This window comes from Lolium rigidum, chromosome 4, assembly GCF_022539505.1.
Source record: "Lolium rigidum isolate FL_2022 chromosome 4, APGP_CSIRO_Lrig_0.1, whole genome shotgun sequence".
NCBI lineage: Eukaryota > Viridiplantae > Streptophyta > Magnoliopsida > Poales > Poaceae > Lolium > Lolium rigidum.
The window spans coordinates 49,772,684-49,844,772 of record NC_061511.1 but is presented as its reverse complement, the minus strand read 5'-3'; the positions used below and the strand labels follow the sequence as shown (position 1 = coordinate 49,844,772).

The window sequence follows — 72,089 nt, the reverse complement described above, 5'->3', positions numbered from 1 at the left end:
CTCCTAACCCTAGCCGTTGCAGCTGGCCGCAATCCCTCCATGGCACTGTCCGAGCTCGCCGCACCTCACCCCTGTCCGAGCCCGCCGCACCTCACCCCGACGCCCGCCTATGGGCGCACACTACAAGAAATATGCTAACTCACGACCCTTCATATTGGTCGCTAGATGGTCATTGTCTACCACTTATGATCTTGGTATGACCAAAAACTGTTGGTCGCCAGTTGAGCTGTCACTAACGGATCGCAACGACCTTTGTTTTTGAATGGTCGTAGACGATTATGACCAAAATTTACGGCCTATCCACGTCAGATCCTACGTAGCCAATCCTACGTGGCACATCTGTGACCAAGTCAAATGGTCGTGTTTCCAAATCAGCCCAATCCAGCTCGATGCTTTGAATGGGCCAAGCAGAACGGAGTTTCTTGAGTTCTTGCATTGAGCATTGTTTGTAAGCTCCACAATACGTTTGGTAGCTCGTCGACCCAAGTATGTCTCGCTTTTTCTAGTGGTGTCAACAGACGTTTCTTGATGCCGATGCATATGAGGTCGTTTGCTTTTTTGACTTGGCCATTGGTTTGCGGGTGTGCCACAGATGCAAACTGCAGCTTGATGCCTACACCATCACAGTAGTCCTTGAATTCTCGGGAAGTGAAATTGCCGCCATTATCCGTGACTATGCTGTTAGGGACACCGAACCGAAAAACTATTTCCTTGATGAAGTTTACTTCTGATGTTGCATCTACCGACGTTACTAGTACCGCTTCAATCGACTTGGTGAAATTGTCCACTGCCACAAGCAAATATATGTGTCCCCTGGCCAAGACTTGTGTAGTTTTCCCACCATATCTAGTCTCTATTGGGCAAAAGGCCATGCCAAGGGTATTGACATTAATTCTGCTGCTGGAGAGTGAGGTTTAGATGCGAATCTTGGGCAAGCTTCGCAAGTGCGTATGATTTCCATTGCTTCCTCTATAGTTGTTAACTAGTAAAACCCAGCTCGAAAAGCCTTGGCTGCTATTGCTTGACCGCTTGCGTGGTGGCCACATATCCCTTCGTGTATGTCCTTCAATATGACTCGTCCTTCCTCGGGTGTAACACATCTCTGTAACACACCCGATATACTTCATTTGCATAGTTCTCCCTTGACCACTATAAACGCCTTAGATCGCCGGGTAACTCTTTGTGCTTCTACTGGATCTTCGGGGTATTTCCTTCCTTGTGATATATGCTAAGTATACTTGCATCCAAGGGACTTGAATCATCATGACCTTCTCTGGTTCTTCCTCATCATCTGATATATGTGGTTCTGGGACTGTTGGAGCCCCCTAGTATTTTTAGTTTTTTCTACGGCTGCTTCGGTGTTGTTGCTTTCTTTGACTTGGTTGATCTCTCGCTGATTTCTTCCCAAAAACTCCAGGTGGTATAGGCAAACATTGTGACCTGATGTTTGCCAAAACGTCGGCTTCGTCATTACTGAGTCTGTTAACATGATTACTTCGCAACCATCAACGGTTTTCTCGAGTTCGTTGTATACCTCTTTGTATGCCATCATACTGTCATTGACGGCATCGCATATGTTCATCACTTGTTGTCAACCAACTGAGAGTCGCCAAAGATTTTTTGGCGAGTAGCACTACACGCCTTTTCCATCTTCATCTCGTGGATAAGAGCTTCATATTCTGCTTCATTATTTGATGCATTGGGGAAGGTCATCTGCAATATATACTTCATGTTGTCGCCATGTGGTGAAACAAGTACCACGTCTGCTCCTGCTCCTTCTAATCTCTTGTACCCGTCGAAGTTCATATACAAGGTACTCGACAAATCTGGGGGTCCCGTATTTTGGAGTTCCATCCACTCTGCAACAAAGTCTGGCAAAATTTGCGACTTGATTGCTTTTCTTTTTTCATATGTGATGTCCCGAGGGGAAAGTTTGATTCCCCAAAATGTTCGAGAGAGGCACCTCATTGATCACTATTATCGAGTGTGCCGAAAAATAGTGTCTTAGCTTTCGTGCTGACATAAAGACTCCATATGCCAACTTCTGATAATGCGGGTAGCGCTGCTTGGATGGTGATAGGACTTCGCTGAGGAAGTATATTGGTCCCTGGACTCCATGGATTTTCCCTCTTCTTGCCGCTCTGCCACTAGAACTGTGCTGACCATGTGGCCGCGATATATAACAGCAAAGGTTCTTTTTCTCGTGGCGCCACCAATACTGGTGGTGTCGAAATTGTGCGATTCATATGCTCAAAGGCGTTGTCCGCTTCCTCGTTCCACTCTAACTTTTCTCCCTGCTTGATGAGCGCGTAAAAGGGCAGTGCTTTCTCTCCCAACCTTGCGACGAATATGCTTAGCGCTGTGACTCGCCCTGTTAGCTGTTGTATTTCCTTAAGCTTGGTTGGTTTTCTCATCATCAAGATAGCTTGTATTTTCTCTGGATTGGCCTCGATTTATCTGAGGAGTTCTCCCGCAGGAACACCAAAGTAACATTTTGTGGGGTTCAGCTTTAGACAGAATTTGTCGAAGTTGTTTCCCGCAGATCATCGAGGAGGGATGACCCTTGCTTTGTTGTAATGACAACGTCGTCAAAGTATACTTGGACATTCTTGCCAATTTGTGTGGCAAGACACTTATGCATCATCATTTGATACGTCGCTCCTGCGTTTTTCAACCCGAAGGGCATTGTTCTGTAGCAGAACACGTCATAAGGGGTTATGAAAGCTGTTTTGACTTTGTCTTCTTTTGAACAGATCTGATTGTAACCAGAGTACGCGTCCAGGAAGGAAAGACGTTTGCAACCTGCCGTGGAGTCGATAATTTGGTCGAACCTCGGGAGGGGAAAGTGATCCTTGGGACAATGTTTATTGAGACACGTGAAATCGACGCACATGCGAAGGACTTCAGTGTTTTTCTTCGAGACCAACCTTGGGTTAGAGACCCACGTGGCCTCAGTGTGTAGTTCTTTGATGAAAACCGCTTCTTTGAGTTGACGGATCTCATATAGCATAGCTTTGCGGTTTGGCTCGGAGAAACGCCGCAAAGGTTGTCGAATTGGTCTAGCTCTTGGATCTAGATTAAGGGGAGTGCTCGGCAAGTTCCCTGGGTGACATAGGCATCCCAAGTGGGCCTGCCGAAGATAGTACCCGGGGTTTACTGAAGGCCCACTACCCGAAGAATAAGAAGATTCGGGAGCCCAAGATATATTAAGGAAAGTTAAAGTTATAATAGGAAGTGCTATTTGTAATTTGACGGGATGAGTTAGAAACCGTCCCGGACTCTGTAACTTGTACAAAACGAAACCCTCGGCTCCACCTCCTATATAAGGGGGAGTCGAGGAACAAAGAAAGGATCGAATCTACTGTCAACAGAACCCTAGTTTTCATAATCGTCGAGTACTTTTCGGCTGAAACCTTCGAGATCTACTTGCCCTCTACTTCTAACAAAACCCTAGTCTACAATGCGTAGGCATTGACAAAGTAATCCTTTGTCAATTGGCGCCGTCTCGTGGGAATTAGAGGTTGCAAGAAGCTGATCTCGATGGCACGTTCAAGATCGTCGACTTCGTCGGTAGCAAGCAATGCGATGGATCGACGTAACAAGGGAAAAACTGATCTAGTCAATTTTATTCCTCACCCGCCCTCCCGTATGGATGCATGTGCCTATCTGGAGGAGCCCATCATCATGACGTTCGGAGAATTCCGATTTGGCGTCAACAAGGAAGGATCCTACCGTCTCGAAGATCCGATCTCGTCGGAATTTTCAGCGGTCGATTCTAGTTCTTCATCGAGTGACGAGAAGTTTTCTTCGCCATGCTTCATCGACACCAAGGCGAAGGGAAAGCTCGCCAAGATCTTCAGCAACACATCCTTCGAGTCGTCTGCGGACTCCTTTATAAGCAGCGATTCCGATAGCGTCGACAGCTTCAACTTCATCGACAAATCTGCTGCCATTGGAAAGGTCTTCACCACTCTATACGATGGTGTCACCAATCCCGATAAAAATCAATGCTCAAAATATCATCAGATCTATGCGATCGAAGAGGCGAGCCGATCGGAACCGAAACATCGGAGGCTTTCGACAATTTAGGAAATCCATACGTCGATCCCGCTAATCTCGGGAGAGGCCTAGGCACTAAATATGTCGGGTCCTCGCCTCGAGAAAGAGTACAACTCCCGCAAGCAGCATGGGACGGAGCTGCAAGAGCTATAGATGGTTCGGAACCAATGACCACCACTCGCTATCGCACAAGAGCTACAAGCATATCAATATAGACTTGCTCGAATAAGTCGAGAGTTGGAAAAAGAGACAGCATCCTTGAATAGGAGAAAAGAGGCGGCTTCCGCGTCTAGCGAGGCGTCGAGCGAGGACTCGGTCGTCGATCGAAACTTCGGCGAGATAGCCATAGAGAGGCTCGAAGGAGAGTAAGATCTCGGCTGCAAAATATACCCGAAGGAGAGAGGGGAAACCTAATTCAAAATCTCGACATGTCCTTCATGACGATCGATGACGGGGAAATATCATCCCAAAAACACCGGAAGCGGGTTACATGGCAACACGAGGCTTACATCTTGGCGTCCGGACCACCTCCTGGGGACCCGAGAGAACCATTGTTCAATATGGCGATGCTCGGAGTAGGAGTTATGGGAACGGCGTTTGCGACAACGCCTCCCGAAGAAAACCCTAGGCAAAATAGTCCACGACCAACCGCGAGTAGTTCAAGATCCTCCAAGAACAAGTGGAGCAAGAGACACGAGCGGTCAAGTAAGGGTGGACGGAGCGCGACAAGAAAGAAGGGAGCGTCGGCACTCACCAGAGGTTGCCGACGAAGATATGTGTGGGCTCCCGTGTTTCACGAGAAGAGTTCGAAAAACTCGAGTCCCAAAAGGGTTCAAGCTACCCGAAAATTTCAAGAAATTCGACGGCCTGCAAGATCCCGAGGGTTGGCTCGTGGATTATCTCGAGATGGTGAAGCTAGTAGGAGGAACCAGAGCAACAGCTATGCAAAGTATACAAGTTCACTTGAGCGGAGCCGCGAGATCTTGGATAAAGAAACTCCCCCCAAGTTCCATCGACAGTTGGGATAACTTTGAGGACATCTTCGTGAAAAATTTCCGATCCACCTGCAAGAAACCTGCATCATTGGAAGAGTTGAGAGCATGTCGACAGAGACATGACGAGTCAATGAGGAAGTACATACAGCGGTGGAACATTATAAAAAACTCGGCAGAAGATATATCTGACGAGCGAGCAATAGATGCGTTTGTGGCAGGAATTCGGCGAGGAGATTTCGTCGAGGACTTGGGGAGAACTAACCCCAAGACCATATCGAGCACTCATGGAGATAGCCAATAAATGGGCGAGATGGAGAAGACGCAATATACAATAAAAGACACAGGTCGCCGAAGACGATCGTAGTCGAAATTATCAAAATAGAAGGCGATTTTCTCGCCAGTTCTACAGAGCAACGATGCTCCCGGCCATATATCGGCCGGATTTCGGGAAATCCTGGAGGAAATAGTCGAGATGACTATCAAAGGAGTAATGAGCAACAAGGCGACAACGAGAGGAGATTTTCGCGGCAGCGAGCAAAATAGTGGACCAAGGATTCCAAGACCTTACGTGTCTCCCGAGGAGATGATGAACGGCCCGTGTCAAATGCACTTTTACCTTGACAACAATGGAAAGAGGCAGTCGGGACATCTCCAGAAAGACTGCCGTAATTTTCAGGCAATGCTGCGAGCTGCAGGAATTGCAAATGCCCAAGCAAACAACAGAAACCCTCGGGAGCCAAGGAGCGAGATCCACCTTCCGCCTCCTCCCGCAATTACCGAAGAAAATCGACACCAGCTCAGAATAGCGGCAGCACCACACCCACCTCCATATGTAGATCCTAATTCTAACGGTGCAGTCTCGATGATTCAGAAAGCTAGGCCATCCAACAGGGCGCGAAGGTAATCTCGCGACAAGTGTTCATGGCGAGAGAAGATGCCTCCACCAACGATCGAGTACTTAAATTGGTCGGGGCAAGACATCGGCTTCACAATCGCGGACCATCCGCAGCAAGTTCCTCGACCGGGACAATCAGCACTCATCTTACCCGCAGTAATCGCTGGTTTTGACGTGTCGAGAGTTTTCATAGATGGCGGCAGCAGCTTAAACCTCATGTACGCAGATACATTGAGGAAGATGAACATATCCCTGGCAAACTTGAAACCAAATGACACACGTTTCCATGGGATCACACCAGAGAAGCCAAGTTATCCGCTGGGCAAGATCAACCTCGACGTTCAGTTTGGAACTCGAGAAAACTACAGGATAGAGAATTTGGAGTTCGAAGTTGTGGATTTCCCATCGCAATATCATGCTTTATTGGGACGACCAGCATACGCCAGGTTCATGGCAGTACCACATTATACATATCTGTTGTGGAGGTTGCCTGGACCTAAGGGACCTATCACAATCAAAGGAAGTTTCGCGTTATCTGATAAATGCGACAAGGATTTTCATCGACTATCGGAAACTTTCGGGATGCAAGCAGAATACGCGGCACCAAGGTTCACTGATTATGACGTGTTGCCAGAGGTAGGGAGGTCTTCCAAGGAGCCAACCTTCAATACAACAAAGGATTCAAAAGAGGTACAGATCCACCCGACAGATCCCAAGAAAACAACATCCATTGCCGCAAACATGGATGTCGCATAGGAAAGCGCGCTCGTCGAGTCCTCCGTGAGCACTGGAAAATCTTCGCATGGTGTCCAGCTGACATGCCAGGAGTACCCAGGGAACTTGCCGAGCACCACCTCAATTTGGATCCTCTCGCAAGACCAGTAAAGCAACCTTTGCGGCGTTTCTCGGAGCCTAGCCGCAAAGCCATGTTATCAGAAATAGATCGACTCAAAGATGCTGGTTTCATCAGAGAAATATCTACATAAGCCACATGGGTAGCTAACCCAGTGATGGTGTCGAAAAAACACACAATAGTCCTTCGCATGTGCGTCGACTTCACGTGTCTCAATAAACATTGTCCCAAGGATCACTTTCCCCTCCCAAGGATCGATCAAATCATCGACTCCACGGCAGGATGTGAACGTCTTTCCTTTCTGGATGCATACTCTGGTTATAACCAGATCAGATTAAAAGAAGAAGATGAAGCCAAAACAGCGTTCATCACACCTTACGACGTGTTTTGCTACAAAACAATGCCCTTTGGCTTGAAAAACGCGGGAGCAACATATCAACGGATGATGCAGAAGTGCCTAGAAACACAGATTGGAAAAAATGTACAAGTCTACATCGACGATGTCGTAATAACGTCAAAAAAGGGGTCAACTCTGATCGAAGATTTGAAGGAAACCTTCGACAACCTCGACAGTGTTCCGTCTCAAGCTGAACCGGACAAAGTGCTCGTTCGGAGTTCCTGCCGAGAACTTCTCGGGTTCTTGGTATCAGCAAGGGGGATTGAAGCCAACCCCGAAAAAATCCAGGCCATCGTTACTATGAGAAAACCAACAAAGTTAAAAGAAATACAACAGTTAACGGGGCGAGTCGCAGCTTTGAGCAGATTCGTCGCCAGGCTAGGAGAGAAGGCATTGCCGTTCTACGCATTGATCAAACAAGGCGAAAAATTCCAGTGGAACGAAGAAGCAGATAGGGCCTTCGAGAATCTCAAGCGAGCAATTTCGACACCACCAATCCTGGTGGCACCTAAAGAAAAAGAACCTCTCCTCTTGTACATTGCAGCCACACCTCAGGTGGTCAGCACGGCCCTAGTAGTCGAGAGAGAAGAAGAAGGCAAGCTTCATGGAGTTCAAAGGCCAGTATATTTCATCAGCGAAGTCATCGTCGCCTTCAAAACAGCGGTACCCACAATATCGAAGCCGGCATATGGAGTATTCACGACAACGAAGAAAATTGCGACACTATTTTTCGGCGCACCCGATAATAGTGGTCAATGAGGCTCCCTTGTCAAATATACTTGAACATCCCGGAAGCTACGAGTCGTGTCTCCCTTTGGGGAATAGAACTTTCCCCTCGGGACATCACGTACGAAAAAGAAAAGCAATAAAATCGCAGGTTTTACCAGATTTCATCGCGAGTGGATGGAACTACAAAACACGGGACCTCCAGATTTATCGAGAACTTGGACAATGAACTTCGACGGGTCCAAAAGGCTGGAAGGTGCTGGAGCAGGCGTGATATTGGTATCACCTGAAGGCGATAAGTTGAAATATGTTTTGCGGATGACGTTCCCAAACGCGTCTAACAATGAAGCAGAATATGAAGGTCTCATACACGGGATGAAGATGGCGAAAGCGTGCGGTGCAACCCGATTGAAAATCTTCGGCGACTCACAATTGGTGGCACAGCAGGTCATGAACCAATGCGATGCGATCAACGAAAGTATGATAGCATACAAAGAGGTGTACAATGAGCTGGAGAAATTATTTGATGGTTGCGAGGTAAACCACATCGGCCAGGATGAGTAACGATGAAGCCGACGTTCTTGCGAACATCGGGTCGCAGTGTCTCGCAATCCCTCCAGGCGTGTTTTGGGAAGAGATAAGCGAGAGATCAACAAAGCCAGCAAAAACAAAGAAGGAGAAGAAAGCGAAATCCTCGAGTACCACCAGCGACACAGTAGAAGAAGAGGAGGAGCAGGAGCTAGTCATGATGGTGCAAATTCCATGGATGCAGGCTTACATATCATACATCCTAAGGAAAACGATACCCGACGATCCAGTCGAAGCTAGGCGAATAATCAGGAGATCAAAAGCTTTCACTGTGGTAAAAGGGGAGTTGTACAAACGAAGTATTTCGGGCGTGCTACAGCAATGCGTTACACCCGAAGAAGGAAGAATCATCCTGAAAGATGTGCACGAAGGAATATGCGGACACCACGCGAGCAGCCGGGCTATCGCAGCTAAGGTTTTCAGAGCAGGATTCTATTGGTTAACAGAAATCGAGGACGCAAAGGAAATAGTAAGAACTTGCGACGCGTGCCAAAGATTCGCCGCCAGACCACACTCTCCTGCAGCAGAACTTATGCCAATCCCACTATCTTGGCCTTTTGCTCAATGGGGTCTCGACATGGTGGGAAAACTACACAAAGCTTCGCCAGGAGGTTATGAGTATATGCTGGTCGCTGTCGACAAATTTACAAAGTGGATAGAAGCAAAGCCGATAAATTCACCAGACGGGGCATCGGCGATTAAGTTCGTAAAAAGCATCGTCTTCAGATTTGGAGTTCCTCATAGCATTGTCACAGACAACGGCAGCAACTTTACGTCCAAGGAGTTCAAAGCATACTGCGCAGAAGTGGGCATTAAGTTGAGTTTTGCGTCCGTCGCACATCCACAGACCAATGGACAAGTCGAGAAAGCCAATGGTATCATCTGCAATGGTATCAAGAAACGCCTGCTAGACCCACTGGAAAAAGCTCGGCATACTTGGCCGGAGGAGCTGCCAAGCGTGTTGTGGAGTATCCGAACAACACCAAATACGGTGACACAGGAAACGCCGTTTTTTCTGGTCCATGGAGCCGAAGCAGTCCTGCCGATAGAAATCGAGCATGATTCCCCAAGAGTTACAGAATATAATGAAGGAATCTCGAGAAAAGCCTTGGAGGACGATGTCGATGCACTTGACGAAGCTCGAGATGAAGTTCTGTCGCGAGTCGCTAAATATCAACAGGACCTGAAGAATTACCACAGTCGACGATTGCGGCCACGGTCTTTTCAAGTTGGTGATTTAGTCTTGCGACTCAATCAAAAAAGTCATGAAAAACTCGAGTCACCATGGCTTGGACCCTACATCGTCACAGAAGTCATCGAAGGAGGAGCATACAGAATCAAGGACAAGAAGACGGGGAACGTTGAGCCAAATCCTTGGAACGTGGCGCAGCTCGGGCGTTTCTACGCCTAGATAGTGAAATATAGTCTCCTTTGTAAACATACTCGAAACGCCCGCGAGTTTTCAGACGCACTCTTTTCCTTTTTCGGGGCACCGAGTGGGGCCGGAGAAGGTTTTTAATGAGGCGGGCTCGCGGTGCTGCAATATAATAAAGATAGTGGAATCATATATCTTTTTTCGACGGGTTCAGGGGCTTCCCCCTCAATGATACAATATATATATACAGTGTCGCTAAACACAAAAGAAGCATCCTGCCTTGGTAAAAAATACCTTGCCAAACTAAAAAGAGATATCGACAAAATAGCGATCAACAAAAAGCTCGGGGGCTCGCACCTGCAAAAAATAGCATACAATGTATATTATCTTGCCTTGGGACAACCTCGCATTATAATAAACAAAAATACTGCAATCAAAACGCCCGGGGGCTTGGCGACAAAAATAAAAATATAATGACTTTACAATATAGATCATACACACAGGATACAAACTTTGGAACAAGTTCGTCTTCAAGGATTTCCCAATATATTGTCTATGGTTAAACGCTCATTATTTACAGCACGAGTGCTATGCTCAGCGTAGCTACCCTTCACGAAGAATTCAGAATCCATCCGAAGAAGTTCATCCATCATATCTTCGGCAACAGGAGTAACAATGTCATCATATTTGCCGAAGTTTCTCTTCTTCTTCGACATCTTCTCCAAGCACTTTGGAACAATTTGCCCCACGTCTAACTTCGGGTAGCAGATTTTTATCATGATCATCACAAACCTTGCGCCAGCAGCTAGTTGGGCTCGTACAAAGCCGTGGATGCGAGGAGCATCTCGAAATTTGTCCATCAACGCAGGAAGGGTCTCTGGCATCTTATTGCGAGGAAACATGGTACCATAGACCAGAGACAAAGTCCTTGTACAGAAGTCAAGATACTCGCGAACCTGAAGCGCGCGATCTTGAAATCTGACGATTTGGCGAGTGCGTGCCCCAAAAAGTCGACCCATGTTCACGTGCAAGCCGAAGAAGAACACTGGAACGAGCCTCGACACGTTCATCTTCCGTAGCAGCATCCAAAAAAGCACCTATTGTTTCTTAAAACAAGTCAGTGGGTAACAAGGAGATAAGCAGCAAAGAAAAAGAAGAAGCGCGACAAAGATAATGAAACATACCTGCCATATCCAAGCTAGCATCTATTAGCAGCTGGAGCATAGAATTTTCTCGAGACATAGCTGCAGCAGCTTCAGCAACAGCAGAGTCCTTTTCAGCGATGGCAGTTTGAGCTTGTTGGAGTGCAATTTTTTCCCTTTCAGAAGACTCTCGAGATTGTTCCATGAGCATAAGCGATTGCTTCTTCACGGATTGGAGTTGTCCTCTAAGTTCTTTCAATTCTTCTGTCAGATCCTTACTCGCAGAATCATCAACAAAATTAACGAGGACAGAGGACTTCTTCGGAAGAGACGAAGGAAAAACTTCGGAAGGACCAGGAACTGGCGTATAATTGTCAAAAATCAACTGAAAAATAGAAAAACGTCGACATCAATCATTGAGACAAAGATAGATTTCCATTAATTCTCATAATATATACATGTCTGTTACAAAAGAAGGATCCCTAGAAGACCTAATCACCGCCAGGAGGACTAAGGCGATAGCATCAGAAGATAGAAATAAAAAAGACAAGGTGGTCTACTTGACCTCCGGCTTGGATGCGCTTGGAGCAGACGCTGGTTTAACACCAAGGAAGGAGAGGATGGGTCTTGCAGAAGGTTTGGCAGCTCTAATTAGAGATTGCCATTTCTTTGTCTCCATCTCCCCTATGTTGCCGACCTTGGACCAGTCGACGTCTTGTTGACTATTAGCAGTCAGAGCAATGGTACCTTCAACGCCAATTTTCAGGCCTTCTTGGCGAAGTTTCAGCCCAAGATCTTCGGGTCCATTGAAGGTTTTTGCGAGCTCTACAAAGGTAGGGGGAGTCTCCTTCTTCGGGAAGAAATAGGGGAAAAGCTTCAGCAAGCCAGCTTCAGCATTTTCAAGCCCGTCGCGTGCTTCATCTGCATGAATTTCGGCAAGGGTCAGGGCGTCGAGAAGCTCGTCACCCACATGAACGTCAACCTCATATTCTTGATGCGTCCGCCCTACAAACAATCAGACAGCCGTATAAAAATAAAGACTACAGGTGAAATGCAAGATAATCCAAGGCAAATCAAAGATTCGAGAACTTACTGACAAAACACCGACACTGTGATTCCAAGCGGGAAAGAATTTCTGCCTCTCGAGCTGATTGCTGAGTTATGTTATCACTCAATGAAGTTTCAGCTTTGTGAAGCCTCTCTCGAAGATCTTGAACGGTGGCAGCATCCTTTTCAGCTTTTTGGCGATTTTCTTCGCTCTGCTTCAACTTAACAGCAAGAGCGTCCGCACGTTTGTTGCTTTCCGCAAGATCTCCTGGAAAAATTGCGGTACATAAATACTATGATGAAATCATGGTATACATGCAGCAACAGAACAAGACAATAATACCTTCGAGCTTCTTGGTGTAGTCACGGTACCCGACAAATTGGGTACCAAGGCGAATAAATTCTTTCATCAAAGGCTGGAAAAGCGGTTAAGGAGGAAAACAAAGTCAATATAACCAATATATATACGGCAAATATTCAGTATGATTGAAGTATCGAAAGATTTAAGGTTTACATCATCCAATGAAGGTGTCGAAGATCCGCCAGGGAATTGGATAGAATCTCTCGATGGTTCCATTCTCGCTCCCTTTAATGGAGAGGCTCGGGGGCTCTCCACTGGCGATGGTTGCACGACGTCTTGTTGGGGAGGAAAAGACTCATCCCCATCATGTTGAGCTTCCGACACAATCAAAGTACGCGACGTACTTGTTCGTGCAGCAGCATCAACAGCTTGTTCTTCCTCCTCATCACTACAATAAAATGGCGGCAGTATAAGAAGCAAGAGACAATAAACATCAAAACAGGAATAGTAAGAGCAAGGAGTAACTCACGAGCTGACGAGGGCATCGGTGTATGGGTTAAAAGCTGCCTTTTTATGTGAAGGCTCAGCTTCTTCGGCTCTGGAAGTGCCGGAATCTTTTACGTCGTCTCTCTTCCTCTTTGAAGCATGAGGAAGAGAGAGTGTCGAGGCAGTGGCCTCTGACTCGGCAGAAGCCGCGGATCTGTGAGAACCCGCGATTTCAGTAGCAGGGCGAGTGGTGCTTTGGTTGTCATCGTCGACAACGGCACGCTCCTCCACGTCTCCACCTTCAGGAAGAGGAGGAAGAGAAGAAAGAACAAGGTGGCCCTGAGAAAAGGAAGAATGTCGAGACAAAGGCGTTAACAAAATAGTAATCGACAAAATAACAAGGGATTTCTATTTTCGTGCCCCTGGTTCGTTAGTTGTACTCAGTTTTCCCCAGCCCCTTAGTTTTTCCTCAGTTTTCCCCTCCCTCTAGTTTGAAACCCGTCGCAGACGCTCAGACGGGAGGGTTGCCGTCTCGGTCGGAGGCCTTCACCGTTACCGGTGACGGCTAGGGAGCCGCGTTGGTGTTGAATTGACCGTTTCTTTCGAACTATGTTGATCGTTGACTCGAGGAGCTCACCCAAAGCTTTCCACTCCGCCCGATACCGGGAGGAGCTCACACACCGCCCCTCCGCCGCCACGCCGTCCCGCCCTCCTACCTTATGGCGTCGTCCGCCGCCGAGCCGCCCCGCCCGCACCACCATCCCCGGGAGGCGGAGAGCGATCCGCCTCCACCAGATCTAGATCTACCCCTGTCGCGGTAGAGTTTGTATATCCGTCCGGTGTACCGAGCTCTTCCCGTCGGCCGCGGAGAAGATTGGGAATCGGAGGGATCTAACGCATGGATTCCATCCGGGTAAGCATCGTACGCCTATGTGAATTAACGAGTAGGCAGTTTTTGAGCGCCAATCGTTGTTGCTCAACTAATCGCGTTGCTTTTCGAATAGGATTGATCCAGCGACTGGCTTTTCGGCTGGTGGTTAGGCTGGATTCTAGCTTTACGCGTGATTCTAAACGCGAAATGAATGGGTTTTACTTCCCTGCGGTGGTTGCAACCACCATTTCGTTGAGGATTTGAAAGCTAACATCTTCGATAAGTACGCTCGGAGCCCTCGCGATGCGGTTCATTTCGAATATTTCAACAGCACGGAGCGAAGATTGGTTCCACTAATTTCCGACGATGATGCGGGAATTCTTTTTGCTTTGAATGCTTCTTGCCATTTCGGTAAAATTCGTGTCCATGTGGACAGGGGCCGGGCATCATCGGGTGGTCGGGCATCATCGAGTGGTCGGGCATCATGTCTCTCTACTGCTGCTGCCTCGCTAATAGTGTGCGCCGCGGCGATCCTTGTAGGTCCACAGCAGCACCATCTCGTCCCCGATGCGAGTGGTAGCCAGATCGTTCTCGTGGTCAATGTGGAGGACGATGCGAGAGATTGGGGATCGATCTCTGAAGATGATGAGGATGAGTTAATGTTTCCCGAATTGGTAGATCGATGCGATAAGCGGGCAATGGAGGATCAATACATGGAAGATATTGCTTTTGGTGCCGGATTTGATGAGACCGATGATGAAGAGAAGAATGAGAACGATGACAGCCTCGTTTTAGCCGATTACGAAGGTGAAGACTTGCCAACAATTGAGTGGAACAGGGAGGATCCTCAGCTTGCAAAAGGCACCGTGTTTCAAACGATGATGGACTGCCGTAATGCAATTACTACATATCACATTCTCACTAAGAATAATTATGAGGTTATTAAAAGTGAGCCAGGTAGGTTCACAATTAAATGCCCATACCCAAGGTGTAGGTTTAGGCTGCATGCATCCACAATGCGCGAAGCGGCTTGGTTCAGGTACTACACCAACCAGTTGTGTATTTAGATCACGGTGTAAAATTTGTTATCTATTATTCGACATCCCTTATCATTATGTTTCAGATAAAGGTTAATAAGGAGATCCATAGGTGTCCACCTCTAGGGGAGAGCCGGACCCGAAAACAAAGCTAGCGAAGACTAGGTGGTTGGCAGATATAATCCTAGATTGGCTGAGAGAAACTCCTTCACTTGGTCCAACGGCACTCATGAAAAAGGTGGCTGGGAAGTATAAAGGGATGAAAGTACCTTACATGAGGATGTTCTATGCAAAGGAAATGGCTCTTGACAAGATCAATGGTCCATGGAATGAAAGCTTTCAGTTGCTTTACACTTTCAAAGTCGAAGTGGAGATGGCTAGTCCAGGCGATGTTGTAGCAATAGACAAGCATACGAGTTCCCTACAAATTGAAAAGCGGGAAGGTAATGCACAAGGAATGTTTTATAAGGGCTTTTGTTTGTTTCAAAGCTTGCTGGAAAGGCTTTTTGGACGGTTGCGAGTGCCTTATTTGGCCGTGGATGCATCAGCTCTTCATGGTAGGTTTAAAGGACAGCTAGTTGCTTTGCTCGTGAGTTGATGGACATAATTGGATGTTCCCTGTTGCTTATGGAGTTTTGGAGGTTGAGTCGGAGGAAAGTTGGACTTGGTTTCAGCAGAACTTGCGCGACCTTATAGGTCATCCACCAGGACTTGTTATCCACACGGACGCTTGCAAAGGTTTGGAGAGTGCGGTAGAAGCGATATTCCCCGGAGTGGAGCATAGGGAATGTATGCGACACTTGGTACGGAATTTTACAAAGAAATTCAAGGGTAAAGTTTTTACCGACAACCTATGGCCAGCTTCATACACATGCAGCTCTAGGAAGCATATGTTTCATTTGGATGTGTTGTATAAACAAAAACCTGGGGTGAAGGAGTACTTGGATGAACATCATGGTAGGGTGTGGTCAAGAAGCCAATTCAATGAAATTTGCAAGGTAGACTATGTAACAAGTAACCTTGCGGAGAGTTTCAACTCAAAGGTCAAGTCATTGAAAGGGCTTATGCTTTGTGGCAAATATTTGATAAGATTAGGCGGATGATCATGATAAAGATCGATGCATGTCAAAGAATTGCATCCACAAATTATGTTGGCCATCTCATGCTCCCATCTTTGATTAAGTCTTTGCATGAGAGGGCAAAACAATTGAGGATGCAATGCGTCGAAAAGGAATGGAGGCTGAGGTAACCTACAGCGACGGTAAAAACATGCGAGTGGAGGTATCCGAGTGAGTTTGGTTGATAGGACATGCCATTGTAGGGGATGGCGAGATCCGTGGGATACCCCGCATACACGCATTGTTTTTCATGAGTGTTATAGGGGGTGAAGATGGTGAAGTTGATCGGTATGTGTCGAGTATTTCTCTGTTGCAAAATTTAGGGCTGCATATGCTATGAATGTTCCTACCTTGTTGGGAAAAGACCAATGGATGAAAGTCGATCCAGGCTTCAAACCGTACTCTCCGAGTATTGACTAGACCGGCAGGTAGGCCGAGGAAGAATAGGATCGAGCTAGTGCGAGAGGGTGGTGCACCGATTCGAAAACGTAAGTGCAAACGTTGTGGAATCCTGGACACATTGCTAGGCTTTGTAAAAATGGAGTTGATCCGGCTTTTGGAATGGAAGATCAGGCGGGAGCGAGAAAATGCGAGAGGAGAATGAAGCAGCGAATTCAACTTGAGATTGAAGCAGCAGTTCAACATGAGGAGATTGAAGCAAGCAAATGCGAGAGGAGATTGAAGCAGCGAGTTCAACATGAGGAGATTGAAGCAGCAAATGCGAGAGGAGATTGAAGCAGCAGCTCAACATGAGGAGATTGAACCGATGGATCGAGAGCGAGAGGGAACGGATGGATGTAGAAAGGCTTCAACCGATGAGTCCAGAGGAGAGTGAACGGTATTATCGAGATTGCCTCGATAGTTGTAAGGCCATGTGTGATGCACACTTCGAAGAGCTCATGGCGGAAGAAAAGCAGAAGCTTCGCAGAAGAAGAAGAACAAGAAAGAGGGCAAAAGGAAGGTAGACACCGGTAATATCCCCGGTAGGGTTACCCGGAGTAAGGTGGTGGCCCGGCGAGTCACACCAGGAGCAAGAAAAGATTTTATTCTGAACAACTAATTTGAATTTGTATGAACAATTTGTATTGGGGTTCCCTTTGTATTGGGGATCCCTTTGTGTTGAACAATTTGTATTGGGGATGCCTTTGTGTTGAACAATTTGAATTTGTATGAACAATTTGTATTGTGGTTCCCTTTGTATTGGGGATCCCTTTGTGTTGAACAATTTGTATTGGGGATGCCTTTGTGTTGAACAATTTGAATTTGTATGAACAATTTGTATTGTGGTTCCCTTTGTATTGGGGATCCCTTTGTGTTGAACAATTTGTATTGGGGATGCCTTTGTGTTGAACAATTTGAATTTGTATGAACAAGTTGTATTGGGGATGCCTTTGTGTTGAACAATTTGAATTTGTATGAACAATTTGTATGCCACATGTAAGCCACATTTAAGCCACATTTATCATTTTAGGGTTTTAGGGTTTTAGGGTTTTAGGGTTTTAACATTTTAGGGTTCAATTCAAAATAATTCAAAACATGGTGGAACCTTCCCATGGAGCCTTGTTATGTTACCTACAACCTAGAGAAATAATAATGGAAAAGGAAATATAGAGATATGAAGTTTTTATGCCAAAAGCTTCAAAACCACTTCCTAGTCCATGAGCTACTAGATATGAAGATGCGGGCTTTTCGCTCAATACACCTCCCAAATACCCACTATGCTTACAAACTTTGTCCAAATGAGTCCAAATTCGTCACACTTGTGTATCTTTGAGTTGCAAACAATATCTAGTCGGCCAAAATGTAATATATTGTTCAAATAACACAATTTTACAATTTTTATGCCAAAAGCTTCAATTTCCCTTAGTCCGTTTATTATTTGGGTGCCCCTGTTTTACTTAGTGTTACTCAGTTTTCCCCTCCGGGCCCACTTGTCTTACTCGGTCATACTCGGTTTTGCCCTTCCGCTAAACATTTCCTCACTTTTCCCCTCTCGGTTCTACTCAGCTTTCCTAACTTGTACTCACCGGCTGATCTCCGATTGGTCGAGATGTATGTCACACGGATCTTGGTTGGATGAAAGCTCAACGAACGATTGCACCGTTCGATCATTTATGATCGGACGGCTCGTATCTCTCTCTACCACGATGGACGCATACGGAGACAAGAGCAGAGCACATACCTACCAACCACGGCGATCGCATATTCCGGTCGCATCCTCCTCTCTCTAACCGTGCTTGCGGCGGCGCGGATCTAACCGTGCTTGCGGCGGCGTCCGGCGGCGCGGATCTAACCGTGCGTGCGGCGGCGCGGATCTAACCGTGCGTGCGTGCGGCGGCGCAGATCTAACCGTGCGTGCGGCGGCGTGCGGCGGCGCAGATCTAACCGTGCGTGCGCCGTGGATCTAAGAGTGCCGGTGAGGATCTAACCGTCAGAAATAGTTGAAATGTCTCTCTCTGTCTCACTTTCGATTCTATTCTCAGATCTGTTGAATGATGAAGAACACCAAGACGGCGGCCGTGCCGGCAGTGGTCATCGATGCCACGAACATTGAAGCCATCGCCTACAACATCGCTTCGACGGCGCAGACCCAGCCTTCAATGTCGGAGCCTCGTTGATGTCTCACTTCCGGTGCCGAGAGTGCGAATCGATGCCAAGACGATTGAAGCCATCGTCTACAACCGCGCTGCAAAGCCGCCGATCCAGCCCTCCGTAGATCCGTCGGCGATGAAGTACACCAAGACAGCGGCGGTTCCGACACTGGTCATCGATGCCACGAACATTGAAGCCATCGCCGATAACATCGCTTCAACGTTTGATGGCGCCGATGACCACCCCTCAGCCGCCCGTCGTCCCGGCCTTTCTTGCCCATCGCTGCGCGGCCGTGTTCGACGCCGCAAATTGGGATAAATTATTATAAATTTGTATTTTTCAATTTCCAAATGGGATAAAATTGTTCACTACTACCTCTCGTCTCAAAAAAAGCTTCTTCACGTTCTTGATGTGTCCATGTACATCCGTATGTATGATTTGAATTCTATCCCAACTTGATTGGGAAGATATTGATATGTATTTGATCCGGAGGCTGGTACATGCTTTCACTTTTGGGATCCCTTCACTTTTATAAAATGTTCATGCATGCTAAAATTATCGTGCGCATTACTTAGCACAAGTAGGAAATTGTACACCGAAATACACTGCTTAGAGCCACAACAAAATACAGTGGTTAGAGCCATCTACTGAATAACAATTCTATACTAAATCGTCTACCAGAACCACATAACTGCTAGGACAGCGATGACACCTAATAAAACTGCACAGATGAATATACTTTTCTCCTCTCCCATCACTTTAAGTTCATGTTCTAGATTTTCTACCACTTGATCAAATACGGCAAGATCTGTCTCAACTCTCAACTTCTCCTTGCGAATAAGCACTGAATTCTTCTTTTCTTCCTCCACAATACGCTTCAGCTCGAATATCATCGGGTTTTTACGGGCCAATTCATCACCTAAATTGGCCACCTTCTCCTCCAAATCCATCCTCTGGCTACACCACTGGGTTGATTCATCTTGGTATGCAATGTACCATGGATCATCGGCTTGCTCGGCTAATCGTAACAATAATGGAAAAAAGAACAACCGAAATCACCCCAACGAGGCCATGGCGGAACTTCAAATTCAACGGTAGTACGGAGAGCTGAAGCTATATACCCGCACTTCCGACGAGGTAGGAGAAGTAGAACGTGGCCACGACATGATCGAATCCCCACCCTCGCCGGTGTACCCGCTACGACGAGACATTAAGGACTATTTCGTACCTGCAAACTCCAATAAATTACGGGAACCGAATCGGTTAGGGGGCGGGGAGGCGAAGCGGAGGTCTACCAATTGGTGCGCGGAACAAATCCCGGTCGTCGTGGGCGGCGGATCCGCTTGCGGCGGACTTTCCTGCGGTGGGTACAATGCGTGCGGACGAAACAAGTGCTCGGAGCCGTGGTTGACGTGCAGCGCCGCAGTTCGTCCGACGCCGCCGAGGCGGAGCCGGCGGCGCGACGAGGCGCCGGCGATGGCTGCTCCGTCCGACGGTGGGGAACGAGCTGCCAGCGGTTCTCCGGTCTAGCTTAAGAATAATTAATTAGCGAACTTGTTGCTTCTCTCTATGATATTCTCTAAAGACATATATCAGAGCGGCAATATATGATTTTTTCTCTCTAAATGAATAGACGACCCCACTGGTCATTGGCTGCGGCAGCCCACGGAGCGGCAATATATGTCTTTTCCTCGAAAAATAGACGACCCCACCGGCCATTGGCTGCGGAGGCCCCACGGAGCGGAAATATATGAGTTTCCCTAAATAAATAGACGACCCCACTGGTCATTGGCTGCGGCAGCCCTACGGAGCGGCAATATATGTCTTTTATCGAAAAATATACGACCCCACCTGGTCATTGGCTGCGGAGGCCCCACGGAGCGGCAATATATGAGTTTCCCTAAATAAATAGACGACCCCACTGGTCATTGGCTGAGGCAGCCCCACAGAGCGGCAATATATGTCTTTTACTGAAAAATAGACGACCCCACTTGGTCATTGGCTGCGGAGGCCCCACAGAGCGGCAATATATGAGTTTCCCTAAATAAATAGACGACCCCACCGGTCATTGGCTGCGGCAGCCCTACGGAAGCGGCAATATATGTCTTTTTATCGAAAAATATACGACCCCACTGGTCATTGGTTGCGGCAGCCCTATAGAGCGGCCCCATTTGTCATTGGCAGCACCGCGTATAAAATCATGAAATAAAACGGGCCACACGTCAGCGATAGATGGATGGCTGCTCCGACGTGTCTCCTGACCCTACCCGTCAGCACGAGACGGTCAGGGAGGAGCTGCCCCCGTGCGGCCCCACCCGGTCGGACTAACGGTCAAGGCCTCGACCCGACGGCTACCGGCCGTTCCAAGCACTTGTGCGTGTTTCAAACTAGAGGAGGGGAAAACTGAGGAAAAACTAAGGGACTGGGGAAAACTGAGTACAACTAACGAACAAGGGGCACGAAAATAGAAATCCCAAATAACAAAGCCCGAGGAAACAAATACAGCTACAAAAAAGAAATTACCTCGGGAAGGGGGTTGGCGCTACTAAATGGCGCGACACGGCAAGAAGTAGGAATTAAATCCTTTTTGTTCAGCGATGAGATTTTGCGGATAAGTTTCTCAAAGTCCTTCAAGGGAAGATCCTTCGAGAGCCTGTCAGCATCTTCTTCACCGAGCGTATTTCCGTAAGGGGTTTTTGCGAGCCTCGGAGAGGCTGCACTCTAGTCCTAAGGAAATAGGCGGTGATCTCAATACCCGAAAGTTCTTTCCCGCGGGTGTTCTCGTAGCTCGTGAATGCGAGTCATCGGTGCCTCTGTCGCCAATTTCTCCGCTTCGGTAGCTTCGAGCATCCCAAGAACGGCGACGAAAGATTTTAACTTCTCCGTCAAAAGGAGCGATGTTCTCTTCCGCCGGGTTGGAGCTTTCTTCATGGACGTATGCACCACTTTTTTCGCCAGCCTTGGACGGAGTCGGGAAATTTGACATCAAAATAGTCGACTTCCGACCAAACACATATAACAACGCCGCCAATATTATAGGCGACGTTGTGGTGGCTATTGCGGCGAATGCAAAAGATGCGTTTCCACAGGGCCCAATTGGGTTGGACCCCGAGAAAGCACTCACAGAGTGTGATAAAAATCGAAATGTGGAGGAGAGAGTTGGGCGTCAGATGATGCAATTGAAGACCATAGACAAACAGGAGACCACGCAGAAATTCGTGGATTGGGGGAGAAAGTCCTCGGATGAGGTGGTCAACGAAACTGACCCGATAGTTGATTGGAGGCTTGGGATAGCTCTCCTCCTTGGGGAACTGGAGCGCGTTCTCTTTCTTGCTGAATCCCATCTTCTTCAGCATGTTGATGTCTTGGTTTGAGATCTTGGATCTCTCCCACTCGGCACTTCCCAGATCTGTTGATGTCATCTTCGATTCTGGTGTGCTGTGTCTAGTCAAACGAGCGCGCGGCGGCATCAACGGAGCTAGCAGAGAAGGGAGAAAAGTGCTCGAGCGCTAGAGCTAATGGGAGCAAGAGGGTAGTTGCAGCGGAGGAGCAGAGGTACGGCGTGAGCGAAAGTGCTCAAGGAGGAAGACGATGGCTTTATATAGCAGTGTGCCAGATCGTCGCAACCATTGGATTGACAAAAGAAAGGATGCAGATGACAAACACGTGTGCAAGGGGTAAAAGGGTATTTTTACCGAGAAGTGAACAGGCAGGAGATACAGTAATAGTGCCAGAAAAAGCGGAGGACGTGTGTCCCCCACTTGCACGACGTGTCAACTGGATAGGAAAAAGGGACCCACATGACAGTGATACACAGCGGTTTTCGCGTATTTCCAACATAGAAATCGTGGCTATCGTCAGCAACTACGTCATCAAGGTAAAAGAAAATCTCGACTATGAAGCGCGGAAAATTTATCGACAACGCAAGATTATTTCGGGAGTCTTTGATCAAACACAAGTTTTTGCCCAAATGCTCGGGGGCTACTTTGAAAAAATAAAAATTTCGAGTATGACAAGATAGAAATGGCGAGAGCCTATGATCAAATGCAAACATTTGTTCATAGGCTCGGGGGCTACTCCCATCGGAAGCGCTGGTCGCGCACCCGATAAATAAAAATTATCGAGAAGGATTATAAATATAGCGGCAACGGAGACTAATATGTGGAGCCTACACCCAAGCACAAGTCCTTGGATGTAGCCTCGGGGGCTACTCCCATCGGGAACGCTGTTCGCGTGCCCGATGATTTCTTATAAAGAAACAAGAGTGAGTATATTTCGAGTTACACGAGATAACTCTACATATACTCCCATCGAGAAAGACAAAATAGGTCATCAAATATGACTCGATAAAATGTGCTATTCCAAAGCCGAAAAGCACTCGACAATATATTCTCGGAACGCCAAAGTTGCGATCAATTTCTCGAATGCCGCAAATTTGCGAAGGTAAGACCCCGGATCCGTTCGCTGGGCGTGGCATCGCCAAAGACTGCGCTCTGCTACTTTTTATCCGTATCAACAGATACGAAGAAAAATCCTAACGGACGCGTTAGGTACTCGATAAATTTGACTGGGACTCGACAGAATGGTAAGACCTTAAGCGGCACCTGTCGAAGTTTACACCGGTATCCCGAGATCATGTCCGGGGACGTGATCTTGAAGTAGGTTTTTGCGGATTGCCACTAGAGCAGTTAACTAGTACCTGATCCGTCAGATGAACTAGCCCCAATTACCATTATCCCTGTACAATATAGAATTTTATGTGAAGAAGTATAGAAAAGATAAAGCTCTCGAATAGAAATAAACGGTGGAGATTTTCCCTGATTCTGCGATTCAAGCAAAATCTCGGGGGCTACTGACATAGGCATCCCAAATGGGCCTGCCGAAGATAGTACCCGGGGTTTACTGAAGGCCCACTACCCGAAGAATAAGAAGATTCGGGAGCCCAAGATATATTAAGGAAAGTTAAAGTTATAATAGGAAGTGTTATTTGTAATTTGACGGGATGAGTTAGAAACCGTCCCGGACTCTGTAACTTGTACAAAACGAAACCCTCGGCTCCACCTCCTATATAAGGGGGAGTCGAGGAACAAAGAAAGGATCGAATCTCATCGTCAACAGAACCCTAGTTTTCATAATCGTCGAGTACTTTTCGGCTGAAACCTTCGAGATCTACTTGCCCTCTACTTCTAACAAAACCCTAGTCTACAATCTGTAGGCATTGACAAAGTAATCCTTTGTCACTGGGTACTCCTGGCATGTCAGCTGGGCACATGCGAAGATTTCCCAGCGCTCACGGAGGAACTCGACGAGCGCGCTTTCCTATGCGCTATCCAAGTTGGTTCGATGGATGTCGTTTTTTAGGATCTGTCGGGTGGATCTGTACTTCCTTGGAGTTCATGGAGGTGTCGAAAGCTTGCTCCTGCAAGGATCTACCTCCATCAGGTAACACATTGTAGTTGGTGGTGAGCTTGGATGCATCATATTCAGCTTGCATTCCGAATGTTTCGGAAAGCTTGTGAAAGTCCTTGTCGCATTTATCCGCTAAAGCGAAACTTCCTTTGACTGTTATTGGGCCCTTAAGTCCAGGGATCCTCCATAACAAATACGTGTAATGCGGCACAACCATAAACCTAGCATATGTGGGTCGTCCCAAGAGAGTGTGATATTGCGACGTCCAGTCAATGACTTCAAATTCCAGCCTCTCCTTTCTGAAGTTTTCTCTTGTTCCAAATTGTACGTCGAGTAAGATCTTGCCCAAAGGATAATTTGGCTTCTCGGGTGCAATTCCATGAAAATGCATGTCCGTTGGTGCCAGGTTTGCTAGAGAGATGTTCATTTTCCGCAATGTGTCCGCGTATATGAGATTTAGACTGCTCTCTCAATCTATGAATATTCGAGAGATATCGTATCCCTCAATGACCATTGGTAGTATGATAGCTGAATTTCCTGGCCGTGGAACTTGAGGTGGGTGGTCCTCTTGAGTGAATCCTATTGGCTGTCCTAACCAATTAAGATACTCAGTGGTTGGTGGAGGTGTTTTTACTGCCATGTATACTTGTCGAGATATTAGCTTCTGTGATCTATTCGAATGTCTGCCCTTCTATATCATTGATACTGCTCCTCTCGTACTTGTAAAATCATCATTGTTGCCTGAAGCTCCCGCAGTTTGCAATTGATGCTGGTTTCCACTAGTAATTGCGAGTGGTGATGGCAGAGGTACATGCACTTCGCTCATTTGGTCCTTGCACATATCCTCTGTTTGCTACTTCCACGTGTGAGCTTTCTGTCGCCCTTCGCAGAGCTTGGAAAGTTAGGCCGTCCTTTTGGAGGTGGCCCGACTGTCTCCTTCCCTCACCATCGACGTAAAAGTGCATCTGGCATGGCCCGTTCAGCAAATCATCGGGTGACACATTGTAAGGTCTTGTGAACCTTGGTCTATTGCTTTGCTTGCTGGAACTTGGTGCATCCCTGTGATCACTTCGTTGATCATTGCTCCTGTGATAATCATCACGATGATTTCCTCCACTATTTCCTCGGGACCGTCATAGTCCGCAAAGTTGCGGAAACGCCGCCTATTCTGATTGTTGTTTCTATTCGATCTTCCTCGGGTGACCACTGTCGTTTGTTTGAACAACATCTTCTCTGTTAGCCCACCAATTCGCTATTTCCATGAGCTTTGCTATTGTCCTTGGATTGGATCTTCCCAATTCTTCGACTAAGTCTCTCCTTTGGATCCCTGCGACAAACGCATCTGTTGCTCTTTCATCGGGCACGTTCTCAGCTGAATTTTTGATGATGCTCCAGCGCTGAATGTACGATCTCATTGATTCATCCGGCTTCTGCTTGCAAGTCCTTAGCTGCTCTATTGATGCTGGTTTTTTGCAGGTGGACCTAAAGTTCCTCATAAATAGGTCTTCGAAAGTTTCCCAGCTATCTATGGATCCCTCTTGCAGCTTCTTCATCCAAGGTCTTGCGGATCCACTGAGGTGGACCTGGATACTCTGCATGGCTGTTGCTCTTATTCCATCCATCAACTTGAATGTCTCCAGATAATCGACTAGCTAATCCTTTGGATCTTGCAGCCCGTCAAACTTTTTATAGTTGTTGGGTAACTTAAAACTGGTGGGCACTTGAGTTTTGCGAACCCTTCGGGTAAAGCAAGGGAGTCCACACAACTCTTCGTCGCTATCCTCTGATGTATGCCGATGTTCACGCGTTCTAGTTTCGCGAGACCTTTCCTCACGTGCTCTGTCGACTCGAGCTTGAGCATCTCGTGTTGCCGCCACAGTGCGTCGGGGACTATTTTTCCTTAGACTGTTTCAGCGTGGAGCACTTTCGGGTTGTGGTGCGATTTCTCTTCCTTCTATCGCTACACCCATAACGCCGACTCCTGCCATGGCCATCTGGTATAGTGATGACCTAGGATTTCCTTGTGGTGGTCTGGATGCCATCAAGAATGCATGTGTCGCCATATATCCTGCCTCTGGTGTTTTTGGTATGATGTGCCCTCTCGTGTCTATTGACATGAAGGACATGTTGAGGTTTTGGATCAAATTCTCCCTTTCTTGTTCGGGTAATCCTGCCAACCTAGATCTTGCTCTTGCGCGGGTGTCCCTGTGACTATCTCCTGAGGTTCTCGAGTGTCGACTCAGGTTGGCCATGCTTGATGCATCAGCTGTAGCTTTTCTTTCGTCGAGTCTTTGTTGCATCTTGTCAACACCCGGATTTTTAAGTCCAGATGCCTATTATGCCATTCCTCGCAATCCCAGGAATATTGTTTTTTGCGAGACATAATAGCCTGATATCACAACACATCATTTATTACAACACGAAATCGTCTTACAACAAAGGATCACCTGATCCAGTCTTAATATACATAGTGGATCTGGAGATCCTATTACAAAACACATAGCGGAAGCGAAATAACGGTCGTGGTCCATCTGTTCCACAGGCAACTGTTGACGTCAGGAGCGGTCCTAGTTGTCGTAGACGTTCTGCTGTCCATCTTCCTCGTACTGCTGTTCACCTTCATAGTCTGGCCATTTGAATAGCCAGGGACAAAGCCATGAGTACTTTTTAAAGTACTCGCAAACTAATACTAGTGTAATCACTATTAATTGTGGTAAGGGGATACTAAGCTCTAGGTTTATTTGCATAAAGCCAAGTTTATTTCATAAACATTTAGTAAAGATGCTTGAATCAAAATAGACTAACTCAAGTGGGAACCTTAGTGTCATTCCCACAACTCAGTTGTGATTCAATCCCAAATCACCATGCAACTTGCAACAGCAAGTCACCAGCCATATGTCACATTTTTGAAAAGGGTCTGATGACGGAACAGTATGGCCTTTCCAATCGTCCGTAACCGTGGACACGGCTATTCGAATAGTTCTACACTCGCGCAGAGGTCGTACACTTGTGCCACAATATTTGCAATAATCCGTCGGGGTTAATCGGCCCTGATTTATCATACTCCGTATGCGGACTACCAACCATAACCTTTCACTTATATACTCTAGTACAGGCACCTCTCCCCATGAGCTTGGCCTCCCGGTGAAAAACCAACCTGTTAACCCGGGAACTGCACAGGGCTTGGGCCGGACAATTCACCTCATTCACGTCATATCACATCACTTCGGTAGAGGCAGCCTTCCGATTGACCCCGATGACGCTTGTTTAGAGGGAACCCATACTAAAGCACATAAATTTCTAGTTAAGCCCGTACCCATTTTGGGTATTGTGGGGGTACTTTCAAAATTGGAATGGTATCGCATCCGAACCCAACCATCAGTTTTATATCAAAAATCACCATCTTCTCATGGTCATATTCACCTTCAAAGTCATTCAATGGAATGAACCATCATTCGAAGGTTTCAACTTCATTTCAAAGTCACATGTTCCCATCTAGAGTAGTCCAATTTTAATTGATTAGCAATAGCAACTATATGAGGGGTGCGATCTAGCTTTGAGGGGTGCCAATCTAAATCAGTATTGTTCTAGTCTAGACCAATTGAATCATAAATCAAAAAGTACTTTGAAATAAATAAGCCAAATTAAAAGTAATTAAAACATAGGATAGGTAATACATAGTAGTAAAGGGTGATGGTGCCTTTGCTCTTGTAGAGCTAAGCATTTGGGTTTAGCAAGGATTAGCTTGCATGGGTAATAGCTTGCAAGAGTATTATCTTGCCATGATTGGTGAAGTGATCAAAGTATTCTTCTTCTTCCTCTTGGTAGAATACCTCCTCCTCTTGATAGTCTCCGGTACTAGCGTCTATAAACGAATACGAGGATACAATCACCAAACAATACTTAAGTACTCTTAATTAGCCTTAGTGACTCACACAATGATCTAGCAGCACTACTTAATATTTATTACAAGATTATGCTAGGGTTTCCGTATTTAATAATAGGAGAATACTTTCCTCTCATTGAAAAATGGAGTTAGGGTTTCTCTTTAGTTTGTGAGAAAATAATTTCCTCTCATTGAATCTTCTTAAGATTTAATTTCTCTTATGAATAATATATGACCTAGGTTGACTAAAGTCAACCTCTTCATACTTATCATTTGAGAAAATGATTTAAATGAGGTTCCATACCTCATGCAATTTAATAATAACCTGGTAGTGATTTAATGCCACCAAATAATTTTATATGAGGTTACTTAGACCATGATCACTACCTCATATTGAATTACTTGAGAACAAGATTTAAATGAGAGGAATATCTCTCATATGATTTAACACATATTTGTAACTAATTTAAAGGACTAGTATTGAGTTGATTTAAGGGATTTCTATTTTCGTGCCCTCGGTTCCTTAGTTGTACTCAGTTTTCCCCAGCTCCTTAGTTTTTCCTCAGTTTTACCCAAACCTTTGTCTGAAACCATCACACGTGATGTAACGGCCAGTTGCCCGACGGTTGACCGTTATCTTCTGACTAGTGGGGCCACGTAGAGCCCGCAAAGACACGTCAGACCATCCATCTTTGTTTGACCGTAAGCATCGCTGTATCCCCGACCAAAACGCGAACGAGTGGCGCTTCGGTATATCGAATGACAAGTGGGACCATGACGCCGATACAAGGGGCAATACACGGGTAGGATTAGATTTTTAAATGGAGCTCTACAGCGATGGCACGGAGGAGGTGGCATGCGGGGTGCCGAGATGAGATCGACGTCCACAATGAACCGCATGAGGCAAGACCGGACGCATTAGATAGATATGAACTAGACGCGTTTAACCATGCAAAGAAGAGAAGAAATGGTCGACGACATCGAAGACTACGTCAAAACTTTGATCGACCGTGTCTGGACACGAACACGAGCAATGTAGAGAAAACTAGTGTCTCCCCTTTCCGGCGTGTATAGGTGGGTGCTAGGAGAGTGTGGTGGCGAAGGGAAAGACCTCGCGGCGGTCCGTGGCGTCCAAGCATAGCGGAGTCGGCGTGGCCGTGCCCACGCCGGCGTGCATGCATGTTCGGCATTGGCATCAGCATGTACGTTCGGCATTGGCCTCGGCGGTATCTCTCGGTGTGTCGTTGATCGAATGAGGGGATGGGATTGAGGGTGCATCCCGACGTTGACCTAGCAATGGCGGCGAGCATAGCCGCTTCGACCATGCCGATATCGGCATCGGCATCGTTTGGAGGCTGTGGTGCTCGAATCAAGTTGGGATTTGTTTCTCGTAGGCCAAAATGAATTTGAAACAAGTTTCATGTTGAAGGTTAGGTAACGAAAGTTTGTAACTATCCCAAAATTATACTAGCGCCATGGTGAGGTTCTTTTTGATAGAGCTATACGGTTGGGCAAACTTTTTTGACACTTTTTAGATAGGGTTCCTTGTTGTTACACGTATGGCATCATGTATGGAAAATTTGTGGTCATTTGGAGATGTTCGAAAAAATCACTTTGCTTAAGCGCATGCCGTTTCGTCTCGCCGAAACCAGACTTTTCTAACAAGGTGATTTTTTCTACCTTCTCAAAATGACCTCAAATTTCATACATATGATCTTCTATACAGAGATAGATAGATTGTTTCGTTTTTTACATTTTTCGAACTTTTTATTTCCCTTTATAATACCAAGTTAATTTTCAGGTCAAAACCTCGAAAACTAGCATCATGTATGGCATCATTTCACCCTAAATTTCAAATTTTGTGATTTTTTTAGATATTCCTTGTTGTTATAGGTATGCCATCATGTATGCCAAACTTGGTTAGGTCTCACTGAAACCAGCTTTTGTAACAAATTAGGTGATGGTTTATCATTTTTTTTTGCGTGAAAAGTAATGGCAACAACAAATCGGTGATGGTTTATCATATTTTTTTGCGTGAAAAGTAATGGCTACAACAAATTGTTGATGGTTTATCATTTTTTTGCGTGAAAAGTAATGGCAACAACAAATTGTTGATGGTTTATCATTTTTTTGCGTGAAAAGTAATGGCAACAACAAATCGGTGATGGTTTATCATTTTTTTTGCGTGAAAAGTAATGGCTACAACAAATTGTTGATGGTTTATCATTTTTTTGCGTGAAAAGTAATGGCAACAACAAATCGGTGATGGTTTATCATTTTTTTGCGTGAAAAGTAATGGCTACAACAAATTGTTGATGGTTTATCATTTTTTTGCGTGAAAAGTAATGGCAACAACAAATCGGTGATGGTTTATCATTTTTTTGCGTGAAAAGTAATGGCTACAACAAATTGTTGATGGTTTATCATTTTTTTGCGTGAAAAGTAACGCCTAAAATAGTTTATAATTTTTAGCGCGTGAAAAATAATACAGAAAACCGCCCTTCAGCATACTTAGAGGGTGGAAGCTAATTAACCGCCAACAGAGAGAGAGAGAGAGAGGGGTTATCCTGCCCGTTCCCTATATCATACGATCAACGGTCGGCGGGCACGATCCGCGTGACATGGGCTAGACCAATCAGGGCGATGATGCACGTCTGCGAGAATTTGTGAAGAGAGAGGGCAAAACTGAGTACTATCAAGAAACCAAGGGCACCCGAGTAGTAAATAGACTAAGGGATTCAAATATGAGATTTAAAAAATGGAAAATGCTTGTTTTGTACAATGAAACCCATCTTGGCCTACCTCAAACTATTTGCAATACCAATATACATCAGCTGTGAGAATTGTGGCCTCATTTAGACAAAGTATGATTTGGGGGAAGCTGTTTTGGGAAGGGCTTGTTGTGGAAAACCATGCACCTTCATAGCTACTAGGTGATTTGAGAAGTGGCAATTTGTGGTAAAACTTGATTTATCTATGATTTATCTATGATTTGAGAAGTGGCAATTTGTGGTAAAGACTCCATGAGTAAGTGCCACTCTTTTTAGGATTTTTTTGCACATTAAATGACTCATTTAACTAGTTAATCCCATTTGTTGACTCTCTGTTGACCAGCCACTTGAGGGTAAAACTGAGTATATTGCACTAGCCCGTATTAGCACTCGAGGGGAAAATTGAGCACACAAAAAATGCTAGTATAAGACTCGAGGGTATACCTGAGTATATCTAAATTTCCAGGGTTAGACTCGAGGACACGTGTAATTGTTGACGCGTAGACGCGGGTCGCGGTGGAGAAGTCGAGACATGCAATCGTGGACGCGTGTCGTGTTGCAGAAGTCCAAGACGTGCAGACGTGCACCGGTGCACGCGTAGGACGCGGGTCGCATTAACCACCCCTCGCCTTTATAGACGCCTCCTCGCACTCTCTCTGTCACTCTCACTCGCTCACGCATCGCCAACTCTCTCACGTCCCATCATCTTCTCCAAAGCAAAAACCCTCTCCCTCTCCCTCTTCCTCTTCCTCCGCCGTAGAGATGGACAAGGAGAATGCCAATCCCATCGTCGAGGTGGGCTCAAAGCGCGACGCCTCCATCTTCGGCGCCGTCCCTCTACGGACGACGACGCCGCCGCCGCCGCCGCCGTCGCCGGTGCATCGGAGGCTGCCGCCGCCGGTGGCGCTCGGATCCCGGCGGGATGGGTCGACCCCTACGACCCCGTGCCGTACGTCCCGCCCCCGAACCCCTACGACACCTCCCTCGGAGGACCCATGGAACGAGGTAACTACGGTTTGCTTCCTTTTTTGTTCCCCATTCCTTTTTGAACCCTATTTTTGCTGGTGTAGATGGATCTGTAGATGGATGAGTATTGGGCTAATATTTGCGCCGATTTTATTCCATTTTGTTTTGATCACTTCTTGATTTCGTTTAAGATTTGGGGTTTGGCTCGTTCGGTTAATTTATGCAAGTAATATTGGATCTCAATCAGCTTAATTTATGCAAGTAATCATGGGATCTCAATCAGTTATTTTATGCACTAATCAAAAGATATCAACCGTTTAATTTTGCAAATGAACTCGAATGTGTTCAAGTTCAGATCTAGTTCAGATCTAGAATCTGTTTCTTTGCCTATGATGAATGGTTGGGCACAAATTTTTACGAGGAGGGTTCAGCGAACCATTGCTGTGTACAAATCTGTTGTGCATGAGCTTTAGTTCGCTAACACCTTCCCCGTAGATATATAATCATGTCCACTCTAACCGAGGCTGACTCGTTTTTCTTAACTTTGTTATCATGTACGTTAGTCATCGTTGCAACTCATTCACTAGTTTCTGTTTGATATGGATCAGATGTCTGGCAGCGACGTCGGCAGCGACGAAGAGGAGGAGGACGTCAAGACTCGCCAGGTGCCGCGGAGGCTGCAGGTCGGCCGCACATCTCCTACTTCGCCAAGGGGGTGTACAGGTGCCCCTTCGCACCGAGGAGACTCGGCGCCACGGACTTCAACCGCCTCGTCACGCATGCCGAGAACATCAGCAACACCTTCCCCAACGTCGGCACGACGGTGAACGTCCACTCCTTCCGCGCCAAGCACAGTGGCGCTCGGCATGCACCTCCGCAGCTTGCAGCCGGGTGGAGATCTCCGCCGGCCGCATGCCTCCGCTCAAGCCCAAGGCTCCCAAGGGGAGCAAGAGCAACAAGTGGAGGCAGAGCCGGATGGGGTAGGCGGAGTCCCCGGACGTGTGCCGCTGCCGCCGCTGCCTCCTAGTTTGTTGTTGGGATCCCTTTGTTGTTAGCTAGGGATCCCTTGTTGTTATGTTAGTATGATGGTGCCGTGAAGAACCTCGTTACTATGTTGGCTGCCGTGTATGCAGCCTATTATCTATCCATATTATCTAGGGATTATCTATCCCTAGTCTACTATATTTTGTTGGCCGTACTTAGTTTTCTTGATTTACTATGACTCGTGAATTTATCGTACATTATCCTCGGAGATTTGCTTCTAGATTTAACTACATACATATGGACCAGTAGGGAGTACTAGATTTGCTGCCATATTGGGCAAACAACGAGGGCCAAAAGGCACAAATAATTGAAGAAAGTCAGAAATGCAAGCTTCTCTAGATTTTATACTAATTTGGTGAAAAGGACAGAGAGAAAGAGGGGAAAAAGGTGCACTTAATAATGCCAATTTTGGGCCGAGAGAGACAGTAACCCAGCTCCCGCTCACGTGCAACCAAACGCTTCTCGTCCCGTCCCACGCGGTCCCTTTCTACCAGCCCCACGCGACGCGGGCCCACACGACGCGGCCCCACACGACGCGGCTCCACACGTGACAGTAACGGTCAACTAAACGGGAATCCTGCCGTCTGAGTTGCTTCTGCGGGTTTCAGACAAACGTTTGGGGGTAAAACTGAGGAAAAACTAAGGAGCTGGGGAAAACTGAGTACAACTAAGGACCTGAGGGCACGAAAATAGAAATCCCTTGATTTAATATTCTTAAATAACTAGGGCTGATCCTATGTTGACCAAGGTCAACACTTCACACTTAGTATTTTGAGAAAGTGAGTTAAATGAGATTCATCATCTCATGTGATTTAATTAATTTAAATATTATTTAGATTTAAGATTTATAAGGGAGCAAGTATGAGCCTAGCCAATTAAGGGTCCACACATTAACTCATATATTTGAGAAAGATGATTTAAAATGAGGTGAGCACCTCATACTATTTTAGTAACACCTTGTAATGTTTTAATATTAAAAGTGAATTTTAATTGACCATGGGATCTACTTCATATTAATTTGGTTGAGGTAAGATTTAAATGAGACCAAAGTCTATTATATGATTTAATAAATAGGTTTGAAATATTTAAATACTACTTATGAGAAGGATTAAGTATTTTCAAATATAAACCTATGGGTCATTAATTATGTGTTATTAATTCTTATTGAACTATTTGGACTAATGGTTTATGTGAGAGGCTATACCTCATATAAGTTAAACTATCATCTAAATGATTAACCTCTCTAATTAACCAAGCATGAGACTTATTTGATCAAGGTCAGTACCTCTATTTGAATTACTTAAGATCACAATTTAAATGAGAGAGAAGCCCTCATACTATTTAAATAATTCTATGTGTATGTATTAAATGAACTAGAAATGGCTCCATAGCCCTTATTTAATTCTAATCCATGATCATGCAAAACAACCATGCTATATTTTTGCATAAACAATTATATTATGTCAAATGTGATTTATTAGAGTTGGAATCAACTTAAAATCATTTCTAGATAATTTCTAATATTTATTTGAAGTCAGAAAAGGTCCTGCCTTGTTATTTTTATCATTTAAATTTACTTTCGAATTTGGACATGAGGCCAGTGACATTGTTTAGATAATTTCATGGGATTTCTAAATATATAAAATTTGTTAAATTTGGTGTAGTAGATTTTAAACTATTTAATTTTGAAGTTGGCACCAGTATTGAATTTGAACTGAATAGATTAAATCGAGTTTGAATTACTGGGCCACGCGGGAAAAGAATTTGGGCCGAAATGATTTGAACGGAGGAAACAGGCCCAGTAACGGCGCGGCTGGGTTTAAATTCGCGGGCAGCAGGCGGGACGACGTGGCATAATCTGGAGCGCTCGAGCGATCGAGCGGCTCACCTCCTCCGGTGAGGTCCTAACCCTACCGGCGACCAGCGGGGTGGCTAGGGGGTACCTGGGGCTCCGGCGAGGCTCGGCGAGGTGGGCGTTTGGCGTGGAAGACGACGGCGATGCGGACGAGGGTCGCGGGAGGTGCTGCGGTGGTCGGAGTCGTCGTCCTCGTCGAGCTACGGTGGCGGCAGACTCCGATGAAATTCCGGCGACGGCGAGCTTAATTGGAGAGGGGAAGGAGTCGAGGATGCTCAGAGAGGAGAGGGGAGGCAGATGGTGTGCTGTGATCGTCCAGGAGCGGTCTCCTTTTATAGGGGGTCGAGGGTGCCGTGGTTGCTGCGAAGGGGCGGCCATGGCGCGGCGTCTACGGTGCGCGAAGGGGCAGGCTAGGGGGCGCATGGCGTAGGCGACGGCTAGGTGAAGCTACTGAGCTTGACGGCACGGCAAAAGGAGGTCTGAGGCGAGCTGGCGATGATGGCGTCCGTGCAGTACCGGCGCGGCAGGTCGGCGATCATGGCGATGGCTACGGTGCTTCTGCGAGCCTATGCGGTTGTCTAACAGGGTTCGGGTGTGGTGTAGGGTGCGCGTGCACGAGGAGAGGGGGAGAGAAGGACGAGAGCGTCCAGGCGAGCGCGTGCACTGCGGTGTCTAGAGCGTCGTCTGGGCGCGCTCACCGCGTGCCTGGCACGTTCTGGGCGTGCATGGGCGCGCCTGGCTCGGCCAATGTCGTGCTCGTTTTGATCCAGGGAGGGTACAGGCATGCTCAGGGAGGTTTGGTGATGCTCCAGGACAAGGTGGAGGTGGCCAGAGATGAGTGGAGAGGTAGGGTGGCATGGTGGTGTCTAGCATGGCCGGCATGGGTGTGTTCTTCATCATGCCCCTACTTTAATCAGTGCCAAGTGGCTTTGTTTGATGCAGAGGAGGTACTAGAGCAACAATGATCAAAGGGAGAAAGGGGTTTAGGCAAGAATCCTCTGGATAATAGCATGTCTCACAATTCCAGATTTGTGCACACAAGGTGTATGAGGAAATGGCCGCATGAAATTTTATTTGGATTTTTGCAATTCTTTTTGGTGGAGCTCACTTATATTATTAGAGAAAAAGAATGGTGGTGGTGGTGTCCATTTTGGTGAAGATTTGTGAGATTTCAAATTTGAGGTTATCTTCTCATTAATTCAAAGTCTCCACTTGGCAATTCTTTACTGGTCAACCTGGTCAACTTCAGCAGGGATGGTCAACATGGAAGTTGTTGACCTTGACATGGTCTTGGATGACATGGTCATAGTTGACCAAGTTTAGTTTGAGAAATGAGAAATACAGAGGGGAAAAGTGGGGAACATTTTGTAAAATGGCCAAATGACCATTATCACATGTATGTTGATTTTGAGTTTTGCTTTGATTTGATTTTGGTTTCTTTGATGCAATTGTGTTTATTTATCATATATAAACATTCTACAAGCAAGAGATCAAGCAATGGTGGCCTTGGTTGAAGTTTTGCAATTTGGCATAATGTGTATGTGAGTGAAATTTGGGAATTTTCTCCCTATTTGATTTCTCTTTATTTGATTTGACTTTGGTTGACTCTAATGTGGTTCTTATGAGTTTAGAAACATTTTAAGAGCATTGAAACTAAATCAAAGGGTCTTGTTCAAAGATTTGCACATTTGGCCTTAATACATAAGAGATGAGGTGTCAAATTTTCATAAACTTGTACTAGGGTTGTTCTTGCCTCACTTGGACATGGGTTAGGGTCCATTTAGTGTTATATTAGGTTTAGGGATGGTTTCACATCATTTAGTCAAGGTTTAGAGACCTAGGTCAATGTTTGGTGAAATGCCTATGTGTCACATATGCTTTTATGCATATGTGGTATTTTATTTTTAATTTGACTTGGTTTGACCCAATTGGTTTTGTTGAATGTTGAAATGATATATGGAGGTGATCCAACCATTCACAACAAGTCCTAGGGTTAATTTTCTTAAATTCCCTTATTTACTATTTTACTCTCATATGCCTCTATGGCATTTTTAGTTTTCTTTTTATTCTTTTTGGTTTCAACCTAGAAATGATTTAAGAAGTACTATATAAGGTTTATAAAGCTTTTCCAATCCTTTAAGTAAGGTGGAAAGGTCTAGGGTAAATAATTATAATTGTAGCCATAGGCACATATGCCTTTTTCTTATTTAATTTCCTTTTATTTTATCTTAATTTGTATATGAGAAGAGGGGTGAGGTTTTAGGGTTTAAGATTATTTCAAGTACTAGTAACAAGCAATCATGGCAATAGCACAAGAATTATGCAAGATTATTATGTATCAATCTTAATTTAATAAAAGTTTTTGTTGGTTCCAAAATTTGGAACTAGGGAAATTGTTTATTTTGTTTTGAATTTCTGGGATGTTACACATCTTCTCCAACTCGCGCCTGCAGTGAGCAATTTTATACTGGTATGCTTGCAGCGCTTGTGGTGTAGCTTGTGTGGTCATCGGTTTTGCGCCGCTCATAGCTCTTGCGGCTCTGTCCAATGCTTCCTGCGGTAGCTGTACTTTTTCTCGCGGCTCCGTTCCAATGTATTTGTTTCCTGTTCCTCGAGTGAGATCTGCGGGATCGATGTAAGGGTTGCCCAAATCATCAAAAGCCTCAGATTCTTCATCAGCTTCATGACACGATCTTGTGATTACACAAATCTGGTGATATGTTGTAGTTGAGTTTTCATAAGCCTCAGGGTCGGTGACACCGTCGTATAGATCGGCGAAGACCTCCCTATTATCAGTAGAATTGTTATTGTTGGTGAAGTCGAAGTTGGTGAAGCCGAAGTTGTTGAAGCTTTACGAGTCACTGTCCAGATCGAAATCTATGAACGACCCAAAAGTCATGTTGCCGAGCAGATCGGCGAGTGCCCCACCGCTGGCGGGCTTGGTGAAGCGTGGCAGCGGGACTTCTTCATCGCCCGACTCGATAGATGATGTTGACGATCCCGAAAAGTTGGACTCGACCGCTAACGGTCCCAAAAAAAATCGATGTCATGAGACGATGCGATTCTTCTTTCCCGACGAGGAAGCTCAAGCTCCCGAACGTCATCTCAGTCGAATCCTCCAGATCAGCGTACGCATGTAAACGGACGGGAGGGTGAGGAACAAAATCGGCGAGATTGGTTTGGACTTGTTTACCTCCGCCCATCGTGTTGATCCCTGTTGACGATGATGTTGACGATGCCATCGACATCACAACCTTGCAGCCTCCAATTCCCACAGACAGCGCTAATTGACAAGGGATTAACTTGTCAATGCCTACAGATTGTAGACTTAGGGTTTCGTAAGAAGTAGAGGGCAAGTAGATCTCGAAGGTTCAGCCGACAAAGGTGCTCGACTCAGGATTATGGTGTTTCTGGTGGTCAAAGATTCGATCCCTCGTCTCTCCCTCGGCTCCCCTTTATATAAGAGGTGGAGCTGAGGCGTTTCGTGTCGTACAAGTTACAAACTGTTCGAGGCGCATTGGGCCTTTCCTATGTTGATACAAAATTCCTAATACAACTCTACTTTCCTTATCCGAATATCTCCGGGCTTCTGGGCCTCCAAAACTTCGGGTCCATGGGCTTCATGTCCTCTTTATATGACCATGGTACTTTATTCGGCATGCCTGTTAGGCATACCTATGTCACACTGCAAAAAACATCTATTTCCATACTATACGGTTCATCCTTTGTTTTCAGCAAAACCGGTGAGATTGACAACCCCACTGTAAGTTGGGGCAAAGTATTTTGGTTGTGTTGTGTGCAGGTTCCACGTTGTTGATGATGTCGGTAGTGCGCCCTGCAACAAGTCAGCTAGCAACACCTTCAGAAGTCACTCATTTCTCCTACTGGTCGATTAAACCTTGATTTCTTACCGAGGAAAAACTTGCTACTATGCTCATCATACCTTCCTCTTGGGGTCCCCAACGGTGTGCATCTGCGCATCATCACCATGAAACGCAGATCGTTTGGTATCCTGGGCGGCCTTTTGTGCGCCGGAGAAGGAAGCCAGACCCTATCGTTTGGTTGCCCGTTTCCAGCCCAACTTGCACGCAGGAAAACATGAATCAACTGTTTGGTTGATCAAATCACAGTTTCATATCCTTACCACAATTCAAATACCACAATTCAAATAGGGCGAGATTACAATAGCAGACACCTTTCAGAAGAACAAGATCCTCACGACCACCACAATTAGGAAGGCGATGATGCAATCTTTGACCCGACTTGGACGTATCTCCGGTGGTGCTCCTTGTAGAGCATGTACTTCCTTCGGCGGTATCTGTGCTAATGTCACTGGCTCATCGAAGGCCTCGTCTGCCAGGAAGGTGAGGTACTCTTGCTATGCATCCTCCAATGTTTCATACCCTCGGTAGCTTTTGTTGGAGTAGCCACTGGCCTTGTCTTGACACACCCTCAATGAGCTGTAGATTCATGGAACCCGTCCGCGGAACACCACATACCACTAGAATGACATAATAAGAACAGGTAATCAATCACAACCATGAACCAACTCATAACAGAGCAATAGAACTGCACAAGTGTTGACAACAAATGATAAACTAACAGGGGCATGCATGATCATTCCAAAAGTGGATCACAAGTTCATCCTACACTACTATGGTGTCATCCTACCACCACAACAAAAGTGGATGTCATCCTAACACCGCAAGTTCACCATCACATGAGGGGTTAGTTTATACCACCTCATCATAGTTACAAAAGGGGGCCATGAAATGTCTTTCAAACCTAGCTACTTCCAAAATGTACATCATCAGCAAGATCATCATCATCAAGTCCATTACCTCCAAGCATGCATCCCCTCGCCTACGCCCTCAGGGCTACTACTACATCTTGTACTTGGCAAGGTAGTTCCTTAGCCAGAGGACGCGGTGTGGCTTGATCATGCCCACAAAGCTGCAATCATGTGCCTTGTGGTCGACGAGGTGGCTCAGCACTGCCATGAGATCATCCTCGGCGAAGCCAAGCATGTCCATGACCGTGTTGTACAGGTCAGGGTGCATGTCTGTGGGCTTGTTCTCCCCGATGGCATGTGCAACGTCCTTCACAGCAACAGTCATGTTGGTGAAGGCCACCAGCTCGTCGTCGGCGAAGGCGGCTCTCTTCCTCTTGCCGGTGGTCGCCTTCTCAGGCGCGTGTCGGTAGCCTTCTCAGGTGGCCCATCGAGGTTGATCGTGTCGGACTCCTGGGTGTCAGCATCCTCAGGTAAAGGATTTGCTGCAACCGAGCCAAGGGGCTCACTTGATCCCATGGCGTACTTGCCGGTGGCGAGGCCGAAAGAGAAGATATGGTATGCATCTCGTCGTAGTTGGCAATAGGCACATTCAGCAACTCCGCGTCCTTTGGATGATCCTACGATACGAAGGGACAATGATGTTACTTCTGGTCGTGGCTGACCAAAAGATTAGTGAGGTGGACTGAGCGTGCTCACCGCGACGTGCCCGCAGTAGTGCTCACCCTCAAGGATGATGCATTTGGTATCCTCGCACCACTGAGCCCCGCTTAGATCGCGGAGCCTGCTAATGGTGATCCACCTCTGCCTCCACTTACTTAGGTGGTTGTACACCTGAGTGGAGCACGCCGAGACACCACAGTGTTTAAACAGGCCCTTCGCCACAACAGTCAGATGGACCTCCTTGAATCCCTTGTCTGTCCTCACTCCGGTCTTGATCAAGCCGCACATCTTCTCCAACACAAAGGCGAACATGAATGGAAGCCATTTCATGGTGCCGGTCCCTTTCTGCCCGGACTTCAAGGCCTTGTCCGCTTCCCTGTGGTTCTTGTTCTTCTTTGTGGTGGCTAACCTAGCTGCGACCTCTGCCGCTACCTGAGCCACCAGGTCAGCCACAGGCCCATTCACGGACGGCAGAGGGGTGACCGCCACCTTCGAGTCATAGGCGGGCTGTGAATCGGGAACTTGCGAAGGGATCGGAGATTTGCCTGCACCGTTAGAAAGTGTCGAACCGGACGTTCCTCCAGGAACTGCCCCGACGGTTCTTTGAGAACCGGTTCGTGCAACAACGCGGCTCGGCTCAAGCAACGAAATGGACCAAAAATTACTGGTCCGATACGAGCCAAATGGAATGCAGGCTACCAAACGCGCCTCCTTAGTCTCGAAGAAGCTGATGAACATGCATGGTGCGCTACGTGCTAGGTTGTTGGTTCCCATTTTCTGTTGTAGCAGCAGGAAAACAACCAAGCAAACGGAGGTTGGTGCACGTGCCCTACACCGACGGGCGGGCCGCTGCCGCTGGTCCTCCCCAGCCAGCGCAGCATCGCCCTGGACGCATCCTGGCCGTCCGTCGAGATCGGTCGGACGGTGACCACGCGAGAAGGAACCGGCGTCCACGTCCGTCTCCCTCGCTCTCGCCTGGAGTTGGAGGGAACACTGAATCTTTCTTCTTCCCTTTGCTTCCGGCAGTTTGTTCGTTCGTTCGTGCGGTTGGTTGGTTGGACTCTCGCCGTCCCTCGCCGTTGCCGCCCGCGCCCACGACTTCCTCTCCCACCACCCGCCTCCTCCCTCCCCCTACATATACACGCGCTGCCTCCTGCTCCGCCGCTCCTGCCTACCGCCGCCGCGCATCCGCCTTCTTGTTCTTGGTTGCTGCTCGATTCAGCCGGGATTCCGTCCGGCTCCTCCTCAGGCCGTCTGTCCCGGCGCCGGCGGGCTCGATTTGGTGGCCGGTGGCGTCGTCTGCCGGGCCAGCTGCTCACCCTCCGCACCCGAGGTAATTAACCTTTCTCCTCCGCCGATTCTACCAGGTCGGATCGCGCTGCTGCTCCGGCGGGCCGCCGGCCGGACGTCCGGGCAAGAAGTCTTGCCTTTCCTCTTCTTGCCTTATCTCCATCCTTTCTCCCACTACCTTTCCGAGCAGGGAAAAAAAGATACTTTTCTTTTCTCTGTTTTATAAAAGCCTACTTTTGGGTAGGTGGAATTGGCTGGATTTGAGGGCTGGAGTTTCACCAGAATTTAAGATGGTGGGACTTGGCTTACACTACACCTAGCGTTGAATGTATCCGTCATCTATCTATTATTATTATTTTAATTGTTTTTGTTGTTGTTAAACAAAGGTTTACTACTGGTATTAGTTTTAGTTTAGGAGTTGAATCCTCCCGTAAGCATAGTTGGACTCCTTCCCAGGTCTTAGTTAAATTAATCGGCTTATTGTCTATCTGGTCAGCGGGAGTAATCCACTTGCATGGACCAAGATTTCAACAGTTAACCGCAACCACTAGTTCTACTTGTTAACTGCAACGTTTTGTGATGTTTGATTGTTCTGAGGTTGAACAATTGCGGAATATCGGCCTCTTGTAGGCCATTAGAGTATGTTCTGGTCAGTCATTAGCTCGTCATGCATTTCATCGTGCACAGGTTATGCGAGTGTATTTACATATAATATTTTGTTGTCGTTGCAATCCTCCGGGTCTCTGACCATGGATTTCGCACTGTGTTTCTGCCACCTGTTAACTGCAATACATTGTGCTGCTTGATGCTTCCGAGGCTGAACAATTGCGCCGCCCATTGTCTGGGTCGTTAGAACAGGTTCTGGTTGGTCATTAGGTCCTCATGCATTTCATCACGCGTACCCTGTGACTTATGAGAAACTTCATTAGAATGCATTCTGCATTCCCGCATCCTCGGGGCCTCTGACCATGGATTTCGCGCTGTGTTTCTCTCCCAGGCTCTCGTTTTGTTTGGCGTATGACGCGATGCTGCTCCACCAGTGTGTGGTCTCTCTGAATGATCAGTAGCGGCCGTCGCACGCTTGCAAGTGGGAACCTACCGTGTCTGCATTCTTGTACCGGATCATGGCGAAACTCGCAGCTGTTGGTCGCAGGTTTGTACCTTTTTCCTTTCTTCTGATTCGTTTATGAACTTCCTGCGCTTTTCCCCACAGCTAATTTTTCCCCACTCAATTCTTTGTGACTTGCAGCGTGCTTAGATTTACAAACGAAAGTATGAGGATTGGTATGGTAACAGTCATTGGGGCGGTCCTCGGCTTCTACATTGGAATCTCCTTCCCAACAGTGAGCATCACAAAGGTACAATGATGCTTCTTTTATCGAGGTTAATCGCATTGTTTTGATTGATCGGAACGGAGGAACTTATGCATGTTTGGATTGTGCCAGCTGCACTTTCCATCCAGCTTTGTTTCATATAGGGACGAGACAAGCTCTGACCTCACAACGCAGGCTTTACTGAATCATGCCTGGACTTCTGCCAGAAATACGAGGGAGGAGAACAGTTCTGAGCAAAACTCAAATTCAAATGCTACTTTGAAGGTATGTTTTATGACTTGTAAGTTTGGACAGCCATGGACTGCTAGTTTAGTAAATACAATATAATAAAGTATCATGGGCCATTAGGATAGCATCCATTTGATACGACATTCTGGTTGAATAATCCATGCACATAGGTTAAACATTTATATTGTGGGCATCCTTCGCTTATCACTGTTTACCTCGACTACAGTTTGTTCCCTAATACAAAGATTTTTCTTATGTATCATAGATTTATGTCCCAACAAACCCCAGGGGTGCAGAGCGGCTAGCACCAGACATTGTTGTACCAGATACTGACTTCCATTTGCGCAGGTTGTGGGGAGACCCTAGTGAGGTACATTTTCTTGTGCAGCTAGCATACTCATATCACCCAACTGGTCCTCAATTTCTTACTACTGGATATCTTGAGAGTGTTTTGAATTTCCGAAGTGTTTTCTATTTTCTTCGGTATATTCAGATTTACAAGCATTTATGCCTTATCTTTATGCCTGTTCTTTCTTTTGTGTCATTGAGATTGGATTAATTTTAATATTACCATGTGTTTCTTCATGTTCATCTCGTCGTTGTTAAATAAGAACAGAGTAACTTCACATGTTACATCTTCAACTAATTGAACTTCGAAGACCCAAGTAAGGTCATTTACTACAGACTATCATCAAAAATATTCTAACCTATAAACTAGTAATCAGACTTAGAAGCAATGCATCCCTTATGTTTATCTTGTTCTTTCTTCAAGGTTTTGTTTTCCTTTCTACAAAAAAAAAACCGTGTCATTAAGATTAATGTTCATATTAGAATGTTTTAATATGCCCATCTCATGTTGTCTGGTTGCTATTAAGTAGGAAACTAAGAACATCACATGTTGGGGTTTTTAAATTATTTCAAACAGTCTTAAACTGTAGCCTTGTAAAGTCTGGTGCTTTGTATGCTGACATTTGATCATCAATATGCAGGATCTGCCCTTCAAACCGAAGTACCTTGTGACTTTCACTGTTGGATATGCTCAAAAAGAAAATATAAACAGAGCAGTGAAGAAGGTAATGTTGCTAGAAAGTTGAGCAATCAAATATCTAATTTCCCCAGTTTCAATAGCAACTGAAAATTCAATCTATATATGCCATTTCACGTGATTACCATCCTGATTATTTTGCTATGTGTGCAGTTTTCTGACAATTTTGCCATCCTGTTATTCCACTATGATGGTCGCGTGAGCGAATGGGAGGAATTTGAGTGGTCAAAGCGAGCCATCCATGTTAGTGTCAGCAAACAAACTAAGTGGTGCGCTACTGTGCTCTAATGTACTGTCAACTCCTTGATTACTTTCAGTTTGATGTGTATCTTCTAAATGTTTTTTTGATGCATACCTGTAGGTGGTATGCCAAAAGATTCTTGCACCCTGATATTGTGGCGGCTTACGAGTATATATTCATCTGGGATGAGGACCTTGGGGTGGATCATTTTGATGCGGAGGAGTATGCTTCCTTCCTTCACTTCTCCATTTAATGCTTCTTGATATGATTAACTGACATATACATATTGTTGTTGGATTGCAGGTACATCAGACTTGTCAAGAAATATGGTCTGGATATATCCCAGCCTGGTTTAGAGCCTGACCGGGGACTAACATGGCAGATGACCAAAAGAAGAGGTGACCGAGAGGTCCACAAGTGAGTGGAGTAGTTCTAATCTGAAGCAAATAAGGAAGCTGTTGAATATTTTTCTTTTTTCTGATGCAGTAACTTGTGCTGTTGTAGGGTGACAGAGGAAAGGCCAGGGTGGTGCTCTGACCCTCATCTTCCACCTTGTGCTGCGTATGTTTGCTTCTTATCCTGTTTACCTACTTATGTTTACGGAGCCTTCCTATTATGTGATTGTCAACCTGCGGCATCTACTATTACAGAGAGATCTAACTGATTCTTCGTTGTAGCTAATCACTTTGATGTAAAACAGGTTTGTTGAAATCATGGCTCCTGTCTTCTCTAGACACTCGTGGCGATGCGTATGGCATATGATTCAGGTATGAAAATGTCATTGGTTAGCGCCTGTGTTGACCTTTTTCTATCTTTATTCATTGGTGCTGCTCCTGGATACACAGAATGACTTGGTTCATGGTTGGGGCCTCGACTTCGCCCTCAGGAAATGCGTAGAGGTATACATTTCTCTCTTCAAATCGGTTTTGAAATTTTACCATCCTAGCTATCTCGCAATCATGCCCTTCTGGACATCTTTATCTGAGTTGTGCTCCTCAATCACAGCCTGCTCACGAGAAGATCGGGGTGGTCGATTCTCAGTGGATCACCCACCTGGTGGTTCCTTCTCTTGGGAACCAGGTAATTAGTCATCATTCACTTCTGAAACTCTGCTTGCCAGGTCTTACAGCGTGCAAAAAAACATTTGTTAACATGTGCGATCAATTGGCAGGGCATGGCGGAGCACGGGAGGCCGGCATGGGAAGGGGTGAGGGCGCGGTGCCGGAAGGAGTGGGGCACATTCCAGACGAGGTTGGCGGATGCTGAGAAGGCCTACTACAGGATGATGGGCATCACACCTCCCAACTCCACCCTTGTCTAGCTAGCCGATGACTTCTTCCTCACCTCCATGTTTTCTCTGTACGGATGACATGAGAGTACTGACTATACTGTACTTGGATGGTGGAGAGGCGATGATGATGATGAATGTATAGATTTTAGATGCCTTTAGAGGAGCACTCATGATGATGTTATAAAGATGTATCAACATAACAGTGCTCTCTCTGACTGTCAATGTCGTTGCCATGTTGTATGACCCGGTTCTGTTGCAAGCTCCGAATCAGGTTCCAGAATACTTACAGTACCAAATCATGCAATAGCATCAGCGCATCTCTGCTTCTCTGCACACCCTGTTCCTTGATCTTCACTCTGCCAGGCTGTATATGAACATGCTGTTATTTGATCTGTTGCAACTGCAAACTTTGGAACATGTAACTTCCATTCACTCTGGGAGCATTCGACAGGAAATAAAAGGTTTCTGCGCATTTTTTTTTGTAGAATATTAGGAAATTTGTATAAGTGGTCATACGAATTTGGACAGAAATATATTTTCCTCTGATAGACATTTTGATATTTTGGCAAGGTTGACCCAAACTCAATGGCTATTGCAGTTCAAAAAAAAAAGACATGGCGGCAAAACCAGAGGGACGTCAAATACATAATACTATGAAAGTATTGATAATATGTTTTCTTACATACTACTACTTGGTTGAATGTTACAAAATCTGGCTTTGACTAAACAAGGATGCATTAGATTCATATTACTATGAAAGTATTGATAATATGTTTTCTTACATACTACTTGGTCAAATGTTACAAAATCTGGCTTTGACTAATCTAGGTTGCATTACATTCTAGTAGTCATCACGATGGGGTTCTAGTTGTCCTTTATCCTCAATTCCCATCCGCTAAAACCCTGGCACGGAACATGAGCGAACCACATTGGTGTCTCGAAGATTTATTAATTATTTTTTCCAAATATTACTTGAGGAGCCTATGGCAACCACTCCATTGACGTCCACACGGATACATTCAGGTATTGACCGTGGTTGCTACCAGCCGCGCACGTGCGTAGCAAACACACAATATGATTTGAACGATGGTCAAGCTTCATCAGCAATAGGTTCAGAAGTTCCAGGGGCATCAAGGAAGAATGGATAGTTGATTCATCCTAACATGACGGTGGATCATGTTATGACTTCAACTCCATAAACATTGGGTTTAGGAGGTCTTTATCGGGGGATCAATGCCGGATACACTTAGTTTTAGAGCTGTTTTCGGCCTTTCTCATGTAGTGTGTTACACACGGGGTGACCAAGATACACTTGATAGGAACCGTTTAGGGGTAGAACTTCTGGAGGTGGTACTTTTTGAGATGATCTATATTCCAAGAATTGAACACCTCTTTCCCGTCCTCCGTCTCCAGGCGGACCGCGCCAGGCCTGAAGACTTCAGTCACTGTAAACGGCCCTTCCCATCGGTAGATAGTCGCTCTTCCCACAAAGTAAGGGTGTATTAAACAAGGGGGTATGCCCCATAATCAATAAAGTGTTGCAATGGTAAACATAAACACCATGAATGGTTCATATGAATTTAAATAGAGGCGAGGTGATATAGAATTCCGGTCATGTACGGATCATGTTTTGGCAATGTATTTCAAGTTTAAGATTTTCCTTGCACAGCTGGAATTGGATTTTATTTATTATTCCTCTACGAAATCTCAGAATCTTCTATTTCAAACTTTACTGCAGAAAACACCTCATATGATCATGCATGTTTTCTCAAATCAAATCATGTGGGCAGATTATGTAGTCAATATTTTTTTAGAAAACCTGAACTTGGTTTGGACCTGCATACCTCGACAAAGATTGAAATATTTAATCACTCCAAATCGTTAACATGCATTGAATGTAGACAACAACCAGAACAAAAAGGCCCAGGAACATGCCAAATTTATTGGAGCCAAAAGGTAAATTTGCAAGAAATATGTATTTCCTTGTTGAAAACGTAGCCATATATATTACAGACGTTGTAGAGGTGTGGAATAAATATTCAGGTCGGAGGACTCATTAAATGTGCCCATCATCATCGTCGAACTATAACACATTGACAATTTATAGGAAATAGCTTCTAACTTACTATTAATTAGAATTCATGGTACAACCTTGTTCACTTACTGTACCAATTTCTTTGCAAAAAGATTGCCAAGTGCTTGCTCAAGTGCTTCTGGAGTGTACTTGATATATTTCGAAGGATTCTTACTGTTCTCGACGAGAGGCCTGGATGACGAATACAAGAATAAGGCGAACCGATAATATGGCACAAGTTTATAAGTTTGAAAACTATTCCTAGGCTTTGCAACTAGTAATAATGAAACGTGGCACTCCGTGGTCCATGTTTTGCAACAGAACTAGGCTATGGGTACACATAGTAACCGGATTTAGGAAGATATGAAGAACATGTACACGATTCGGATGATACTTGTGATCAAACATTTCATCATTTCCCAGAAATTTCTGAAAACTAGATCTATAATCTGAATTAATGGAGCATGATATGCTAATACTGCACATCCATTAGCCTAGCTACCAAGGCGAATAGTGTGATGTTTTTTTTGTACGAAGAAAAATAAGGATGCCAGTGATGTTGACCGATGATTGATCGTTTGCCAAAACTGTAACTCTTCTATAAAGACTCCCAGATCTACCAACCAATGGCGAAAGCACTCATGTAACCACCAGTTCATCCAAAAGCACCTTTATGGTATATATAACATTGGTCCTAAAACTCCCGGAAAGGAATGGTGAAAACAACATTGGCCAGGTTCTATTCAAAGTACACACCTAAAAATCTAGTAACCTGGTTAATGATTAGGAAGGAGAAATCTAGTAACACATTACGGTGAAAGGAAAGTAGAAGATAATCGAGCAAGATGGGAAAAATACCCAAATCGCTTCACGAAAGATGTATAAGCTGGTGACAGAATTTCGGCAACCGCAAGGATAAGGTTATCTCGTAATTCCATATCGGGAATTGCCCAGTTAATCTGTGTCTCACAAACCTCTTCAAATTGCTTGTTGAAAGACCTGAATCTGATAATATTTGGAAGAAAAATCATAATATATAGCAAGAAAAAACATCATAAGCAGAAGTATAGTATAGAGCACATTAAAAACTTGGTCTAACCTAGCCTTGATCACAGATGTTGAAGTTGTACCGCTATAAGATCCGGTATTCCCAATACTTCCAAGAATACCTTCTGTACTAGAACCTACCGATGAAGTTAGACCTTGAGCCGAGAGACACTCCAGTACCTGCAATTAATGAAAAAACCAAGGGTGAAAAGGTAAACGAACATATTCATGAATGGAGATGCACACGATGCGGGCATGCATTGTGTTGCCGAGGTGGAGTATTTAATTGTGACCTTTGCCCAAGCAACTCTTTTGTATTGAGTAGCATGTTGCTGCACGATCTTTCGTCGTCTTGGAATCCAGTCATTGCCAAATAAGTCCCTGACTTCTGAACTGAGAACAAGAAAATTACCACTCAATTCAATTAATGAAATCTCAATTTCTCACTTTTCTTTGGTTGTATGCTTTGTATGTACCTGCCGATAGACCTAACAATATAGCTGATGTTATTCATTAAGAACAAATTTCCGAGAGGAAGATCCTTGTAGTGCTTTGCTTTTACTTCTAAATTGGTTTCTAGAGCATGTATAATGCCAGTGATTTCAGAGGCCAGCCCAATAATTGTCTCGCCTCCATTATTGGGTTCTTGAAAGATCATCTTCAGAGATGACTCATAGCTGCAACAATTTTATATCTGTTTAAAAAATGAAGATTTTTTGCTAATGGAGTACACTAAATTTTTACTGAGTTCATGTCGAGAAAAATATATTCAATGCAACATCTTTCACTCACTCAAAAAGAAATTTGATGTAATTTGCAATATAGCTGGTAATAGGATGCACATCGCCGTCAGTAGTCGTACTCTTAGGCGACTCCTTTGGAATGTTGTCTTTGAAGTCACTGAGAGTCTTCTTAGTTGCTCCTGCTAAACATTTGACCAAACTAATTGCAGATTTCCGGTTGTCAGAGCATTCATGACCGGCAAAGACTGTCTCCACCTTACAATAGACAACAAATGAAAATACACATTCAAAATTTAAATATTATGAAAAATCTTTCCCTTCACACGCATGTGCACATAATATATTACATATGTTTTTCTCATGAACAAACCCGAAGAGTTATGACTCTTCTTTTGTCAAGTACAACGGAAAAATACAATTGTGCGGCCGCTTAGGCTAAGGTACCATTTAAGACAACTACAGATAGAAACTTTCAATGAAGGAATTGTCCCATACATTTTTTTTCTGTTTATTGAAGCAAGAATAGAAACTGATCATATTTTAAGAATTTCAGTCACTACACATGGCAAAAAAAATTATGCAACATAAAAAATTCAGAGGATATCTCTATCATTTTTAGGGACTAATCACCAACAATAATTTGCAAGTACCAAGGGAATATCAATAGTTACAAGATATATTCGTCGTAGATATTACAAAAAAATTAACTGAAGGAATAAGTGCACGCATATATAAACCAATGTTGTGGCATGTCCTCCTTTAAATTGTTCCGACAATTACATGATTCAACTATATACTGTTTCTTAGTCTACTATGTGCGTGAATATTCTTTTACTTCCAAGTCATCATATGGATATGTTTGACAATGGTATTTTTCTTAAAATTAACATAGGTCTATGGTGTGTACTAAGCCCTACATTTTCTTTGTAAAGTTCTAAATCCAAAACTGTGACACAAATAAAGGGCCAAAGAACATTCTCAAATAGTGCCAAAAACCTACATATATTGTATAATGCATGTAATAAGCCTCACCATTTGTTTTTGAAACTATATGCACAATACAAGAATTATGTAGGGAACATCATACTCTCGGCATGTAGTACAGATAGTGTCCTTCAAAGCATATTTCCTGTAATAGATAAATGAACTACCAGAAGTTGCACATCTGCAGTAGAAACTTTACCTCAGACTGAATTTCCCATGTTGCCTCAAACATATTTAGCAGAAAAAATACTTTCTCTGGCAATGATTTGGACTTAGCAATAGATTGTCCAAAACTGAGTAGCGTCAGGAGGCTTTTGGACGTTGCAGCAGCAAAGCAATGGTCTTTGAATCCATGCTTTCCCTTAAAAATTTGATCACACAATAGTCGTTCACTAGCAAAGAGTAACTTTACCTATTGATAAGATAGTCAGTTATTATTCAGAGACATCAGTTAGAGTTTAAACCTTATGCGATCAGAATTCAAGAGAATCACCGTAATTTGCAAACACTGGATCCACTGATCAACTTTATCACTCAGGTTTTCTGCGGTCTCTACCTCTTCTACCGTAACATATTCAACTCCCAAGTGCTTAAGGGTAAGTTCCAAAGTTGAACTACGAATATCTCTGGTATAATGAAGCAAAATGTTATGACTACACAAATCTTGAAATTTAGTAGCAAATGCGAGTATGTTAGACAATTCAGAACTTCTAGAAGTCCGCACCTGTATATTTTTAGGATCTGGTTATGACGACCAAGTTCAACTGATTTCTGAACTAACTTTGAGAGCAGAGGTATGTAACGGGAATCAACTAGCGTCAGAAGAGCAACCGGGTTTAGAGGATCTTCGGCTGATGAATGACTTGGAACAAAGTTGAAAAGAAGCTCGAGCTCTACAGGTTTGCTATCTCCAATGGTCGGGAAATAGTAGAAATAGTCTCCCATCAGATTGTTTATAAACACGTGATAAGCATGCAGCGAAGCAAAATGTATAACCTAACCTGCATTTGGATAGTAGCCTGCTGAACTCATTCTCTAGCTCAACAGCTGCTTTTGGGAGCAGTTCGTTAACACGTCTGAGCACGTCGTCGCCGGCTTTACAACGTATCTTTGTAGTGAAGAAGTCTCTGGCGCCTCTCAGTTTATCTACCGTCTCAAGATAGGCGCTGATACCAATGCTCGGACCAGTTGATATCACGGGCTCTACCTGTCCAAATATGAAGTTGGACGAAATTTTAGCATGATCCAAAACCATGATAAATTGACAGGGATGATATATTCATGGCAAACACCCAATTTTACTCATTTAGTGTATGAGCTATTTTAGCGCCATGGCCCATATAAAACTAGCATCATCTCAAATAGGGTCTGACGACTCGGCGGTACGCTTCTGAAAATAAGCGTATACAACTGCAGTAAAAAAAAGAGTCCAACTATTTTTCAGTGGGAACTAGCTTTGTTCTCAGTTAGATTATGTCATCAAATCTCAGTTGCAATTCATGTTGCAATTCATGACTAGGATGAATCACAAAGTAAATCAAATAGTGTAGGACTTGAGTGAGCACGAACTTAGGTTTGACCGAGTTTTCAGAAAGGAAGCCTGTTTTTTCAGAAGTCCTAAGGTTTGACCAAGTTTTCAGAAAAAAGTTACCAATAATATAATGCTATATACTTGTTCTATGAAATCTATATATAATGTATCTAGCATTCTAGCCTAGCTACATTGATTTTGTACTATAACTGTTAATGGTTTGTCTAAATACTTGGTTAAATTTTACGTAGTTAAGTTTGACATTTCAAAATATACATACATCTTCTTTTCATAGATGGAGGTAGTGGGAATCTAGACATTACTGTGATGTAGAAGCAGACACGGAGACAAAGCGAATGGAACCGCTCGGCGACGCCGACGGTGAAGACGAAGCGCAAAGAACGGTGAGCAGCGTACTTACCTCGCGCACGAGGTCGAACTGCCGCACCATGTCCTGGACCGCCTGGACGCTCCTGGCGACGTTGTCGTGGAGTATGCACGCGTTCCTTGTCCTCTCCTGCGCGGGGCGCACGGCCGCGTCGACTGCGGCCATGCGGCCGCCGACGGAGGCGACCGCCTGCTCTCGCACGGCCTCGCTCCTCCGCATCGCCTCCCGCAGCAGGGTCGCCTTCTTCCGCAGCAGCGCCGCTTCCGCCGCCGCCATAACGTGTGTACCTGTCTGTCTGTCTGTATGATCGAAGTTGTCGAACAAGTTGATTTCCTTTCGAAAAAAGAAGAAGAAAGTTGTCGAACAAGATTGAAGCAAAAGGAAGCAAACAACGAACTCGGGGGTATTGTGCTTATCTCGTGCGTCTACGGCTTCCTGCTTATCTCTGTTGCGAGGTATAACAAGACTTCATTTCGGTGGATGGTCGTTTTCGTCTGAAATATCAACGCGTAGAGAATGCTTGCTTGCTTCCGCTTGTAACCAACAGTATAATACGGTCCATGATTTCCAACTAGATACAGAAAATCACTGCACATAAACAAACCGTACAGGAAATCTTCATACACAGATATAGAAACAATTGAAAATAGAGAGAATATACAGATTGCTTTCAAAGCAGGTTGAATGTTTACTGATGGTTCCGCAGTGGCGGCCACGGTGGTGACGCGCTTCCCACCCGGGGGGCGTCGTGGCTGGGTGTGGAGCCCCTCTGTCTTGCCATCAGTGGCGGAGGATGCTGCTTCCGTCTGCTCTGGTGTGCCCCATGGTGATGCAGATGGCGGCCATGGGTGCGGCCTCCTCTCCGATGCGAGGTGAGCCGTGGCAGTGGTGGACTGGTGGTGGTGGCGTCTTCTTGCCGGTTGCTGGGCTCTGGTGTCGGGTCCTTGGTGGGGATCTTCGACACGTGGCGGGTGCTCCATGCGAGAGTAATCTATGGGCGTCTCTGCCTTTTGATGCCCTTCGACTCCAGCCGGTGGCACACAGGCGTCGTGGCGTCATCTCGGCCGTGCGCAACCTTTCGGCCACACCCTCGACACAGGTGGTGTCGGTGCGTAGTGTGGTCTCGGATGCGCGCTGCCTTTCGATTACGTCGATGGTGCAGTGCCGGTGCTGGGTCTCGGCGGACCAAGGCCGTTCGACTACTCCGGCGAGTCCTCGAGCTGGGTTGTCCCTCCTTCGTGTTCTTGGGGCTCTTCCTCGTGATTGTTGTGCCTGGGTCGCGATGAGTTTTCTCATCGGCCAACCGTCCCCTAGTTTGAGGGGTGGCCACTTTGTTTTTTTCTCTTCTTAGTCTTGTTTGTTGGTGGTGTGCGTTTTTTTCCTTTCTTCTTCTCCTTCGTATCCTCCGTGTACTCCGGTTCATTTGAACCCATCTTGTAGAGGCTGAAAAGCTTCATAGGCAACTTGACTGAATATATGTTCAGGCTGGCTCACGCCCGCCATAGTTTTTTTTTTCGATAAAGGATGCTTTATTACTTTGTGGGAAGCAATTACATCCAGCCTCTGCATAACCAGGATGCACACAGCTGTTCAAGTCTCCAGAACGAACAAAACATAAAAAGGCGAAATACATCTCGAGACGATGAACTGTAGAACGCCTGAGGAGAGGGTGGAGCTGCAATCCGTAGACTATGCTGCCACCCATGTAGGGAAAAAGTATCCCTCGCCGTAGCCTCCAACCGTGTACAGACCTCCGTAAATAGGTCTCGATTCTCCGCCCGCTGAAGAGGTAACCATGAACGGAGAATACCTGTACATCTGTAGATGACCTGCAACAAAGAACAGTTTTTATCGTTAAAAATCTTGTAATTTCTACTTAGCCATAGCGCCCAGATAACTGCTAGCGCCCCCACCCTAAGAAGCAACTTAAACCTTGAATCAACACCGTGAAGCCAATTGCCAAAGACATTTGCCACACTAGTCGGCGGATACAGGGTCGACACTACTTGGATGACTGACCATATAGATTTCGCAAAACTGGAAGAATAGGTGTTTGATGGTTTCATCATGATGACAGAAAACACACCGCGAACTTCCGTGCCAATTCCGCTTAACAAGATTATCTTTAGTGAGAATAACTCCTCGACGAAGGTACCATCCAAAAATCTTTATTTTTAATGGTATCTTCATCTTCTAAATTTTCTTATTATTATCAACTGGTAAATCAGAATGAAGGATTGCATTGTATAGAGATTTAACTGAGAAAGAGCCATCTACATGAAGATTCCATCTAAATTCATCCGGTTCAGGGGATAATTGAATATCACCCAATCGTTGAACTAGAGTATTCCATGCTGTTAGTCTTTGTCCAAGTAAAACCCGTCTGAACGTCACATTCGGTGGTGAGGTAGCCATAACGGTAGCAATGGTATCACCTTTGCGACGAACAATACTATACAAAGCAGGATATTGTTCACTCAGGGAAGCATTGTCCAGCCAAACATCTTCCCAGAAACGTATCTCGTGCTCCATTCTTAATAGAAAAAGTACCATGACGAAAGAAAATATTTTTCGTCGCCATGAGACCAGCCCGAAGTGAGAGTCCCCGGGTTTCCAAACCACTTGGGAGAGCGTCTTCGAGCCAATATACTTTCTCCGAAGAATAGTTTGCCAAGTCCCATTCTCAGTAAGAAGCTTAAAAAGCCATTTACCTAGCAGAGCAGAATTCTTAACCTCCAGGTCATGAATTCCAAGTCCGCCTTGATCTTTGGGACTGCACACTATACTCCATTTTACCAACCGATATTTCTTTTTCTCGCTGTCCCCTTGCCAAAAGAATCTGGATCGATAATAATCGAGTTTATGCAGAATTCCTTTCGGCAGGAGAAAGAATGATAACATATACAGTACCATATTTGTTAGTACCGAGTTAATGAGTACCAACATCTTCCTCCTAGGGACAACAATTTGCCTTTCCAACTACTAAGGCGTTTCTGTAATCTTTCTTCCACAATCTTCCATTCAGCAAGTGTAAGTCTCCGATAGTGAATCGGAATACCCAAATACCGAATAGGAAACTGGCCTTGCCCGCAACCAAACAACTCTGTATATTGAGTCATGTCGTTTTGGGCATCACCGAAACAGAACAATTCACTTTTATGGAAGTTAATTTTCAATCCCGACAATTGCTCGAAAGCTGCTAAAATTAATTTGAGATTACGAGCTTTTTCGAGATCATGATCCATAAAAAGAATTGTGTCATCGGCGTATTGAAGGATAGATAGACCCCCATCAACCAAGTGTGGGATCACACCCTCAATTTGACCATCAGACTTGGCGCGCTCTATGAGTGTTGCCAGCATATCTGCTACAATGTTGAATAACATTGGTGATAGCGGATCTCCTTGGCGTAACCCTTTGCGTGTCTGGAAATAGTGGCCGGTGTCATCATTGACCCTAATTGCCACACTACCTCCATACACAAAATCGTGAATAAGAGCACGCCACTCAGGAGAAAAACCTTTCATCCTGAGTGTCTGTTGCAGAAAAGACCATTTGACCTTATCATATGCCTTTTCAAAATCTAATTTTAAAATAACCCCATTAAGTTTCTTGGAATGCATCTCATGTACCGTCTCATGCAGAACTGCCACTCCATCAAGGATGTTCCTTCCTTGCATGAAAGCAGTCTGAGAAGGTTGGACAACATGATCCGCAACCGTATTAAGTCTAATGGTGGCCACTTTCGTGAAAATCTTGAAACTGACGTTTAAGAGGCAAATAGGTCTATATTGTTGAATCCTTTCTGCCTCATTAACCTTCGGTAACAAAATTACTTCACCAAAATTTAGACGAAATAGTTCTAGTTGTCCAGTGTGAAGATCACTGAACAAATCTAGAAGATCCAATTTAATAGTATCCCAAAAAGTTTGATAAAACTCCGCTGGGAAACCATCTGGACCCGGTGCTTTATTGCATTCCATCTGGAAAATTGCCTTCTTAACCTCATCCTCGGAATAAGGTGCAGTTAAGAGACCATTTTCTTCTGGAGAAACTTGAGGTATATCATCCGTTCGGCTCTCATTAAGGGAGAAAGAACTTTCCTCCGGAGGTCCAAACAGATCCTTATAATAATTAGTGATGTATGATTTGAGTTTCTCATGCCCTTCAATGACCCCTTCATCTTGGATAAGAGAATGAATACGTTTTTTCCGATGTCTTCCATTGGCTAAGCCATGAAAATATCGTGTATTCGAATCCCCTTCCAAAATGAATTGGGCCTTGGATCGTCGATACCATTTGAGTTCCTCTTCGCGAAGAAGGCTCGCCATCTGCGCATTGGATTGATTCTTAAGCTCAATCTCTTGCGTGGATAACGGACTCACTTCCGCTAGGGCCTCTAGATCATCGATCACTTTTGAAAGGCGAAGCTTTTCTTTTTTAAGGATACCAGCCGTATGGGCAGCCCAACCCGCGAGATGTTTACGCATAGCGCGCATTTTGTTATTCCATCTCGAAATAGAATTGTTGCCCCCGACTGGTCTTTCCCAAACCCTCTTAACCATCTCATGAAATCCATCTCGTTGTAACCAACCTAGTTCAAATTTGAACGGCCGTTTACAAACAGGTCGCGGATTCCCAGTGGTTAGAAGGATAGGAGCATGGTCAGACAGTTTTTCAATACGCTCTAGAGCGCGGACGGACACCATAGGATATTGATTCTCCCATTCGGTATCCATCAACACACGATCTAGTTTCTCGTATGTGGGATCAGGCAAGCTGTTGGCCCAAGTAAACTGTCGACCGGACATAAATACCTCTCTTAAGTCTAAGCTATCAATGACAGCATTAAACAAGAAAGGCCAATGTCCAACAAAAGGGTCTTTGCTCTTCTCATGAGGAAATCTCAGCAAATTGAAATCCCCTCCGATTAAAATCGGATATGGATTATCCTTTGCGAGATTTACCAACTCACGTAAAAAGTCGGCCTTAAAAGCGTCTTGGGCAGCACCATACACAGCAACCAGACTCCAAATGAAACCGTCTGCTTTGTTCTGGATATCGAGTTTGATGTGATACTCTCCATCTGAACTAGCAAGAACAGTCATTGTGTCTATGCGGACGCCAAGTAAAATGCCCCCAGACCTACCACGAGGCGGACGAGAAAACCACTGAAAGTTAATCCCGCCTGATAATCGGTCGAGGAAACTTTGTGAGAATGTTCGTCTACCCGTCTCCGATATTGCAATAAAATCTAAATCATAATCTCTACAACCATCGGCAATATGAGAATGCTTAGCCAAGTCTCCAAGACCTCTGCTATTCCGAAACATGCCCATCATCGAGAAACTTTTGTAGATTTAGTATTTTTGTCATATACTACGAGACTTCTTACCAGCCGACGATCTAGAACCACGTGCAGAAGCTTTTAGATCATAGATTGAACTGAGCTCGGCATGTTCCAAATCGACCTCTGTAAGAGTACCAATAATAGACGAGAGGAGCTAACCATCTAAGATGTCATCAGCTCCATCATCGTCGTCAACTGGAGTCTCATGCCGAGTGGAGTCATTCGGAGCAACCGTTAAACGGTCAAGCTCCGTCTGTCTCAATACATTGGCAGAAACCGAAACCTTGTCAGGCCTAGTACCCAACGAAACTCTTAAACTAATCAAATTAGAAGAAATACGAGAATTTGAAAAAGAAGTGAAAGACTGGGATGTTTGTCTCGTACGCCCGCCGTAGTTACAGTCAAAAAATGTTTACTGATCGATAAGGATGCCATTCATCTATTACGATTACGAAGCTAAATCAGCTATCCTAATACTTAGTAAAAACCCTGTTGACGTGATTGTCCTTGTCCGTGCAGCGTACGTAGCTAGCTTCCGCTGCAAGGTTCCTGTTCCTAATACGGTTTCTTCTGGTGACAAAGAGAGGAGTACAGATCCTTGTGAACCAGTCGTACGTTGACAAACGGATGTTTCAGACTGAGTCGTATGCACACCAACACCAACACCAGATTATAAGATAGAACTTTCGTCAACTCCTATTATAAGATTCAGAACAAAAAAGACATACAGAGAATACTGACAGAGTGACAGGTACATTTATTTGACAGTAGAATGGCAACTGAGGTACATGGACGCTGGATTGCTGCACACTGTCGTACTTGACTTAGCATAAATTTCAGCTTTTCGCTCCCCAAATGAGGAATGAAAATATTTCTTTCTCTTTGTACAATCTTCTTGCACACCTCGCTCGACAAGGCAACCAAAGTTCCCTTTCAACATACTATAAAATATTATTATTATTTTCATAAGAAATCATTTATACAAGAGAGAAAAGGGATTCAATCGGCGCAACCATTGGCAAGATACTAATTGAGAAAACACGCTCGGCGCAGAAACAGGTAAATTCTTAGGCGAGACAAAACATCCCAAGTGCAACGCAAAAATACCAGAAGTACCAGAAATATTCTCTTCAAACTGCGTGAGCTGTGTGCATGTCCCGGTGCGTGGATCATAGACTTGTAGCGACGAAGAGTCGTCGTCCCAATTGCACGTGTAGAAGAGCAGCTTTCTACCATCAGGCATGACCATCAAAGGATTCACCGTATCGAAGGTTGGATCCATTGGTATCGTGTACAGCTTGACCCATGTGCCTTTGGTTGAATCAGCCAAGGCCTATATGAGGCAAAACTCTGTTATGGTCCACTGAATTATGCATAATGCGTCATTTAAGCCGACCAGACATTTACAATCCTCTAGTTCTTCTCCTGATCGTGGGCCTTTGATGCGATCATTCCACTTTTCACTTTCAAGATCAAAACCGAGCACATAGTCCTCGTCCGCCTCCGGTGTTATTTCGACGGTGTATAAGAAATGCATGACACCGTTGACGGTGACCGGAGGGCCACGGCTAGTGACTTGGGATGGAGTTGGAGGAGACTGCACCTGCCTCCACTTGGCACCATCTTCTAATGTGAGAACCTTACAGGGCTCATCTTTGCTCGCAAGCCAGACTGCTTTGTACGTGCGAGACGGTACAGCACAACCGACACTGAAATCGTATGAGAGGGCGTACATTTGATCATTGTTCAACCATGCAGAGGTCCTCACCTCATTCCCAGTGGCGAGATCTACGAAGCAGACACATTGGTTGCTAACGCTGATGCAGACCGGGCCGTTGGAGCAGTAGTTGATCCTCCAGAGGCCTACCTTGTCAATCACTCTCACGACGTCGCCGTCTATGTCCGTCAACCACAAGGCGGTGGTTCCACGGGGGAAGGATCTGGCGACCGTGAGGAGTAGCGGCTCCACGCGGCGTTTGTGGGCGTCGACGAACGCCGGGCTGGAGATGAGCGTGCGCCACCCTCTGGACACGCACCGGAATCTGCACGCTGGCTTCACCGGCACCCATGACAGTATTTCGGAGATCACGTCGTCTGGTAACAAAGGCAGCGATGCCATGGCAGTAGAAACAAGAGCAAATTTCTTACAGGGAGTCGATCCCTTTGTAGCCGGCCGCAACGGACGCAGTCCTAAAAGGATTCCGATTCGTAGTGTATACCTTATTTGGAACCGGGAACCCAATGAGTTATCTACATATAGGAATCAGAAAAGTTGGTTATGGTATTTATTTTGACGAAACTTTGAAGTGCCCGTATCCACATCCATCTTTTCCTCCCTAGCTATTAATCTGTGACCGGGATCGGAATCACTCCTTGCCGGTCCCGACTTCCAACTCCTAGCTATTAGAGCATCTCTAGCAATCCTCCAAACCGCAAACTCCAAACAACGGTATTCAGAGACGCGTTTTGGGGACTGAAGTTGCGTTTTGGGGACTGAAAACTTCCTGGATCTCTAGCATATTTCGGAAATATGCTGTTATGCAGGTCACATTTGGCGCGTCTGATCTACGCGGCCATTTTCGGCCCCTAACCAAAATCAGAAACAAAGGGTTTTGCAAAATAGCACAATCTAAATTATTACACAAATTGATACAACAAATACAACAATAATCCAAATTGTTATACAAATGTTTACTGTCATACATTACAAACAATACAAATTAGAATAAATATTTTGAAACAATATGAATCAAATGGTACAATAATAAATTGAACAAATAACAAATGCTTTAAATCCTAGTTGACGTGCCTTTGCCAATGGTGGCGAACGAGATCTTTCTGGATCTGTTTTGCATCTTTATCATTCTCAATCAGACGGTATGTTTCAAAAAAAAAAGCGTGCACACTATCTGAATTTCTTGAAGGTTTAACCCAGATGCCAACATTATCAAATAAAAAAAAGTTTAAACCCCTCTCATCCTCGATGATCATGTTGTGCAGAATCACACAGGTGGTCATGATGTCCTTGAGTGTGTCCATATCCCGAAATCGGGTTGGTCCTCGGACTATTGTAAATCTAGCCTGCAAAACACCGAAATCTCGTTCTATATCTTTTTGAGCTGCCTCTTGTGCTTTGCAAACTCACCTTCAGCTCTGTTCCCTGGCTCTCTGATGGTTTTCACAAATGTGTCCTAATCTGGGTATACACCATCGGCAAGGTAGTACCCCATTGTGTACTCCCTCCCATTGACGGTGTAGTTGCAAGCCGGGGCATCACCTTTTAAAATCCGGTAAAGAAGATGGGATCGATGCAAGACATTGATATCATTAAGTGAACCGGGCAAACCAAAAAAACTATGCCAAATCCAAAGATCCTGCGATGCAACGGCCTCAAGAACAATTGTTGGTTCTTTGCTCCGGCCACAATACAAGCCTTGCTAAGCTTTTGGACAATTTTTCCATGTCCAATGCATACAATCTATGTTTCCTAGCATGCCCGGCCACCCCCGTTGTTCGTTCTCTGCCATTAATCTTGGGGTATCTTCGTCATTGGGAGCTCGAAGATATGTTGGCTCGTACACACGCATCATAACCTTGCAAAAACGACGGACGGATTCCATCATCGTATCTTCGCCTCGGAATAGACCGCCGGAATGCCGTATGCCAAGATGCGCATGACGGCGGATATTTTTTGGTGCGCGCTAAATCCCATGAGCCCGGCTGCATTTCTCTTGCGCTTGAAGTAGCGCTTGTTGTCCTCACACATAGCGACGATCTTGTTGAACAAAGATCGCGGCATTCGGTACCGGCGGCGAAAAAGATGGGGCGGATATGTCGGTACCTCGGCGAAATAATCTCACATGAGCAGGTTGTGGCCGAGGGCGCGGTTCCGCGGGATGCACAGCCGCCCTGTGGTTGACCCCTTCTCCTCCTTCGGTCGCACGTCCGTGACCGCCGCCGCGAGTATCACCGCCGTCTGCGCCAACTCGTCGTCGAGCAGCTCCTCCAAATCAGAGTTGTTGGAGGAGGACGAATCCTCCAACAAAAACAGCGCGCACGGGTCCATCTGCAAGGCGCAACAACCGCGGCGAATCATTAGAACTGAGGTGGCGGTTCCGCGGCTGCAAGGAGCTTGGGGAGACGACTTACCGGCCAACGGTGAGGCGTGCGCGGCGGCGGGCGAAGCGGACGCGCGGGCCGGCGCTCGTGTTCCTGCCGGCCGGAATCGGAGGGGACGGCCGGGGTAGGCCGAGATCTGCGGCGGCGTCGGTTGGCAGGAGGAAGAGGAAAGAGAAGCAGCTGAAAGTTCCTTCGCGCCAAGGGGGAAATGGATAGGGGTCGCGCTCGCACAGCCTCTCCAACCCGGGAAGTTGGGGTTTCCGCGGTGCGAATCAAGGCGACTCGGAATATTTTTTGGAAATAGGGTCCAATGCGGGATCTGAACTGTCCTTTTTCGTATCCGAACCATAAATCAGTGGTTATTATGCGGATGGGTCTGATGGGAAATCTGCTAGATATCACTAGTAGAAAATGGCTCATCTATACCGGTTCCAGAGGGCCATTTGCACCGGTTTAGCAACCGGTATAAAACATCCGGTGCAAAAGGCCCCCACCCTTTCGTACCGGTCCCTTACGAACCGGTATAGATGGGCCTCCACGTGGGCGCCCAGGAGAGCGCAAGGCGATGGAGCTTTGATACCGGTTTGTATTAGAAACCGGTACCAAAGGTTGGCTACCGCGGCAGGAAATATGCATGAATCTCTGCCGCGGCAGAGAATTCAGGGTTTAGGGTTTTTGCAGGGGTTTAGGGGTATCGGAGCGTTTCATATCGCGTCGATGCACTGGAAACGCGTTTGGGTTTACGTAGTACATGAAGGTCAAGGTGATGCATATCAAGTTGGTGCATATAATATAACACACATGTAATTGCATAAGTAGTACTCTCCGATGCAAATCAAGTCGATGCACCAGAATTAAGTAGTACATGCATGAAGATCGATCTATTACACATGTACCATAGTGGTACACTCTGAGTCAAACTATATATACACACAAAGCAATCGAGGAGCTGGAGAAGATGTTTATGCATAGTGGTACTCTCCGGATGGTGATATGACTTCCCGAAGGAAAAATCCCGCCAATTCCTCGCCGATTGCTTTGAAGCGCTCCTCGATTGTAATCTTCTCCCGCTTTCTTCTCAACTGTAAAAGAATAAGATACAAATGAATACATGAGCTATGTGTGTTATATCAAATCACAAATCAAACAATTATTACTGAAACTCAGCACAACTTATGGTAAGAAAATAAATTTGTGAATATTGTTTTGGTACCTCTTTATTTCTTTCATTATTCGCTCTCTCGCTGACAATTCTGTGGATGTACTCGCAAACGTAGTATCCACATAGATCAGTCCCCGGTGGTTGTTTTGCGCATTTCTGTACAAGAATATAATCCAGTCAAACAATAATGAAGTATGATAAAGGTGTGTGGACCTAGGTAGTACTACTTACTTTGTTTGCACGCCATGTCAGCTTCGGTGGCCATTGAAAGGACTGATCTTCCTTGATGAAAGTTTCCCATACGCTGCCCGACAAAAGAAAATGCACAAAAGAGTTATCAATCAGTTGATATCAGGAAACTAACAAAAAAACGATAAGAATTTGAATTACCTTTTGAGCATAAGAAAACAAGACTTGTATAGTATAGGCTGTTTGGTTAGTGAGTCAAATACTTCAATTTCTCCTTCGTACATTTTAATGACGATAAGAATAAAGTGAAACCTGCGCACGTTTAAATATGTAGTGTCATATATATAAGTCATCAGTTAATATTTTAACATATGGTGAGGAAAATAGAATGTGTTATAAGAGAGTAACACTCACTGGAAGTTGTAAGGCCAAAGTATTGTCTTTTTATCACGTTGTCGCTTCAAAAACCTTAGCAAAGTCTCCAGTGTATCCTTGTTATATAGGGGTTCTTCTATGGTCCTGACATGCATTGTGTTCGGGTCAATGAACCCAATATCCGTGATTTCATCCCTTTTGCATTCGAGCATCTTCGATCTGCATAACATAGCGCACAAAAGATTATAATTTGCAGATAATCAAGGAGCTGAGCTAAAGACTTCTCAAATCTCTACTATTAAGAGCAAACTGGTGAATGCCTGGTGTCACATTTTCAGGATGGACAATAATACCCCCACGTCCTCAATTCATATTTCCTCCCTCAAACCACCCGGTCCGCACTCCTCAAAAATAGCTAACCATCTTATCTTATCTTATCTTATCTTGCTAATAGGAACAACTACCTTGATGGAGTTATCACAGTTTGACTCAATTTACCACACGCATATCATCATGGCAACCCATCGTTTCCGACTCTGGTGGCGTGGCATCGCCGCATCGATGGGTGGGACTGCCAGGCGCAAATCTGGAAGGTGTAGCAGTGCGAGTCGGCTTTCCCATGGTGCGTGCACGTCGCGGCCGCCGGTAGCTCTTTGGATGAACGGGGCGACTGAATTTTTTCGGCTCTTTGGATGGAGGAGGGAGGGAGTAGATCAAGGGTTAAGCAGCGACCATGGCGTGTGGACTACCGCATACGCCTCATTTGCCGTGCGCAAGAGAAATTGAGAAAAGAGATGAGAATAGCTGGAGACATAGATTTGGCTTGTGTGTTTACTGCTGTTGCCGCTGACTGCTAGCGCGCGTGTTTGCCTGCCAATTGCAAAGGTGTGTTTCCGCTTCGTCTTATTTTATCTCAGAATGAGCGCGTGTGCTTTCTTGTGTATGCCGCGGCTGCTAATTGCTATTGATGCTGCTTGCTAGCACGTACAGGAGTGTTAGATGCTGCTTTCCTGACTCGCTGTAAAACTTTTTGTTTCCCGGCGCCTCAGGCCGGTAACCAGCGGGCCACGCCTCCATCTAACGGCACCGCGTTCAGGTTTTTTTGACATACGAAGTGGTGATCCTATTACTGCTTTGTTGACTTCTGTCATGTCTTTGGATACTTCACCGTTCAGATCATGTGGTGATCTTGCTTAGCTTATGTAAGTAATTAGTTCTGACATGTTTGATTTACTGAGATTGCAGATCCGATATTTTTTTCTCTCCCCTGAAGTCTCCGATCTGTTTATTTGTTCCATAACTGCTTTTGGATTCTGTATTTTCCTGTTTTTATTACCGATGTATTCATGGATCTTGGATCCCCCAAAATCTGTTTTGCTTGTTTGTTAATATATGCAGAATCTGTGATATATTCATGATAACCTGTGACCGTGGAACATGATTGTAGCCTGATGTAAATTTCTGACGTGGAGAGGGCTCACGTTGGTCCATGCATCTTATTTATCTACTTCATGTTGCAGAACATTCTTGTTCATATACTCCATTATATTTATTGAGCCAATCGTTCTTGTTCAAACAGATTTTTTTTGTTGAAGGGAATCTCAAGAACAAATGCTTCAGATCCAAATGTCAATGGATGGTTTGTTCTGAATAAAACTTTTGTTTAATATCCATATGTGTAAATCATGTTGGAATTCTGTACCATTTTTTATGGGTAATATCAGAAATTAATTTCGTATCATATAAAAAATATGGCAATGTTAGAAATAAATTTCTATCATATGAATTTTTTTGTTGTGCCATGAGAATGGGAAAGAGCGGAGAAAAATGAACGGTAAAGTTTGTGTATTATAAACCAATTTTACGGTTCAAACTGATCTATTGAATGATTCTGGTTCATGCCATATTAATTTCCCATTCTATCCTGGACAGAACTACATCGAGGTCGACCTTGTTTTTGCTTATAGTCAGGTCACCGAAACTATCCATTTGTGGTAAAGGAATATTTCCAAAAATAGTAATAGTGGGCCCGCGTGGGAACCAAAGGAAAGCACGAGCAACTCTTCAAAGGCGGAGTAACAACCGTGCGGCTGATGGAGGAGTGTTTTAGCTCCGGAGGGCGGGGAGGTCGGCAGCCTGAACCGTCCGCCGAATGGCAGGGAGGCCGGCAGCCGAAACCGTGCACCGGGGGGTGGAGGCCGACGGTGAGTGGCTCGGCGCCGGAGGATGGGATGGACGTGAGAGAGCTAGCCGTGGACGGGCGCCAAACAGCGAGTGACCTTGGCGGCGTGTGTGGCCACAGGTGGCATGAGTAACCCATGCGGTGGTGTCGGGAGAATGTGAAATTGGGAAAAGTTTGTTATTTTAAAATTAAAATTGGGGAAATTTGGGTGAGGAAGAAAGCAGGATTGTTCGACTTTTCTCAGTACTCCAATACCAACAAGCACTGACATGTGGTTTTATGTGGTTATCATTACAAAAAAAAGTATTATCATCCTAATGACCAAGAGATAATAATATTTTCCATTTATTTGCAAAAAAATTGTTTGGTTACTTAGTATTTTCTTTTATGCTTTCATGCGATAAATGATTTGTTCATCCAATTTGCACCGAGAGTACTTTATGTTCACATTCTTATATTTTTATGAAAATAAAACTTCATGCTAACTCGATAGATTGATTGTGCAGGATGGCTACGAGTTGACAAAGAGATTTTTGATACACATATTCAAGTACCTTGCTAATGACATTGAAAATAACATACAGGATGTTGTACGAGCATATGTTATTCACGATCAAGAGAGCATGGATTTAATAAATAATATAAGAAATAATATTTCGGTCTCGTTGCCTTTTATAATTATTACACTAAATTATGTGATATGATCTTATGATATTTTAAATATTATGTGGTTATTTTTATGTACTTAAATGTTTTTGCGCATCATTTACACTTGTAATATTTGTGAAACTACATAAAGTAGAGATCCATGTAATATTGTGACTGACATAAGGTAGGGAGCCGTGGCGAAGCACGGGCATTCCACTAGTTATATAAATAAATCACTTACAGACAATAGCAACTGATGATAGATTTGTCGAGGGCCCGAAGATTGTATAACTGGAAAAGCTCGGAGAAGTCAACGCTCACAGAGTATTCTTGGAAGTAGTGCTCCTCCTTAACTCGCACCATGATAGTCTCCATCCCTCCCTTTGCGGCAACACTGTACCACGTATGCAAGTTACACATACTTGTTGGTAGTTTGCTGAGATTCTCGACCAAATCTTTCCCTTGAACATATTGATATACTACCTTAGCCATGGCGTGATCGGTTGAGATTTGTCGAGAACTTTGAACGGCCTTCTCGTCAAACACCTTGAGAGGGGGGACCGATTTAACGGGTTGTTGTCCGAGCTGGTAGACTTGGTGTATCTCTTTTATCTCCTTGATACCCAAGCTGGTAGTGGGGTTTTTCGCCTCCATCATATGGTCGTACGACCTTTCAATAGAACGCCTATAGTCAGATGGCGGCGATGGTTCAGGGTTATATAGATTCTCGACTGTACGACGAACCTTCACCGGATCTAGTGTCTTCTCAAAAGGTATCTCTGGCTCTTTCTTAGCAAAAAAGGCCCTCAGCTGGGACTCAACGTCTTCCTGGTTTTCCTCGGGATTTTTCCCAAGGTAACTTCTCAATAGGCGGCAGTGGTTTCTCCTTTCTAGATCTCTTCTTAGGCGGCGTACCATTCCGCTTACCGGGCGATGTCTTACGCGGAGGATCTCGAGGTGGTGGACTCACACTGGGGTCCCTCTCAGGTAGGTGTGGACTTTGCTGCTCATGTGGACTGCTAGGAGGAGGAGTCGAAGGCCTTTGATGCTCATGTGGACTGCTATGAGGAGTCGGTGGCCTTTGCAGAAGGACGATGTGTTTCTTGGGCCATAGAGCGAAACCGTGCTTGACATCGGCAAGTGTCTTCTCATCGTCACCTCTAGGAATATCAAGCTCCACTGTTTCAAAAGCCGGAACAACTTCATCCACCCCGACACGAACACAGCCAGGTGGAATGGGCATATGGTGGTGCGTTGCTCCTTCTTCACTTGGGTAAACATAACCGACCGCCACCTTAACGGACGCGTTCTTGAATAACATATAGAGCTCGCAATCTGTCTTCTCCGTGACATAATCCACGGGGTAGCTTCCTCCACATCCGTCAAGATTCGTGGAACCCACACTGCTTCTTCGCTGAGATGGGGCGGCATCGGCTTGAGGATCCTGTAGGAACATCGGCTGATCAGGTGGCCTCTGATTTTTCTCAAGCGCCGACACCCTATTTAACAATTCCTTTAACGTGTCGGCGTCCTTCTTCTTCTTCCGCGAACGGCTTCTATAAGTGTCAGCGGACTCCGGGAACGCTTCCTTCATGGTGAGACCTGGGCGAGCTCGTACCCGTCCAACGTGTTCAGGATTCCCCAGAGCGAGTGTCAGCTCATCATTCTCTCTATCGGGAATGTACTCTCCCTTTCGAACCTGTTCAATTGCAGCTACAAGCTTCGGTACGATTTGCTCAATCTTTTCCTTCCATTTTCCCTCCGCAACGATCAACCCTGTCTTTGGGTCCAACCCTGCCCCATGCGCGAACAACCAGAACTTGGACCGTTCGGGCCAGTCACATGTCCGTGGAGTGATTCCTGCAGCCATCAGTTCATTTTCATATGCTATCCACCTCGGAATGGCATTCTTGTAGCCACCTGACCCCATATGATGCCAAATTGTCTTCTTTGCAGCATTTTTCTTATTTGTGACCGATCGGGACACAAAAGTAGACGATTGCTTATACCTCTTAAATTCTTGCCAGTGATCCTTTATCTTCACTAGATTATCATCGAATACTGGATCTTCATTCTTATATTTGTCCCATAAATTTTTCTTCTAGGTCTGGAATTGTATGGCCATCTTCTTGAGAGTCCATTCCTTGACTTTATTCTTCTGGCCTTCCATCATGTCTTCCGGTAGGCTGAAGCGTGTCAGCAGATTTTCCCAAAGAAACTTTTTCATCGTGTCGTTTACATAACTAGCTTCATTCTCCGCTTTCTTCGGCTTATGCCACTCTCGAATGCTGATCGGTACATGGTCCCTAACAAGAACTCCAGCTTGACTTGTAAATTTGGTGCAGTGATCTTTGGGATGCACCGGTTCACCATTATCCTTAAATGCCGTGACAGCTAACCTACCCTCGCCCTTTAGAACTCGCGTCGGGCCTCGTTTTGTTTTAACAGACTTGCTCGATGATCCAGAAGGCTAATAGAAAAATTATTCGTTAATAAGTGCAATACAAATAAATGAATGCATCTAGTGATGAACATAGACTTGATACATAAATATACACCTCGGCGGAGTTTGTTATGGACACTTCGTTGTCTCTTCTAACTTGTTCGGACTCAAGTCCCTCGCCGAAATCATTCAGAAAGTCGGGAAACTCATAGTCATCTCCATCAGCCCCACGGGCACTCTCATATATCATTTTCTGCACCCTTCTTCCCCCTCCTCATCTCGGACGAAGGTGCCGTCCGCCATACCTCAATGTCACTACAAAATTAAGAAATCAATTATATTTCATTCATCATGTCATGATCATATAACAGATTGCTAGATGGATAACAACTGAAATGAAGAAAGCAAAAAACCTAACACTCGGCGCTCCTACTCTCGCTCTTATCTCTATGTCGCGGCGGCACCGCCATGGACTCAGCACCGCTACGGACCCTAACCCTAACACTCGGCGCTCCTCCTCTCGCTCTTCTCTCTATGTCGCGGCGGCACCGCCATGGACTCGGCACCGCTACGGACCCTAACCCTAACACTCGGCGTTCCTCCTCTCGCACTTCTCTCTATGTCGCGGCGGCACCTCCACGGACTCGGCACCGCCACGGACTCGGCCATGGCCACGGACTCGGCGTTTCCCCTCCTCCTATCGCTCTCCCTTTTTACTCACGCGCTCACGCGCACACGACTGGACCATACTACTAGGCTTCTACAAGCGGCGTTTCCCCTCCTCCTATCGCTCTCCCTTTTTACTCACGCGCTCACGCGCACACGACAGAACCATACTACTAGGCTTCTACAAGCGGCGTGAGCCGGTGGGCGGCCATGGACGCGCGTCCGGCGAGGTCGTGCCCTTCTCCTTCAAGCGGCGTGAGACCGTGTTGCCATGGCCTATAAATCGGAGCCACCGCACTACTCCTACCTCGCTAATTCGCTATCCCCTCTCCACCATTTCCAGCTCCCACCGAGACCACCTCCCTCTCCCTCTCCTCCACCAGCTGAACCCGACGCTGGACTCGTCATCCAGGGGCACCGTGCGGGCGGTGCTGCAGCCGAACACCACGGGTTCCGTCCCGACGACACCGGCACGCGGACACCGGCACGCTGCTGCCGCCTGCCCGGACCGTCGCCTCTTCGCGCGCGCCGCTTGTCGTGTCCAGACCGCCGCCAACGCCCGCGCCCGCGCCATGGCAGCCCCGGCCAGGCATTTCGACGAACACCTCGCGCGCGGTGGCGACGAAGCGGTGGCGCCAGCCTTGGGGCATAGGCGTCTGCGACTCCGGCGCGTGCTGCGTCTGCGACTCCACCAACGTCCCCGTCAGGGTCACCAAGACCGGCTGGCCGCACAAGGGAGACGCGTCCGCCGAGCCCGACGCCAACGCCGACAACGCCAACACGGGGGGCGTCGGGGCGGCGCTCGCTGCGGAGGCGGCGCAGCAAGGCGTCCAGCGAGGCAGACGGCGGCGTCGGCCATCACCACCGGCTGACGGAGCGCGCGCGGAGAAGGAAGGCCAGGGCGCGCGCGGCTATTGTTGCATGGCGGCCAGCGTGCCGTCAGCGTCGCCGCGGTGAGCTAGCAGGTCAGCAGGGCCAGTGGCGTCCTCGGTGCAAGCGGAGCAGTGAGCGCGGCCGCGCAGGCGTGGGAGGCGCATTTCGTCGAACGCCCTGAGCGCGGACGTGAGGCGGCCGTAGGCGTCTGCAAGGGGGTGGCCGGGGAGCGGGCCGGCGTCTGCGGCGTCGGCGAGGCGGACGGCGGCGTCGACGAGGTGGTCTCGAGGCGGTGCGCGCGCAGCGTGGAGCGCGGAGCGCGGCGGCGGCGCAGCTACTTGCCGGAGGAGGAGGGGGAGAGGGGCGGGCGTGCTTACCTTGGCCGGGTTGCCGACGCGCGGATGAGGGGAGAGCGGCGGGCGACGGCGTGGGCGACGGCGACGGCACGTCGTCTCTGCGCGTCGGCGACGGCGGCGAAGATGGCGACGGCGTGGCAGGCGTGGGCGCGCGGCGGTCTCTGCGTGTGAAGATGGAGGATTTGGGAATTTCCCCCCGCGGCTAAGTTAAAACGTAGGGGAACCCCCTTTGGTACCGGTTGGTACCTTCCGTACCGGTTGGTGGTACCAACCGGTACCAAAGGTTTTTTTTTCTTTTTTCTTTTGCTGTTTTCTTTTCTTTGCTGTTTCTTTTCTATTTCTTTTTTCTTTTCTGTTTCTTTTTCTTTTCTGTTTCTTTTCTTTTCTTTTCCTGTTTCTTTTTATTTTATTTTCTATTTCTTTTCTATTTATTTTTTGTATTGATTTTATTTTTCTTTTCTTTTCTATTTCTTTTCTATTTATTTTTTCTATTTCTTTTCTATTTATTTTTTCTATTTCTTTTCTTTTTCTTTTCTTTTCTATTTATTTTCTATTTATTTTTTCTATTGCTTTTCTTTTTCGTTTCTGTTTCTTTTCTTTTCTTTTCCTGTTTCCTTTTTTTATTTTCTATTTATATTTTCTATTGCTTTTCTTTTTCTTTTCTTTTCTATTTATTTTCTATTTATTTTTTCTATTGTTTTTCTTTTTCTTTTCTTTTTCTTTTCTTTTCCTGTTTCCTTTTCTTTTATTTTCTATTTCTTTTCTATTTATTTTTTCTATTGCTTTTCTTTTTCTTTTCTTTTCTATTTATTTTCTATTTATTTTTTCTATTGCTTTTATTTTTCTTTTCTGTTTCTTTTCTTTTCTATTTTTTTATTTCTTTTCCTTTCCTTTTCTGTTTCTTTTCTATTTCTTTTCTTTACTCCCGCCACGACGCCGTCCGCGCGGGAAAGTTTCCCGCCCCGACGTCGCGCGGGAAACTTTCACGCCACGACGCCGCGCGTGGGAGAAAAAGGCGAGAAAGAAAGGGCGGGAATAAAATTTTATTACGATTGAACTCGAATTAAAAGTACATAGCTCAACTGAAAATTAAGATACATGGCCAGATTTGACTGTTGGAGTCATTCAATCATACTCGTGCCTAGCCCTATAGTACTCACCACTGTAGTCGTCGTAGTCGCTGTCATCATCGTTGCTGGCATCGGGGTCGCGGTAGTCGAACCTCGGCGGGAGAGCACGCGTGGGCTGGGACTGAGGGTAGCGCAGGCGGGGGCCTGATACGTCTCCAACGTATCGATAATTTCTTATGTTCCATGCTACTTTATTGATGATACCTACATGTTTTATGCACATTATATGTCATATTTATGCATTTTCTGGAACTAACCTATTAACAAGATGCCGAAGAGCCGATTGCTTGTTTTCGCTGTTTTTGGTTTCGAAATCCTAGTAAAGAAATATTCTCGGAATTGGACGAAACTTTCGCCCGGGGTCCTATTTTTGCACGAAGCTTCCGGAAGACCGAAGACCTAACGAAGTGGGGCCACGAGGCAGCCAGGGGGTGGCCGGCGCGGCCCAAGCCACGGCCGCGCCGACCTATCCCCCGGGCCCCTCGTGTGGCCCCTCGCGTTGACCCTCCGCCTACTTAAAGCTTTCGTCGCGAAA

At 45.7% G+C, this 72,089-nt stretch overlaps 2 protein-coding genes across 2 annotated transcripts; one reads left to right on the top strand and one right to left on the bottom strand.

Moving 5' to 3' along the window:
• Positions 1-41,138: 41,138 nt before the first annotated feature.
• On the top strand, positions 41,139-45,579 carry LOC124708302. Its single transcript, XM_047239983.1, has 14 exons — positions 41,139-41,198; positions 42,153-42,308; positions 42,405-42,513; positions 42,601-42,753; positions 42,983-43,087; positions 43,707-43,790; positions 43,916-44,031; positions 44,124-44,225; positions 44,307-44,420; positions 44,508-44,564; positions 44,704-44,770; positions 44,849-44,902; positions 45,009-45,083; positions 45,175-45,579. The coding sequence occupies exons 2-14, from the start codon at positions 42,280-42,282 to the stop codon at positions 45,322-45,324; spliced, it is 1,215 nt and encodes a 404-aa protein (XP_047095939.1). The 5' UTR covers positions 41,139-41,198; positions 42,153-42,279; the 3' UTR covers positions 45,325-45,579.
• Positions 45,580-47,454: 1,875 nt separating this feature from the next.
• LOC124705620 (exocyst complex component EXO70A1-like) lies at positions 47,455-52,337 on the bottom strand. Its single transcript, XM_047237326.1, has 11 exons — positions 52,095-52,337; positions 51,144-51,349; positions 50,867-51,046; positions 50,636-50,768; positions 50,342-50,554; positions 49,208-49,413; positions 48,892-49,092; positions 48,709-48,808; positions 48,468-48,595; positions 48,227-48,373; positions 47,455-47,560 (listed from the first exon to the last, which is right to left on the bottom strand). Exons 1-11 carry the CDS (start codon positions 52,335-52,337, stop codon positions 47,455-47,457), a joined length of 1,863 nt encoding a protein of 620 aa, XP_047093282.1.
• Between the last annotated feature and the right edge of the window lie 19,752 nt (positions 52,338-72,089).

Excerpts from the sequence above, each read along its gene's own strand:
- LOC124708302 (XM_047239983.1), top strand. The coding sequence starts at position 42,280 with ATGGCGAAACTCGCAGCTGTTGGTCGCAG. Across the intron at positions 42,754-42,982 it reads ATTCAAATGCTACTTTGAAG|ATTTATGTCCCAACAAACCC; the intron begins GTATGTTTTATG and ends TATGTATCATAG. Across the intron at positions 43,088-43,706 it reads TGTGGGGAGACCCTAGTGAG|GATCTGCCCTTCAAACCGAA; the intron begins GTACATTTTCTT and ends ATCAATATGCAG.
- LOC124705620 (XM_047237326.1), bottom strand. The coding sequence starts at position 52,337 with ATGGCGGCGGCGGAAGCGGCGCTGCTGCGGAAGAAGGCGACCCTGCTG. Across the intron at positions 51,350-52,094 it reads AGTTCGACCTCGTGCGCGAG|GTAGAGCCCGTGATATCAAC; the intron begins GTAAGTACGCTG and ends ATATTTGGACAG. Across the intron at positions 49,093-49,207 it reads TACATCAAATTTCTTTTTGA|CTATGAGTCATCTCTGAAGA; the intron begins GTGAGTGAAAGA and ends AAATTGTTGCAG.